General features: G+C 45.6%; 1 protein-coding gene across 2 annotated transcripts; it reads right to left on the reverse strand.

Annotated features, from left to right (window-relative positions):
* Positions 1-24,594: 24,594 nt before the first annotated feature.
* VLDLR (very low density lipoprotein receptor) lies at positions 24,595-53,469 on the reverse strand. 2 transcript variants are annotated; one of them, XM_075317635.1, is made up of 19 exons: positions 53,111-53,469; positions 42,604-42,723; positions 41,213-41,335; positions 41,011-41,133; positions 39,759-40,130; positions 38,517-38,639; positions 33,602-33,724; positions 32,501-32,620; positions 32,138-32,263; positions 31,869-32,040; positions 31,501-31,725; positions 29,339-29,457; positions 29,114-29,253; positions 28,895-29,036; positions 28,668-28,814; positions 27,710-27,772; positions 27,029-27,106; positions 26,750-26,919; positions 24,595-25,332 (listed from the first exon to the last, which is right to left on the reverse strand). In XM_075317635.1, the coding sequence occupies exons 1-19, from the start codon at positions 53,169-53,171 to the stop codon at positions 25,297-25,299; spliced, it is 2,583 nt and encodes an 860-aa protein (XP_075173750.1). In that variant the 5' UTR covers positions 53,172-53,469; the 3' UTR covers positions 24,595-25,296. The 2 variants fall into 2 exon arrangements, with proteins under 2 accessions (XP_075173750.1, XP_075173742.1); XM_075317627.1 differs by lacking the exon at positions 27,710-27,772 and having other exon boundaries at positions 53,111-53,408.
* Positions 53,470-72,089: the final 18,620 nt, after the last annotated feature.

Below are 72,089 nucleotides of genomic sequence, written 5' to 3' on the forward strand. Positions count from 1 at the left end.
TTCACTTGCAGTTTATGAGAGAGACTGCTTTCTGGGCATGCTCAGTAGTGCAAACTGGATCCTTTCTATCAGCATACCACCGTTCACATGCGGTTGCGTGCGATTCAGCCAGGATCCGGTGACATGCAGTATTTGTACGCAGCTCAACCAAGGTAAAAACCTGAAAATCAATGGATCCGGTATATGACACATGCAAGCGCATGCAAACGCATCTTACCGCAATTCCATTGAAAATGCATTGAAATGAGGACGCATTTGTCAAGGATCCGGTCACATGCGTTTGCCGCTTTTTTGACATCCGTCAAAAAAACGCTGATGTGAAAACAGCCTTACTTGTACGTTGTCATTCTAAAGTTCCTCTACTAGGCAACAGTTGACAAATACTCCCTGTCACCTACACACTCCTAAGCATGTGATGTGGGGTGCACCTGTAAGGGTTAATTTACCTCCTTTTACTCAATCCAGCACTCAGCCTCTGTTATTGGCTATAAAATGAGAATACAGTGGGTATGGAAAGTATTCAGACCCCTTTAAATTGTTCACTCTTTGTTTCATCATAATTTGGTAAATTAAAAAAAAGTTCATTTTTTGTATCATTAATGTACACTCTGCACCCCATCTTCACAGAAAAAAAACAGAAATGTAGAAATTTTTGCAAATTTATTAAACAAGAAAAACTGAAATATCACATGGTCATAAGTATTCAAACCCTTTGTTCAGTATTGAGTAGAAGCACCCTTTTGAGCTACTACAGCCATGAGTCTTCTTGGGAATGATGCTATAAGTTTTTCACACCTGGATTTGGGGATCCTCTGCCATTCTTCCTTGCAGATCCTCTCCAGTTCCGTCAGGTTGGATGGTGAATGTTGGTGGTCAGCCATTTACAGGTCTCTCCAGAGATGCTCAATTGGGTTTAGTTCAGGGCTCTGGCTGGGCCAGTCAAAAATGGTCACAGAGTTATTCTGAAACAACTCCTTTGTTATTTTAGCTGTGTGCTTAGAGTCATTGTCTTGTTGGAAGGTGAACCTTCAGCCAAGTCTGATGTCCAGAACACTCTGGAAGAGGTTTTCTTCCAGGATATCTCTGTACTAATTGCAACCAGTCATCCTGTCCCTGCAGCTGAAAAACATCCCCATAGCATGCTGCTGCCACCACCATGTGTCACTGTTGGGATTGTATTGGGCCAGTGATGAACAGTGCCTGGTTTTCTCCACACATACCGCTTAGAATTATCACCAAAAAGTTCTATCTTCGTCTCAGCAGACCAGAGAATCTTATTTCTCATAGTCTGGGAGTCCTTCATATGTTTTTTTTGCAAACTCTATGCGGGCTTTCATATGTCTTGCACTGAGGAGAGGCTTCCAATAGGCCACTCTACCACTCTTCCACTTTGTGGAACTTTCTCCCATCTCTCTACTGCATCTCTGGAGCTCAACCACAGTGATCTTGGGGTTCTTCTTTACCTCTCTCACCAGGGCTCTTTTCCCATGATTGCTCAGTTTGGCTGGATGACCAGGTCTAGGAAGATTTCTAGTGGTCCCACACGTCTTCCATTTAAGGATTCTGGAGCCACTGTGCTCTTAGGAACCTTGCGTACTGCAGAAATTCTTTTGTAACCTTGGCCAGATCTGTGCTTTGCCACAATTCTTTCTCTGAGCTCCTTGGGCAGTTCCTTTGAGCTCATGATTCTCATTTGGTCTGACATGCACTGTGAGCTGTGAGGTCTTATATAGACAGGTGTGTGCCTTTCCAAATCCAAATCAGTGTAATTAAACACAGCTGGACTCCAGTGAAGTAGTAGAACCATCTCAAGGAGGATCACAAGGAAATGGACAGCATGTGACTTAATTATGAGTGTCTAAGCAAAGTGTCTGAATACTTATGACTATATGATATTTCAGTTTTTCTTGTTTAATAAAATTTCTACATTTCTGGGTTTTTTTCTGTCAAGATGGGGTGCAGAGTGTACATTAATGAGAAAAAAAGACCTTTTATGAATTTACCAAATGGCTGCAATGAAACAAAGAGTGAAAAATTTAACAGGGTCTGAACACTTTCCGTACCCACTGTAAATCACACCCCAACACTGCCAACACATGCCAGTGTTGGTTTGATAAAATTACTGTTTAATCAGCAGTAGATTATCATTACAGATTATCATTACAGGACTACTTAGTGTGCTGCCAGGTAGTCCATCATATTTATGAGCTCTGTGTAACTGCTAGATCTGCAGCAGAGAAAACATTGATTATAAAAATGATAGCAAACAGCTCAGTAAGTGACACCGCTGAAATCAGGGTCTTTGTCTTGACATTAGAGATGGGGTAGCAAAAACCTGGTGACAGATTCCCTTTAAGAGCTATTCAATATGCACAATTTGCTTTGGGGTAGTACCTTAGTAGTACCTTACTTCTTGGGCCCCTTTACGGTCCACCAATGATATGTCAGCCCCTGCTTTTAAATCTAAAGAAGTCTTCTGTTTCCTTGGGGGGAGGAGAAAAGAAAATATGCAACACACTCCAGCATAGGCAGGCCCCTACATGTGCACAGCATTCCTTTGTGCCACCCAGCTTTTTATATGTTTGACTCTGGGCCTGTTTTTCTAGGACGACCTAGGTGTTAAAATTGCTGCGTGCGTTCGTCACCACCCACATGCCCAAGAATGAAATAAAAAAAAGTCCTCATGTAGCTTCATCAACAGGTAAAAATACATTAAAAAGTTACATGCCCCACAAAATGGAGGCATAAACCAAATTTATTTTAAAATTTCAGAATTATTTTGCACTAAAATTTGGTAATTTTACTGACCCAAAGAATCATTTTGCCAATGATTTATATCACATAATTTATGCCGTATACATGAAGCCCTAAAAGCAATGACAGAACTGAGTTTTTTTTATTCCTATTTCACTGCACTTGAATTTTTTTTCTGTTTCAGTACAGTGTATGACAAAATGAATGTTTTTTTTTCGATATGATTTATAATTTTGAATGACAAACCCATATTTGAGTATATTGATGGAAAAATTAGAATTAGTCTTTTCTGGTAATTCAGTTTCAGGAAACCCTCCATGGCACCAACACGGGAGGTTAACTCCATGCCCTAACAGAAACAGGAACACAAGGAGGTTAAATAGCTCTTCATACCTCTACTCTCAGTATCTTTCCAAATAACCACACCAGCGTGGATTTTTCCATTTTTTTATTATTAACACCAAGAATACAAGATAGAAAGTGAAAGGCTATGTTGGGTTTTCTAGAAACTAAATTACTGGTAAACTAATTGTATTTTCTCTAGTCAACCTCTATGACAGCACCACAGGAAAAATGTTAGACAAAGACCATTTAGGAATGGACAATAGTTTGGAGGACTTTCCTCCCAAAAGGACAGATCTTTCAAATTAACACTAGAAGTCCCAGAAATTTCGAGCTCCCCCCTGAAGTCCCGAAAGAGGGTCAAATGACATACAATAAACTGAATAGAACTAACTAGAAACTAAATGGCTAAACTCAATGGAAAACCACAACCTCCTGTGGTGCGACAGTAATGGCCTTAATTACAGAACAAAAGACGGTGATTATAGGATGTTAGCTAAAATCCTTCAGGTCATTCGACCCGTCTCTGGGTTCCAAAGGTAGAAATGTTAAATAACCCCTCTCCGGGACTTCTAGTGTTATTGGTGTAATTTGTAATATTTAGAAACGGTAAGGACTGAAGACCATGTGACAGCTCTCCAGATCTGCTGAATAGATGTACTCAGCTTCTCGGCAAGAAGACAGACATGGCTTAAGTTCAGTATGCTTCACAGATGACCTTTTTGATCCATTTGGCTTCAGAGCTATTTGAAACATTCCTTCCTTTGATAGAAGCTCAATATTGGATCAGGAGATTTTGATCTGTAAGGTAACTTCCTTATTGTTGAATGGAGTCTTGCAGGAGGAAGTTAACATGATTTATTTTGACCTTTGGAAATTTGAAACCACATTGGTCAGGAATATAGGATCTAGACATAGAGTTATTCTGTCCTTCTAAATATGTGAATAAAAATCTCTAAAAGATTGTTGCCTGAATTTCTCCCACTCTTCTGGCAGTGGTTATTACAATTAGAAATACAGCTTTCAAGGACACACGATCAATGTTTTTTGAGGAGAGAGGTGCAAAGGAATGTTGGGATAGTCCTTTTAGTACTACATTTAAGTTGCATGAATGAAAAAAAGATATTTTTTAGGACATTTATGACTGACCGCTTTTAAAAAAACCTTTTAACCAAGTGATTACTGGCTACATCCTGGGCAAAATCCGAACTCAAGGTTGAAATCTGACCTTTTAATGTACTAGTTTTTAGTTCTTTTGCAAGATCATTTTGAAGGATATCTTGAAACATCAGGATGAAACAATTCAGGTGGTGTAGGCCTGGCTTTGAATTTGGGATAAGAATGGCTGCATGTTAGACACCTAACTTTTAGGATTACGCCTTCAGAAGCCATGCTGTGAGTGACAATTTCACTGGATCTGGATGTAAAATGAAACCTTGATAGAGGAGATTTTGGTAGACTGAAAGAATGAAAAGTTCCACCATCTTCAACATATTCAAGAGGCTGAACCATTCTTTCTACTTTTATTTTCTGTAAGATCTTTGGATGAAGTGAGATAGGAAGAAATGCATATGCCAAGTTTATTGTCCTTTTGTCCCCAAGTCTTGGTATGTCTCTGTGTGGCAAAGTGATCCACTACTTGTAGAACCCACATCCTGGATAATAACTGGAACATCTTGATGTCTACGCTCAATTTCTGCTCTAATTATTTTCATTTCAGGAAATCCACCTGGACATTGTATAAGTCCTTTAGATGATCAGCTAATAAAGTACAAAAGATATGTCTTGATCCATGAAATTATTTTGGCAGAAAGTAGCTGAACATTTTTTTTGTTTTGCGCCCACTTAATGACATTTATGGGCAGCTGTCGTCATGTTGTCTGAATATATCTTGCCATTTTTAATTAGGTCAAACGCATCTCTTATGGATTCCCAAACCGCTGTCAGTTTTCAGTAGATATAACAACACTTACGGTACTTATTCTATGAGACCAAGTTACCTGGAGTGATTCAGTGAACAAACCATAGTTACCCATCCTCTTTTGTAGTTACTGTTGTTATTGGAAACTAATTTCAAGTTACTCCATTTTTTTATTCTGCACATTTAGCCATCAAAGCAGAGATATTCTTAAGTTGCTGTTAAGGGAAAATCTTTTTTCCAGAAGAAACAGAGAATTGTCACATTGGGAAATGATGATTGACTGCATGGGTCTCCTATGAACTTAAGCCCAGGCCACAGCTCATAGAATCAACGTGGCAGTCCTTAAGTAAACTTATCTTTGTTCCAGAAAGAGTCCAAATAGCTCATTTTTAATAATACCAGCTAGTGATGAGCGAGTACTAAAAAGCTCGGGTGCTCGAAGCTCGGGCCGAGCCTCCCAAGATACTCGTGTACTCGGCCCGAGCAACGAGCCCAATGTTATCCTATGGGAGACCCGAGTATTTTTGTGAAATGACCCCCCGGCAGCATGGAGAAACCCTAAAAATGTCACAAAAGTCTCAGAAGAGTGCTCAAATGACATGGCAACAGCATGGGGAAGACCCCTTGAAGCATTTATCACTCAAAAGTCACAGCTGTGAACAATTTTGTCCGCGTTTCACGCCATTTTTACGGACTCACCAGAAAACCTTCCAAAATGACCCCAAAATGATTTTTCATGGCAGAAATGTTAAGGGCACATACCCAATAGTGAGATAGAGCTGGTGTATGTTACTTTTTGAGATTAATACATGAAAGATTTTACGTGAAAACATTGTGTGGCACTCCGATGTCCCTGAGAAGAGACGTACATGAAGGCCTCTTGAGTCTAATGTGCCCATTTTGAGGCAGTGAGTCTTTGTAGTATTTTCCTTTGCCAGGGCAGTCCAAAATTGTGAGGTTCACCAATGCCCCTGCATACAGACGTGCATGAGGGCCTGTAAACCTGAAGTGCCCATTGTAAGGAAGTGGGTCTATTGTAGTATAGCCCTTAGGCAGGGCAGCCAAAAATTGGGAGGCTCCACGTTGTCCCTGGATAGAGACGTGCATGAGGGCCTCAAAACATTAAGTGTCCATTGTCAGGAAGTGGGTGTATTATATAGTATAGCCCTTAGGCAGGGCAGCCAAAAATTGGGAGGCTCCACATTGTCCCTGGATAGAGACGTGCATGATGGCCTGTAAACCTGAAGTGCCCATTGTAAGGAAGTGGGTCTATTTCAGTATAGCCCTTTGCCAGGGCAGCCAAAAATTGGGAGGCTCCACATTGTCCCTGGGTAGAGACGTGCATGATGGCCTGTAAACCTGAAGTGCCCATTGTAAGGAAGTGGGTGTATTATAGTATAGCCCTTAGGCAGGGCAGCCAAAAATTGGGAGGCTCCATGTTGTCCCTGGGTAGAGACGTGCATGAGGGCCTCAAAACATTAAGTGTCCATTTTAAGGAAGTGGGTGTATTATAGTATAGCCCTTAGGCAGGGCAGCCAAAAATTGGGAGGCTCCACGTTGTCCCTGGGTAGAGACGTGCATGAGGGCCTCAAAACATTAAGTGTCCATTTTAAGAAAGTGGGTGTATTATAGTATAGCCCTTAGGCAGGGCAGCCAAAAATTGGGAGGCTCCATGTTGTCCCTGGGTAGAGACGTGCATGAGGGCCTCAAAACATTGTTCCCATTGCAAAGGAGCGGGTCTCCTGTCGTTGTAATGTCCATTCTGCAAAGAATGGGCGAAAAAAATTACCACTGGGGGTATACCTGAAACAAAGGCCTAAGTATTGCAATTTGTAACGGTCATCATCATGGTGGCGCATGAGGAGAAGGAGGAGCAGTCCAGCGATTATCCAAAGTCCAGAAGTGTGTACCCATGGGTGAGTGGAGGTACATGGCAAACTTTAAATTCCGCTCTCATTTGCTGGTGGTGTGGTGAAGTCTGGCCCAATCCAACCCTTGTTCATCTTGATCAGAGTCAGCCTGTCAGCATTTTCAGTTGACAGGCGGGTGCGTTTATCTGTAATGATTCCACCTGCGGCACTAAAAACACACTCTGACAAAACGCTAGCAGCAGGGCAGGCCAGGACTTCCAAGGCGTAGAGAGCCAATTCATGCCACGTGTCCAGCTTGGATACCCAATAATTGTAAGGCACAGAGGAATGTCGGAGTACAGTTGTTCGATCTGCAAGGTACTCCTTCAGCATCTGGGCAAACTTAGGATTTCTTGTGGCACTACCCCGCACCTCAGGGGCTGTGGTACGTGAGGGGCTGAGAAAACTGTCCCACATCTTAAAGACTGTTCCCCTACCTATGGCGGATTGGACTTGTGCCTCTCTCGGCTGTACGCCTCGGTTGTCCACTGATTCCTGACCTATGCCGCTAGCGTTTTGTGAGGGGAATGCTTTGCCTACTTCCGTGAGTATGGCCTTCCGGAACTGCTGCATTTTGGTTGACCTCTCCTCCACGGGAATAAGAGACAAAAAGTTCTCCTTGTAGCGTGGGTCTAACAGTGTTACCAACCAGTAATGATTGTCGGCCAAGATGTTCTTAACGCGAGGGTCACGAGACAGGCAGCTTACCATAAAGTCAGCCATGTGCGCCAGACTCTTAACAGCCAGGACTTCAGTAGCCTGACCAACAAGATGACTGAACATGCTGTCCTCCTCCTCCTCCTCCTCCTCATCTACCCTGTCCTCTGGCCAGCCACGCTGAACCGAGGATATGACTGGTGTGCATGTCATATCCTCAATTTGGCCGGAGAGTTGCTCCATGTCTTCATCCTCCTCCTCGTCATAGTCCTCCACTGCACGTTGTGATGAGACGAGGCTGGGCTGTGTGTTATCACCCACACCCACTACTGTTTCTTGCTGCAACTCATCGCGCTCCGCCTGCAATGCATCATGTTTGTTTTTCAGCAGAGACTGTTTTAGAAGGCAGAGTAGCGGTATGGTGACGCTAATAATGGCGTCATCACCACTCACCATCTTGGTGGAGTCCTCAAAGTTTTGGAGGATGGTACATAGGTCTGACATCCATCTCCACTCCTCAGGTGTTATGTGTGGAGTTTGACCCATTTCCCGACGGCTTAGGTGATGCAGGTACTCAACAACTGCCCTCTTCTGCTCACATATCCTGACCAACATGTGCAGAGTTGAATTCCAACGCGTGGGGACATCACACACCAGTCTGTGAGCCGGAAGATGCAAACGGCGCTGAAAGCCGGCAAGGCCGGCTGAAGCAGTAGGTGACTTTCGAAAATGTGCAGACAGGCGGCGAACTTTTACCAGCAGATCAGACAGCTCTGGGTATGACTTTATAAACCGCTGAACCACGAGGTTGAGCACATGGGCCACGCATGGAACATGTGTCAGCTGGCCTCGCCTCAAAGCCGCCACCAGGTTCCGGCCATTGTCACACACGACCTTTCCTGGCTTTAGGTTCAGAGGTGTGAGCCAGTGATCTGCCTGCTGTTTCAGAGCTGTCCACAGCTCTTCTGCATTGTGGGGTTTGTCACCTATGCAGATTAGCTTCAGCACAGCCTGTTGCCGCTTCGCCGAGGCAGTGCTGCAGTGCTTCCAGCTTGTGACTGGTGTGGAGGGCACAGTGGATGAGGATGCGCAGGAGGAGGAGGAGGCTGAAGAGCATGACATTCCGGAGCTGTAGAGTGTGGGTGAAACACTGACTGAGGTAGGGCCTGCAAACCTTGGTGTGGGAAGGACGTGTTCCGTCCCTCGCTCAGACTGGGTCCCAGCTTCCACAATATTAACCCAGTGTGCCGTCAACGAGATGTAGCGGCCTTGCCCACAAGCACTTGTCCACGTGTCTGTGGTTAGGTGGACCTTGGGTGAAACAGCGTTGTTCAGGGCACGTGTGATGTTTTGTGACACGTGGTTATGCAACGCGGGGACGGCACACCGGGAGAAATAGTGGCGGCTGGGGACCGAGTAACGTGGGACAGCTGCCGCCATCAGGTCACGGAATGCTTCTGTCTCCACCAGCCTAAAAGGCAACATTTCCAGCGCAAGCAGTCGCAAAATGTTAGCATTTAGAACTGTGGCATGTGGGGTGTTGGCAGTGTATTTGCGCCTGCGTTCAAAGGTTTGCTGAATGGATAACTGAACGCTGCGCTGGGACAAGGACGTGCTTGATGATGGTGTTCTTTCTGCGTAGGCAACTGCAGGTGCAGGAGTGGAGGAGGCTTGTTCGCAGGCAGCATGGACAGAGGATTGGCTCGCATGCAAAACCAGCGAAGACGTAGCAGTGACATCAGCAAGCACTGCTCCTCGACTCTGTTGTACTTCCCACAAAGTCGGGTGCTTGGCTGACATGTGCCTGATCATGCTGGTGGTGGTCAGGCTGCTAGTTTTGGTACCCCTGCTGATGCTGGCACGGCAGGTGTTGCAAATGGCCTTTTTTGAATCATCTGGATCCAACTTAAAAAACTGCCAGACTCGGGAAGACCTAACATTTGTACAGGCACCTTGTGTCGTCGTGTTGTTCCGGGGAACGGTTGCCTGACTTCTGCCTGGGGCCACCACCCTGCTTCTTACTGCCTGTTGTGATGCTACGCCTCCCTCCCCCTGTGCACTGCTGTCCTCGCTCTGCATATCCTCCTGCCAGGTTGGGTCAGTTACTGGATCATCCACCACGTCGTCTTCCTCTTCCGCACCCTGCTCCTCCTCCTGACTTGCTGACAATTGTGTCTCATCATCGTTCACCACTTGTTGAGACACGTTGCCAACTTCGTGAGAACGTGGCTGCTCAAATATTTGGCCATCTGTACAGACGATCTCCTCATGACCCACTTCAATATGAGCTGGCGAGAGGCCAGAATGTGTGAATGGAAACGTGAATAGCTCTTCCGAGTGTCCAAGTGTGGGATCATTAATGTCCGAGGAGGACGTGTACTCAGCCTGGTGGTAGGAAGGAGGATCAGGTTCAGAAATGTGCGGTGCAGTATCACGGCTACTGACACTTGACCGTGTGGAAGACAGAGTGTTTGTGGTGGTGCCAATCTGACTGGAAGCATTATCTGCTATCCAACTAACAACCTGTTGACACTGGTCTTGGTTCAAGAGCGGTGTACTGCTGCGGTCCCCAAGAATTTGGGACAGGACGTGCGAGCGACTAGATGTGGCCCTTTGTTGTGGCGAAATTAGAGCTTGCCCACGACCTCGGCCTCTGCCTGCACCACCATCACGTCCACTTCCTTGTTCCTTGCCAATGCCCTTGCGCATTTTGCAATGCTGTGCACTGCTGACGTGTATATTCACTACTTGTGCGTTATATAAAAGTTTCTGGAAATTGCACACAAGTGCACCTGTACGCTGCCACCAACAGGCACACACGTGCGGTTTTAAAAACCAAGCACGGACGCAATAAGAACCTAACAGGTTTTTTTGGGGAGCGACAATTACAGACAAGTCAGACACTATCTGGACTGTTTTACACTGTGTACACCAGCCCCAGATATGATGAAGGCTGGTATACGGTCACCACTACCCTGCCTGCCTGCCTGCCTGTATACTGGTACAATAGTCCTGACAAGGACTCTTTTGGTCACTAGCCTGTATTCAGACCTGGCTATACCCTGCCTGTATATAGCAACAATAGTCCTGAGAAGGACTCTGCTACTGTACTCCGACCTGGCTATACCCTGCCTGCCTGTATACAACTAGAATAGTCCTGAGAAGGACTTTTGGTCACACTGTTTGCAGCCCTGCAACTGAAAAAGCTATAAAGGGCCGCAAAGCTTTCCCTGAATCAGCGACACTCTCCCTGCACTCACTGTCTGGATAGCTGTGAGCAGAGCACAGCGCGCCGGCCGATATAAAGGCTCGGTCACGCTGTGCAGGCCAGCCAATCACTGCAATTCCACAACTAACAGGGCTGTGGCATTGCAGTGGTCTGCCAGCCAATCCCTGCATGAGGGCTGGCTCTCAAAAGAGCGCCAACATGCAGAAATGAAGACCACGAGTACAGCACGAGTATCGCGAGATTACTCGGTCCCCGCCGAGCAGCCCGAGTACAGCGATACTCGTGCGAGTACCGAGTAGTGACAAGCATGCTCGCTCATCACTAATACCAGCTCATAGCAGTACCCCATCTCCACCTTACTGGTGTCTGAGTCGAATTGGAGGTCTGTGCCCATTGCTGATCCAGCCCCAGGCCTACCTATCTGGTCCATCAAGAGTCACTCTCATCTCATCAGTCCAAAAAAAACTTTAAAAAGTTTGACATTTCTTGGCTAGACTTGACGGTTCAACTTATGTGTCTTGTTCATTGGTGGTTGGGATTCCGTCTTCCTTACCTTGGCCATGTCTCTGAGCACTAAACAACTTCTACTTCTGGGCACTTCAGAGACACTGCAGTTCTGGAATAAGACTGCACTGGAGGATAATGGGCTCCTGGTCGCATCTTGTTTGATTTTTTTGAAATCTTTAGCAGTTAATGTGTGTTTTTGTTTTCCAATACACTTTTGGAGATTCTGTGGACTATTTGCAAGAAAACGTTTGATGATCCTGTGATCAAGAACCTATTCACAAAAAACTTCTAAAAACCATTTTTTTTCCATTATTTAAAATCAGTCAATGTCAAAGAAACCATGCATACATATAAGACATGGACATACTAAAACAAACAATAGTGGTGTTAATGTAAGTGAGCACACTGATACCTTAACGGTGGAAGATAGCGATAAATTGAGCTCAGACTGGGTGTCATGTAGTCAAAAACGGGGAGGGTGGTGCCTAGATTAAATGCACTCTAACACACCCTTCCTGACAGCAGAGTGTACCTTTATTTTTTGGCTACCCCCCGCTCCACAGTGGCTGAACCTAAATGGCCCTAACCTCGACTAATATAGGCATCCACTACCAACTGCAAACCATATGTGGTTATATACAGATAATGCGGACACAAAATATACAAGGTCAAAGAACCGTCTGTGATATTGGAAACAGCCCCCATTCACATAGTATTAGTAAACCTTAAATGCCCCATTCTTGCTTGGATGGATATGTTTAATCAATGTGAGAGGACTCAAACCTACTGGTGGGACAAATATAAATTGGCTTTTTTACTTAATACTACAGTTATTAGGTTAAAGCTGAGAGTTTTACTTAGCTTTAGAATACTTTCGGCTATCCTGACGCATTTCACCCCTCCTAACACAATAAGAGAGGGTTCATCAGGGGATTTTTTTATGACAGACTGATTGTAAGACACTGAAGGAAATTATGTCTTCCTATATTCTCCAAATCGAAAACCGCTAATTCTAGTCCGCAGTCACCTTTGTAATTGGGCGAGTATGTGACATCAACAACGAAAGACACCTTATTTACAGGCCATCCTAGGTGCCATCCAGATAGGAGGTAGTCTAGGGGCAGATAGGTCTCCCAGCACCCTACCCATGAAACAATGTCCCTATTTTCTTGGAAAGCTGTGAGCAGTGCCAAGCTCCATTTTAGGATCAACCTGCAGAGACACGGATACAATGTCCTGACCGTTAGTGTGCTCAAAGTTCAGGGAGCAGTAAACAGGGGATCGAGTCCAGTGTCCTGTGACGGATCCAACGCCATGCAGAGAGTAAATTGCTGTGCCTTATTTGTCATTCTGTGATCACAATCCAATATCTTATCAATTTCAAGAGCCCTACATCCCACCGTAAGACATAATTTTTTGAGTCTTTTTTGGCTTTTTTTGAGTCTGGTAAATCTTTTTGTTAAATATATTTTACTTGAGGAAAGCAAGCTACCTAATAATTATATACACCTTATGCTACAGCCCTTCCCTCAATACACAAATACAAATCACCTGATATGCTTCATCCAATAAGCATTCAAGTGTATACAGCTTGGAGTTGGAAAATCTGTATAAAAATTATGATATGGTTAACATACTTACTTGCCTAGTAATTGTGCACACAGTATATCTGTACACAAGGACCTACATGATTTGGGAAGGGAGTGAAGGGATATCCTTTCTTCCTGTTAGGGTATGTGCCCACGATCAGGACTCATTGAGTTCTGGACGATCTGAGCTGCGGGGCTGCGGGGCTGCGAGTCTCCTCCGCAGGGGACCGCAGCTGCTTGGTCTCCACAGCGTGCTGCAATCCAACCGGGCTGTAGTGCTGATCATGGATCCAGGGGAGGTCGGTGCCGGTTTTACCATACACAAACACATACACACATGGGTGCCCCTTCCCCATGGGGGACTGGGCTAGGGTCAAGTACCAAAGGGGTTGCCAACACTGTGGCATTTACAGGATGCCATCACAACAGGGGCCCCAATCCACTAGCTAAGGTCCTGGGTAGAGGGAGGAGCAGCTAGCAGGGGGGAGTTAGGAATCACACACACAATAATAAGGAGTTCTCCAGAAGGAGTGACAGTGAGCAGATGTCTTTCCCGGTAGCTCCTGTGGGACATAGGGGTTTAACGGTCACTGTAGAGATACCATGTCAGTTCTCCCAGGGCCAGCGCAGTTCAGGGTGCAGCACCCTAGGGTGGTGTAATTCCAAGTTACACCATCATATTGTGCCAGACGGAGGAGTTCCATGCTCCTCCGACCACACAGGTTTCCAGAGCCATGGGGCACCTAGGATTCTGGGGCCTAGATCACGGTCAGACTCAAGGGGATCCACGCTACTGGCATAGGGAACAGTACTCTACCTAGTACGGAACGGGACTCTAAGTGCTTCAAGTGACAGGGACCCGCACTACAAAGCACAGCAAGGAAGGGCCCACAGACTATCGCACCGGTTCTGTCCTTCTGTGGATCCGGGATCCACCAGAGCCCATCACAGCAGTGACCGGTACTACTGGGCTGGCAACTGAAGCTGTTAGAAAACTATACCTTGAACCCGCAGAGACTGTGTCTGCTTGTCCTTACAGGAGTCGCCGCCCAGCGCTTTGGCGCTGACCGCCATTATCTCCCTTCGTCATCCACCCAGGGCCCGTTCCGCCTCTGGGGAGCGACACCATTTCAACTGCCATAACACCTGCCCCGGCGAGGAATTCTGCAGCGGCGGCTACTCCCTGGCTGCATACCACAGGTGGCGTCACGACAAGCTTTCCCAAACAGCCCGCTTTCCCCACTATTTACTGTACGCCTCAGGGTAACAGAAACAGGCAAATCCACCTGTGAGATCGCCTGACCCGACCCACAATGGCCCGGCAACAAGTAGGTTAACCACCTGCCCCATCGGGCGCTACACTTGTACCCACGATCAGGGTTCAGAAATCCCATCCACTATGCTTGTACTGTACAACACTGTGTTTTGGACGCAGCTGAAGCATGCTGCATCCAAAACGCTTCAAACACTGATTGTGGGCATGCACCCTTAGAGGCCTGAGCAAGGATATCATCTAGGAAGGAAGTGAATACATGGGCTCCTTTATTGGGAATATCACATAGTCTTGATTTAGACACAATCTCCCTGTCAATTATTTAGCCACAGGGCTCTATCGATTGAATAACTGCAGTGCATCTGGTAGCCAATCTGTGTCAGTAGGGGCCCCAGCTAAGAAAAAGGAAGTTTTTTGTATAGCTGGAAGAGAGGTCAGAATCTTATTTTTGGAAGTTGGGTAGCTAACTACCATAGATATCTAGCAGTACACATACTGGGTATATAAAAACTTAAGCCCCACAAGCCAATGCCCTTCTTAGAAAGCTCTGACCCTTCTTATGGAGAGAATTTCTGGAGGGAGCCAATGTCTTAAAAGGGGAGAGATCTTTAGAAATAGAGTCATCAATTTTTGGTGTCTTGTCCTAATTTGCAGAATCAGACTCACAAGAGCATTTACATTTAAGGGTTTGTCCCCCCAAAATGTTATTTGTTGGGTTTTTCCATTGCCTCTTAATTAGGGCAGCTACAGTTATATTAATGAGTAAAGCTCACATCTTAACATCCAAGCAACCATACATAATGACCTGGACAGATCTTGATTTTTTTTTTTAGAATCTTCAATAGTCATTGTTTCTTTAACAGCTTTCGACAAACGATCAATATCCTCAGCTAGAAAAAGGGTTTCCCTGACTTCCCATCATCTGAAGAGAAAAAAGAGACATTTGATTATAATACACCATTTTCAGCCAGTTGTGACTCCTTTTGCAGTAGCTTTCCTAAGTCTATCCTCCAAAATTAATATGAGAATATAAAAGGAGAATTAGCAAGATAATTATACATTTTCTTGGTCTCTAGCCAAGGGAGGGATTTGCTTCTCCTGAGCTCTCCATATTCTCATTCATGGAAACCTCTATAGGTGACAAGAATGTAGCTAACGTCCAGCTTACACCAAAAGGAGCTTTGGTTTCCTGTGTCATAAGTATCAACTATAACCTTTACTGTGTACACTGATTGAATCCTAGAAATAATGAACCTTACAAGGTAAAAAGTTGGATATGCTTTATATGTTGCTTGCTGTCAAGCCATTAGATTGTTCTGCCCTCCTATGTCCTTTAAAGACTCAGGGTGGACGAGTTCCTTATTATGGAAGTTAATGTCCTATTACAGGTCACTTTGGATTGATTGGTTCTACTATGTCCTTTAGGATAATGTTCAAAACAAGAAAGCCAGCGTTGAGAAACATGTGATAGTGTCTCCGCAGGCTTTCTTGTTTTGAATATTTCCCAGGGGGCATTGCTCTAGAATCACTACGTTGAGAAACACGTGATGGTGTCTCCGCGGTGTTGGATGTTGATTTCCCTAATGTCAACCATCCTTGCTTATGTAGTCTTCTACTAGGCATTGCTACCACTAGCCAGTTTCCAAGTCCACACTGATGAGGGGCAAATACCCCGAAACAGCTGTCTGTGGATGGATACCATGTTTGGCATAGGTGGTCTCCTTGACTGGAGACTGCCCTTCCCGTGTTGTTCCTTCCCGGTGAAAGACCTGGCTAGTTTCCTGCCAGCGTTGAGAAACATGTGATAGTGTCTACGCAGGCTTTCTTGTTTTGAATATTTCCCAGGGGGCATTCCTCTAGAATCACTGCGTTGAGAAACACATGATGGTGTCTCCGCGGTGTTGGATGTTGATCTCCCTAAGGTCAACCATCCTTGCTTCTTTAGGATAATGTTGTCATGCTTTGTGAAGTGGTGTTTTTTCCTCATTTAGCTCTTATACAAATGTATGGGATGCCTATTAAGATACATGACTTAGAATTTAAGGGGTCTCAGCTCCCACGTAAAGAGGATCAAGGTATTTTCACAAGGTAAGAAGTATCAACCATAAATAGTGGGTCTTGTAGAGATATTTCCCTATAGACTCAGCTAAATGGCTAAAGAAACCATGGGTGCAGTGGTCTGTGCACTCTTTCCATACTAGCTATTCTAGAAGAGTATCATTACAGATACATATATTGGTTAGATGGTAACCTAAAGTTGCGCAAAGAGATCGGGGGGCTGCTTTGATTTACATAAGCAGTAGTAAAATGTAAGGAATACATACTAATGTGTATATATAACCTTCCCCCAGCTAATATTGAGATAAGTAAATGAACGGAGAGCTTATCCTTGGGCTGTGTGCGCACACGGAGTATTTGGTTGTAGAAATTTCTGCAAAAGTATGTGTTTTTTGCAGAACATTTTTTATGCAATTTTTTGCATACCTTTTTTCCAATGCATTTTTCATGCATTCTAAAGTGGAAAAACAACTCTAAAAAAATTGTCTTGTAGATTTATTTCTGCACCAAATCTACAAAGGAAAAAAAGCAACATGTGTGCAAAGCTTCAGCATTCTCATTGACTTTGCTGGCATAAGGATTTGCTTGCAGCTTTATGACAAACCTGCAGTAAAAAAAAAAAAATGCATCAAGAACGTGACAAAAAACGCACTGTGTGCACAAAGTCTTAAACTATTCAGATGCTCCCATTATATGTATAGGAGACTAACTTTGTCATGAATGATAATCTGGACAGATTCAGATTGAGGGCAATAACTCCCATTACTGGACCCTCTTTCACCACACTCTCGAATTTATAGAGAGCAAAGGTTGAATAGATTTATGGAGAGCATCTCATCCTGATACTTTAGAGTTTACCTGCCACGCCTCATCTATTCATACTTTATCCTTGCTACATTATATATTTGGCTCCAGTAGATTGGCCACTCTAGTGGAGAAGGTAGAGCATCGGCGCAGAGGAATTTCAGACCACTAACCGGTAATACTCACTCTATTAGAGCATAGGCCCTCCTGGAAACATAATCCTTTTTGGCTGATGCTCATAGGTCCCAATGATAAAATTCCTTACCAATTGAAATGCTTCGTAGCTGTACAAGAATCTCCCTGTGACATTCATTTATTTTGGGGTACACTTAAGGCATATCTTAGTGGTTGCATGTCCTCTACTATTTCGTACATAAAGAAACCTCCAGAGAAGACATGGATATAGAGTAACTTAGGGGAGGCACAATGTACTGTACGTATATATTTAACTCCAAAGAAGCAAAGTGAGATGGTTGCAGTTTCAGTGCCTTTATGCACAGTACATTGATACTAAGCCTAAGCACAAGTGACCCCTGGTAGTGGTGTTAGTGAATGATTTGCTTGCTTCTCTCTCGAAAGAGTAACCCATCGGGGCTGTCCCTTCTCCCCCGCTTTATTTGCTCTGGCTATTGATGCTTTGGCCATCAGAATACGCTCCACTCCATTAAAAGGCATATCTATTGCTAATCAGACAGATAGCATTAGATTGCATGCAGATGACATGCTAATTTTTTACGGATCAGGTGGGGGACAACTTACCTCATGTTATTTCCACCATAGAGAAATTTTGGTAGATTTTCTGTCCTTTCTATAAACAGGAATAAATCAGCGTTAATGGCCCTTACACATGGACCCACTAATTACGTAGACTTCTTGTCACCTTCACAGGTGGTTACACACTTTAAATATTTGTGGATAAAAATTCATCAATATAGTAAAAGTGCTCTCCTCTAATATTCTTCCACTGTTGGACTATACTAAACTGTAGTTCAATCTGTGGGGGAAATTGCCTTTGTCAGTGCTGGGCCACATAAACCTAATTTAAAGACACGAGGAAAGAGGTTTTTTTTAGTGCAAAAGGGGGGTACAAATTTATTTAAGACCCGCAACACACATCCGTTTAATTTGTACGTGTGCGGTACGTATTTGCACGTACCGCAGACACGTACACACGGAGACCCATGTTAGTCAATGGTAGATGGCACACACACGTAAAATCACACGGAACGTGTGTCCGTGTGGTAAGTACGTGTGTGCGCGTTTCTACCCGGATGACATGTACGTTTTTGGCTGGCAGCACGCGGGCACGGACCCGCTTTAGTCTATGGATCCGTGCCTGCACGGAACGCACACGAAGTATGTCCGTGTTCAGCACGTTTCGTGCGTGTGCGTTTTTACACTAGCGATCTTATTTTTATTTTTTTTTTTAAATTAAATTCAGTATACTTACCTTTTTTTCTGCTGTTCTCAGTCATACTTACATTGGCGCTCGGTTTTTTTTCTTCCCCCGGCTCATACTGCTCCCCGATCACCAGTGCAGCGAGGAACAGCTGTGCAGAGAATACGCGGCAACAATTACTTTGAATATGCCGGACGCTCATTAATCAATCTTGTATTCCCTGCTTTCCCCACCCACAGACGCCTGTGATTGGTTGCAGTCAGACACGCCCCCCACGCTGAGTGACAGGTGTCTCACTGCACCCAATCACAGCAGCCGGTGGGCGTGTCTATACTGTGCAGTAAAATAAATAATTAAAAAAAACGGCGTGCGGTCCCCCCCAATTTTAATACCAGCCAGATAAAGCCATACAGCTGAAGGCTGGTATTCTCAGGATGGTGAGCCCCACGTTATGGGGAGCCCCCCAGCCTAACAATATCAGTCAGCAGCCGCCCAGAATTGCCGCATACATTAGATGCGACAGTTCTGGGACTGTACTCGACTCTTCCCGATTTGCCCTGGTGCGTTGGCAAATCGGGGTAATAAGGAGTTTTTGGCAACCCATAGCTGCCAATAAGTCCTAGATTAATCATGTCAGGCGTCTCCCCGAGATACCTCCCATGATTAATCTGTAAATTACAGTAAATAAACACAAACACCCGAACAATCCTTTATTAGAAAAAAAAAAACACTAACAAATTGCCTTGTTCACCAATTTTATAAGCCCGAAAAAGCCCTCCATATCCGGCGTCATCCAGGATGGTCCAGCGTCGCTTCCAGCTCTGCTGCATGAAGGTGACCGGAGCTGCAGAAGACACCGCCACTCCTGTCAGCTCCACGCAGCTAATAAAAGGGAATAGCGCGATCAGCACAGATAGCCTAGCAGGCACACGTCAGCTGTATTAGGCTATGCGCGCACTAGGCTGTTTTACCTGCGGTTTTGCTGTGGAAATTTGAGAAATGTTTAAAATCTTTCTGCAGACATTTCCCAGCAAAACCTATGGGGGGGTGGGGGGGGGGGGGGGAGAAAAAAAAAATAGCTGTGCGCACACACTTTGTGAAGATTTTCTTGGGAAAATGTGCATGTCACTTCTTTTCCACAGGTACCTGCGGAATACCCCCAGTATTTCACTGTAATCCCTGGTGTAAGTGATCAGCATAGAGTGCAGGATAAATTTGAGCCATGCTATACTATAATCTCTGGGAGGTAGAATGAACAAACAGCTGTTGAACTGGCTTATTTTTTACACCACAGGGTATAAGTGATATGGCAGCTTTGTCAGGTCATCATAAATTACACTGATAGTAGCCAAACAAAATCATGGTAAAGTTTTTTTGCATCACAGTTTGAAAGCAGTTTTATTTTTGCTGACAGTCATGTGAGTGCTTATTTTATGGGATGAGTTAGACTTTTAATACCCCTTTTAGGCCACACTCAAAGCAGAATTGACAAAACAGCAATGCAGGAAGCTTTTGACATTTGTGTCATAAAAGCGATAAAACCGCTTTATTCTTCAGGTCAGTACGATTACACTGATACCACAAATAGTTCAATGTTCTGCTGCTTTCACACGATACGTTATTTTCTAGAGAAAAAAAAAAATCGCTGCATTCTAGGAGCTATAGCATTATCGACAGCTGTATGTGGCTTGTTTTTTGCTGGACAAGATGTCTAAAAATAGCTGAACAGTAATTTTTGATCACTTATTCAATTTTGTCAGCTGTATGGAGTATGCCATGTTTATATCTTTCCTCTTCAATGAAGGAGTTATTCCCCTGATCACTTCTATAATGAATTGCAATGCCAATCATTGCAATACATACTTTGTTTTGTACTGACAAGCTGCAGGGATTGCGCTCCTGGAATGATCCACGGCTTCCTGTAGCTTGGCAACATAAGGTGGTCCTGATTATCTCAGGTTACCATGAAAACAATTGGGCCCTTTTCACAGGCAACAATTGGACGACAATTTAATTCTCTAGCCTTATTAGCCCATAGGTCAAATGACACTTTAAAAGCAAGGTCATACCTGTATGCCTCAGATTCCTTGTTGTAAAAGGCCCTGTGCGCACTGGGAAGTGGAATTTTCTTGAGAAAATTCCGCATGCCCTCAAAGATTAACGCACCCGCGGTAAAAAACGCGGGAAACCGCACCTGAAAACCGCATGCGGTTTGCCGCGGTTTTACTGCGGTATTATTTGCGGTATTGCCGCGGTTTTGCCGTGTGCGGGTTGGGATGTGCTTTATTGAATTCAATGCAATAAAGCACATTTAAAAAAAAAAAACGTCATTTAATTCTGAGATAGTAGATAGGACAGATCGCTGCATTTCCCACGGTCTGCAGTGAGTTCACATTACCGGCCGTGGGAAATGACCGGTAATTACCTCTGCTGTCTGCTGCTTTCATTCAGCGCTGTGTGTTAGTTGCGGCTGGATGTCGGACCTGGATTACGCCGGAGCTTTGTTTGGGGGGGGGTTAATAAAATGGTGAACGAGGCTTGCTTGTTTGTTTTATTTAAAATAAAGGATTTTTTGGTGTCTGTTTTTTTCACTTTACTTATGGGTTGATCATGTCAGCTGTCTCATAGATGCTGCCATGATCAAGCCTGGAGTTAATGGCGGTGGTCCCCCATCACCATTAACCCCTTGTATTACCTTGCCACCACTGCTACACGGTGGCAAGAAGAGCCGAGGACACGCCGGCATTGCCACATAATGCATGCGACAGTGCCGGGGCAGCTGCGGCTGATATTCTCGGCTGTGGGAGGGGGAGTGAGGCGGGGGGCATTAACCCTGCCCCTCTCCCTCCCCAGCCTGAGAATACCAGGCAGCCGCTGTGTGCTTACCTCGGCTGGAAGGTAAATATGCAGTGGAGCCCACGTTCTTTTTTTTCCTATATTTCTGTTTTCTTTCTATGTGTGTTCTATATGTCTGTGATGTGTTTGTGTTTGTGTTTATTCTCTGCACGGCTTCCTCTTCCTGTAATGACATCACTTCCCTGCAAAACCGCAGACATGCGATGCACATTACCGGAGGTAAACCGCAAAATACCGCAGGAAACCGCAGTGAACCGCACAGAATTTGCTGCCTGCGTTATTCCCTGCGGGATTTCATGATTAACATTGAGTCAATGGAGTGAAATCCCGCAGCGATGTGCGGAAAAGAAGTGACATGCACTTGTTTTTGCTGCGGGATTCCCGCAGCAAAACATGCAGCTGTCAAATTCCGCCCAGAGCACACACGATTTGTTTTCTCCATAGGATTTGCTGGTGATTCACTGCAGAGATGTTATGAACATTTTCTGCAGCGAAACATGCAGCAAATCCGCGGCAAAATCCGGTAAGTGCGCACATAGCCAAAGCCCTCTTTTCACCATGTAAATTAGTTCTTCCAGGCTATGGGGCAGATGCTGTGAAGATAGTCATCTCCAGATATTTTAAATAAAAAAAAAAAAAAAAAAGGGGCATTACCAGTGTGATGGCCACTCTGCAGAGCTGTATGATTCTACATGACACTTATCTAGGTTCCCTTTAGCTTCCATCTCACAGGCAGACAGTTGCAATATAGCAGAGCTGTAGAATGTCTTACAAAGTTAATTTTTACTGTTGTGGCTCACTTAATTCCTTATTAAAAATAATTTCTGGAGGCAGCATCTGACCCATAGCCTGGACGAGCTCATTTACAAATCGGAATAAAGATTTATCAACAGGTATCTCATGAGACATACCGGCATCACTCTTTTCAGCATTCTAAAGCTGGGTTCACACTAAACGACAGCGACGTCGCTGTTACGTCACCATTTTCGGTGACGTAACAGCGACCTTGTAAGTCGCTGTTATGATCGCTGCTTAGCTGTCAAACACAGCAGAAGCAGCGATCATAACGTCGCTGTGTTACATGTTCAGAGAGCAGGGAGCCGCGCTTAGCGCTGGCTCCTTGCTCTCCTAGGTACAGTACACATCGGGTTAATTAACCCGATGTGTGCTGCAGCTACATGTCACAGTGCAGAGAGCAGGGAGCCGCGCGCACTGCTTAGCACTGGCTCCTTGCTCTCTTTGCTACAGTATACATCGGGTTAATTACCCGATGCATACTGCAGCCACATGTCACAGTGCAGGAGCCGGCGCTGGCAGCAAGAGCGGAGGCTGGTAACCAGCGTAAACATCGGGTAACCAGGGAAAGGACTTCCCTTGGTTACCCGATGTTTACGCTGGTTACAGCTTATTGCAGCTGCCAGTGCCGGCTCCTGCTCGCTTCATTTCGTCGCTCTCTCGCTGTCACACACAGCGATGTGTGTGTCACAGCGGGAGAGTGACGACGAAAAAATGAAGCTGGACATTCAGCAACGACCGGCGACCTCACAGCAGGGGCCAGGTCGTTGCTGGATGTCACACACAGCGACGTCGCTGCAACGTCACAGAAAATGGTGACGTAGCAGCGACGTCGTTGTCGCTGTGTGTGACACCAGCTTTACCTGTGTGCCCATAATAGGTTACATAGTGACGGTCACCATATTTGGCCCAAACTATAGAAATTTATGACAGTATCATTGCAAGATAAAGAAAATGTTTAACTTTTCAGATGTACAATGACTGAAGTCTCTATTGCCAGTGACTTTACTGAGCAGCCTACACTACAGTGTCACTTGCCCAATTTCACATACAGGTTGCCATTTTCTGTCATAGATAATGCAGAAAAGTTAAGCTCCCCCCAGTCAAAATTTAAAAAAAAATTTGTATTGCTGTATTTTAGGAGCTATGGCTTTGACAGCTGTATGGTGGCTTGTTTTTTTGCTGGACAAGATAATGTCCTCTCCTATATACATTTTTTTTTAATATGTTACTTTGTGTTGGTTTTAAAAGTCTACATTAACACTTTCCTCCACTGGATCAGGTCAAAGCAGGGACAGCATACACGCCTGGTACTTAAACACTTAAGGCTGCTTTACACTCTGCAACATAGCTAGCGCTCATACAAAAATGACCTATGTGCGATCTTTGTAAATCTTATCTGCGATCTGGCGTGTCACATCACTAATGAGATAGCTAGCGATGTCACAGCGTGTAAAGCACCCTTAAGTGCAGGGCTTCTACAAAGTTCTATACAGTGTGTCCACCCATATCCTGAACACCGCCATTAGGGTTCTTCTCCACTTGAGTTTTTTTTTTTTTTAAAAATAGTGTCCTGCGTGTGGTCTACGTGCTGTATTTTTTTTCCCCTCACATAGCATCTGTATGACATGCGAGTGCTATGTGAGTGCTGCAGCTTCGGACTGGCTACCGGAGGAATCTCCAGTAATACCAGGCCTGGCCGCGGTTACCTGCACTGAACTCTGGAGCTGTCACCTGAGATCAAGAGTTCAGCCCGGTCTGTTTGCAGCTGTGACTAACTGAACAGCAATCGCCAGGGAATCACTCGGTACTTGCTGTTCAGTCCAGGCTGCACGCCGGAGCTCAGGTGACAGCTCTGGAGTTCAGTGCATGTAACCGCGGCCAGGACTGGCATTACTGGAGATTACTCCGGTAGCCACTGACGCGGCATGTGGCAAGGATCCATGTGACATACGTATACCACCAGTATTATGATTTCTCGCTCCCATAGGAGAGCATGGATGTGCGAGAGCCGAGTGCAAATCGCAGCATGCTGCAATTTTACTAAGTGCACGTGTCGTGAAAAAAAAAAAAACAAACAAACAAACAAAAGGACACTGGCTCATATTAACGTTTGTGCGATTGCAATCCGTTTTTAAAGGCAATTGCACATCAGAATCGCAAGTGGAGAAGAGCCCTTAACTTGAGAACGGTGGCAGATATAGAAAGAAGTCTGAGCTTTTTTCCCCCACTCAAAATTAATACATTTTAATGTCTTAGTGACACTGGAGAATATTCAGTCATGTGGCTCACTGATCAATTTGTTATACTTCCCCTGCCAAGAAGAAATCCATTCCACTTGCCTTCATTTTGCAATATAAGACAAAGGCTGCAATGAATGAGACATCCATAATAAAGACCCTTGATTACCAAACTGAAATTTCACCATATGCAGCGCCCATTTTCTATGCGCTTGCCAACAGCATTCTTTATACACCATTCACAGACGTGATACACAATATATAGTAAATCATTTTTTCTTTATTCTCAAAAGAATCTCCAGTGGTTCGGATAGGAAATTCACCCTCTGTATACCTCTAGAAAAAGGTCACAGTCAATACACATTTACAGCTGCATTCACGCATACAAAATTGTTTAAGGTTAAGAAGTTATTTGGCAATTTTATATGAATAACCCGTTTTGTTTAGACTATTGCCATTGCCCCATCCAGTCAAAAAAAACAAAATAATCCAGTGTACAGAAACATATTTACAATCAAAAAGACTTCAAAGTGCTTCAGAATAGTGATTGTGTCTTCAGAGATATGTACAACTGCCTATACAAGTATGTACAGGTGCACTCACTATATATATAGCACGAGATTTCATTGCTGGGATATGGCTTATGGAAAGTGCTTTATACAGTACTTGGCCTATGTGGGAGTGAATTGCTAATACTGAAAAATAAATAAAAATAGGGTATGAGGGGCTATGGATGAAATGGTAACCTTTTCAAAAGCTGAACAAGCTTATTAAGAAATATATACAGAAGGTTTCCATTGCAGGTTCCATTCATAACAGCTGTGTCACATACAAAATAGTCACTTCCATAAGGGGCAGGATGCGTTCAGCGTCTGGACTGGCTACCATCTGTAACCAAAAGATCCTGTCGAAGCAGTGTAGACTGAAGGAGGGTGGTGAATGCCAACCATGTATAGCCGGGCTCATGACATGTCGTCCTCTGTATTTACAACGGATATCTGCAGAAAATACAAAAATATGAGTGTTAACATTTGCCTTCTGGCAATGGTTTCATATAGAATTAGATTACAGTATGTGCTATTGATTTTTGAAAAAAAAATTTGCAACTAAATTTGAGCAGATTTAAGAATTAAAAATAAGGTGCTGCCATTGTGAGTGTACAGTGTAAAGCCGAGTCACGTGTCATTGATATCTAGGTTTAAAGTGAACCTGTCAGGTGTACTATACACAACCATGAGCAATTCTGGGTGCATATTGCTAATATCTATGCTAGTATATACAGGTAAGGGTTCTTTAGAAAAAAAAAATTTAATGAATCTTTAGTATATGCTAATGAGCCTAGGGACTAGTCATGAAGGCATTACTTGACTAGTCCATTTTAGCATGTTCGCACACCCCTTGTGTGCATACTAACATGCTATTCAAGGCAGTGTCAGTGCTGATGCATGTACCTGTGTTAGTGGTGACCACTGCATTGAATGCCCTACACTTCTGGTTATGTGCAGTATGCAGGACATTCAGCTCAGCATTCACAGCTACATGCATCACCGCTGCAGACTATGCATTGAACAGCATGTTAGTATGCCCACAGGGGCATGCCAAGATTGTGGACTAGTCCCTGGCCTCATTAGCCTATTAAAGAAGCTTTAGAAATACACTTTCCAAAAGATATGCACTAGTATATACAGGGACAGACAGGGTTTAGCAATATGCACCCAGAACTGCTTGTAGTTCTGGGTGCATATTTCACCTGACATATTTCCTTTAAAATCTTTAAAGTTAGGGTTGTGGCTAGTGGCCAACTTTGAGTGCACTACTTGCAGCCCACTAGTTAATTCCAATCCAAGGCACCCATAGAGGTTTGGCCCAGGATTACAACAATTGAACACTTATGCAAGTTTCTTCTGCTAGGGAATCCACTGCAGTATACAGTCAGAGGATTTTTCTTTATGTTAAATATAAGTACACTTACGGTTGTACTTTTCCTGCTTGTAAGTATTGTGGTACATATTTTGATCTAAGAATGAGGAAGCAAATATCTAGAAATATTAGATTTTATTAAGCCACTGAATGCAAGTTAAGGGAACATGCACTTAAAGTTCAGGTGGTTTTCTGAAAAGCATTACAAACACCCTGGGACCACTCAATTCTAAAGCCAAACACTTGCTTAACATTGTTCATTTTGGGGGTGTTCTGCTAGATTCTACAAACTAAAATGAAGCTCTCCACTTTGATATGCAAAGGTTTGACTTCACTGGCAAATCTTCTGAGATGTCACAGAACTTCTTGTAGATGACCAAACAGACTTAACCAGGTTGGCTATCATTTAGGGACTCTAGAAACCTCATTTTGATGTTTTGCTTGTCAAAAGTCCATTTAAAACTGCAAGTTGCATTCTGAAGGTGCAAAACTTACTGCTGGATACGTGTGCCCTACATTGCCTCCGTGCCTTCCAATATCAATAGTGAGGTCCTCTTCTGTTGTCTTTAAGTAGACGGGGTTATCAAAATTCATGCTCTTCATGTTCTTCCTCTGCCAGTTTCTCCACATAAGGTAGGCACCAGTTGCCACCATGACTAGTAACACTAGAGTACAAGATATGCAAGAGTTACCATATACAAAAACCCTACATCAAGCCTTTGCTCCAACTCCAGTGTCAGTGTTTAGCCAAGTAGTTCACACTTTAATACTTACATATTGGCAGAATTGCCCAGGCTGCAGATGCATCTTTAGTGGCACTTCTCTCATATACAGAGGTGTTACCATTTGGTTCTAGAAGAAAAAAAAAATTATATATATATAAATAATTTATAGGACAGTATAAGACAATACAAGATTGATTAACAGTTTGTACTCTAATCTTAATGCATACTTTAAGACTGGTAAGGACCAACAAAGCCTGAACAAAACACCTTGAAATCTGAATGATTACAACATTGAATTTGGCTTTGAGACAGGTGATTTGACAGCCACAACATGCAAACATTGATAACATGTGAAGAGACAAATTTTCCTTAATGGCTTAACTTGTCAAATGCCTAATTTGGCAAAAGTTATGTCAACATGGGTTTTTTTTTTTATCTAGAATTGAGAATATAAAATTTAATTTTAATCTCACACTGAAATTTTCAAAAATTTCTACATTTTGTTTTCTGGCAAGATGGGGTGTACATTAATGAGAAAAAAAAAATGAACTTTGTTTTTATAGCCATGTGTTAAAAAAAAATAATTTAAATTTAAAAGGGGTCTGAATACTTTCTGTACCCACTATAGGTTATTCTACAACCTTATTAAAATGCTGATTGTAAATTGAAGCCTTAACACTATACAGGATTTTTTGTACCCAGACTACTTGATTAATACTAAAGCACTTACCCCCTGGAAGTGCTTTTTCAGGATGTAACCCTGTAGGGCTGGTAATAGAATCTTCTTTCCTACCTTAAGACAGACAAAATGTATTTAATGAAAGATATGCTAGCACAGTCACGGTAACATTGAAATCCCTGCTTATGTTATTGGCTACATGTTCTACTAGTGACATTCCATGAGACTGCTGCAGAACATTAAGACATATGGACACAACGAACAGACAATGAAAATTTAGATACTAGTGCCAAACTTTAGAAAAAAAAAAAAAAAGAGAAAAAAAAAAGTCAAACTGCAAAAGAGAACCAGTTACCAGTTTTTTTGCCTTATATGCTGTGGCTGGCACCAGTGGGCTCTTATATACAGCATGTTAGAATGCTGTATATAAGAGCCCAGGCCACTGTGTAGGACAAAAGAAAAAAAAATCCAACTTACTCCGCATTGTACTTTATGGACATGTTCACATGCAGCAGATTGTATTAAGCCTTATTGTAGAAGGTTTAGCACCTAATGACATCAATTATACCCTTTTATTAAACACCAGACCACAAGCTGTGCTCTATTCAATCCATTTATGTGGACAGTTTAAATGAAAACCATTTGGACACCCAATGCTCTTGTATGAGCAAGTTTCTTAAAAATTGAGGAATCCAAAAAAAAAAAAAAAAAAAAAATTCAATATTCCACAACCATCCAGGTTTAGGTTGCAATGGTGATAAATGACATCGTGGCAACCATTGAGCTCCGATGCAGACAGCACAAACTAAGCTCAGGGATTGGGTGCAGCAGTGATGAGAGCTGACATTGTTACATCACTTCTACAGCCAGAACTAATGTTCAGTAGGCTGGAGTATAGCCAGAGAGCTGGTGGGACCAGGGTGGGGTTATGATGAAAATGCAGCATCCCTAGGAAAGGTTTCATAAGGCATACAGAATTCGTCAGCACAAGTTCACCATGTGCACATACCTCTTCTACACCTTCGGTCATCATACAGCTGTAAGCCTTCAGGGCATACACAGGTATATTTTGGAGAGCGATCATTTATCTGTGGCGCTGGCAAGCACAGAAAATCACATCCACCATTGTTAAGTCTCTCATTACACCAGTTTTTTCCTGTTGACAAATGATTTTACATTAGAATACTAGAAATTAATGCATTGGTGTGTATTTTTACCACTATATAACCATACTACCTGAGGGCTGGATGAGGTCATGATAGACAATGATATCCTGGGCATCATTTAAGTTGTTAACCAACGTTTCCAATTCTTGACCAGTAAACTTGTTGGCACCATAGATTGCTTCATTCTCACCATCGATCCAATAGACCCGATCCTAGAAACAGAACAAGATTTACACAGGCTGCTAGTAAACTAGAAAAGAAGGTGTTGCAGAATTACTGTTAGTGTCACCTCAAATATTGTAAGTGCGAGTGGATGAGCTAAAAATTCAGAAGACTTCAGGATTATCCGGCGATCCTGGCCATTAAGGTCCACGCTACAGAGTTGATGCAGTTTCAAATCAAGCCAGTACAGACGACTCTTAACCAAATCTAAAAGAAAAGACTCCACTTAGCACCATAGGTTTTAGTATTTATCATTAATGGAGAAAGTGTCCTGAAGAGGCGCAACATTTACCCAATACAATTCCACTTGGCCGCTGGATGTCAGTTGTCACCAGTTGCTGTCTGTCTATTCCGTTCATTCCAGCCTTCTCAATCTTTGCAGGTTCTCCCCAATCTGACCAATAAATAAACCTGGAAGAGTAAAAGCAGATAAAAGAAAGTGATTGTATAATCTCATTATGGAAGTCTAAGGGTACCTTCACACTTAGCGATGCAGCAGCGATCCGACCAGCGATCTGACCTGGTCAGGATCGCTGCTGCATCGCTACATGGTCGCTGGTGAGCTGTCAAACAGGCAGATCTCACCAGCGACCAGTGAACAGCCCCCAGCCAGCAGCGACGTGCAAGCGACGCTGCGCTTGCACGGAGCCGCCGTCTGGAAGCTGCGGAGACTGGTAACTAAGGTAAACATCGGGTATGGTTACCCGATGTTTACATTAGTTACCAGTGTGAGCAGGGAGCAGGGAGCCGCGCACACTGAGCGCTGGCTCCTTGCTCTCCTAGCTACAGTACACATCGGGTTAATTAACCCGATGTGTAATGCAGCTACATGTGCAGAGAGCAGGGAGCCGCGCACACTGCTTAGCGCTGGCTCCTTGCTCTCCTAGCTGCTGTACACATCGGGTTAATTAACCCGATGTGTACAGCAGCTACATGTGTAGAGAGCCGGAGCCGGCAGCACAGGCAGCGTGAGAGCTGCAGAGGCTGGTAACTAAGGTAAATATCGGGTAACCACCTTGGTTACCCGATGTTTATCTTGGATACAGCTTACCTCAGCTGCCAGATGCCGGCTCCTGCTCTCTGCTCGCTTCATTTGTCGCTCTCTCGCTGTCACACACAGCGATCTGTGTGTCACAGCAGGAGAGCGGCTTTGAAGAAAACGAACCAGGGCTGTGTGTAACGAGCAGCGATCTCGCAGCAGGGGCCAGATCGCTGCTCAGTGTCACACACAGCGAGATCGCTAATGAGGTCACTGCTGCGTCACAAAAAGCGTGACTCAGCAGCGATCTCGGCAGTGAGCTCGCTGTGTGTGAAGCACCCCTAAAGCTTCAATGAATCTACAGCAGCTTCCAGGTGGCACAGTCCTATAACTGGGTGTGGTGTTATGGGATCTATAGTTAAAGTCTACCTATATCCACTTTCACCACTGCCAGTTAAAAATCCTTGGTTCTTTTCCAGAGATTAGGCCATTAACATTTCAGTCTTAACACAGCAAATATGGTTCAGCAAAATCTGTAAACTGTTATATTGAGTGGCCTGAGTACACGTTAGATACTCTAGTTTTGAAAGGGTTATGGTGAAAATCTGAAGTCACTATGGAACTGTATACCAAGTCCTTATAGTGTGTGCACTACATACTGTCAGGATTTTTTGATGTTGCAAGTTGTCACAAATGCAAAAGAGAAATTTACATACATCTTACTAGACCTGCTTGGTCTCTTAAAGGCTTTAGATGTTTGCAGTCATATTGTGATGGACTTCCACCACAAAACTTGACATCCCCTTTAAATGAATGTAGGAGTACAGATCTACATAGAATCTGATCAGTAATGCTGACAACTTCTTTCAAAAGGCTATGTGCACATGATCAGGACAATGGGTCCTGGATGCAGCAGTATGTTCTGATGCGGAGATGTGAGCGTTCTCTGCAGGAGACTGCAGCTGCCTGTTCCATGATCTGGATTTAGGCCACTGAGGACTTTGTTCTCTGCAGCATAAAAATGGACATGCTGTGGCTCAGAAAGCTGTGCTACATGCAAGTTTATGCTACTGAGAAAAGCAGTGGGCATGGGATTTCTATAAATCTCATCCACTGTGCTACAGTAAAATGCAGCATTTTGGACACCGCAAAAGCACTGTCCAAACAGCTGCAAATACTGATAGTGCACTCACCAATGGGAAAGTCACCGACTACAGATTTTACCTTAGAAAAGAGAATTTTGATAATGTGATCAATTCTGGCAGAAAAAGCAGATCTCTGAAGAGATTACAAAATTGCATAGTTTCATGCGTGCCATTAATTGATTAATGCCATCGATTGATCAATCATTAATGATTAATTAATGATTGCCATCTATTGATGACCTCCATTTTGAAAGGTAAAATCCATAGTCCCCAGGATAATATTAGGTTGACTCCAATAGTCATCCACTTTAGTGACAAACTTTTACTCACCCAGAAATTGGATCAACAGCAATAGAAGATGGATCCTTTAAGCCACTGTTGAACAAGACTTTCCGCTTTATCCCATCCAAGTTTGAAACGGATATGGTCTTTAATCCAGTATCTGTCCAATAAATGTTCTTGTAGACCCAGTCAACAGCAATGGAAGCCGGACTATAAAGTCCATCTATGACCTTTATATGTCTTCCTATACTGTCACGGCTATCCACAGATGCACTATAAGATACCAAGAGGAAGCACAGCTGAAAAGCAGTTTAGTGCCTAAACTACTGTATTTGGACCCATGCCCAGATACTTTAAAACCCTGCTTCTTAATTGCATAATAGAATTGAAATTAAATACCAGTCAAGAAATCATACCGAAATATTGACTTTTGAATGGTGTCGGCCCAGAATAGACTCTGCCCTGAGATGTCAGCATCAAGTGCCACTGTGTTCCGCAGCTGCTCTACTAGCTGGATATATTCTTTCCTCTCAAGTCCAATCTTCCGGATATCCCTGCGATTGGTGAATATCAGGCACGGCTCCCTTCCTACAGGAGACATGTGCAAGATTAAAGAGATTCTGCATGGATGACAAGTTGATGCCATTAGATATGAGGCATGAGTGCATAACAGTATTACACTTACCTACTGCCTTGCAAACACCGGTGGTCAGATCCATTTGATAGCCTTTACTGCACTCACACTTGTAGCCTCCTTTCAAGTTAACACATATCTGACTGCAGATTCCAGGATTTTGACACTCATCAATATCTTAAAATAAAAATTTACAGTTTACAGAAACACACTGGTTATAAATCACTAAATTAGCAGATCAGAGTGACATTTGTCACCATCTCAATCTATAGGAATTGGACCTGTATGCAGAGGGATGGGGCAGGTATGCAGGATATAAATAAAGCCGACATGCCACACGCAGCTTAACTGTTTGTCCTAAGGGGCTATAATGGCCATTGTCAAAATGATAGGGCCTTATGACTACAAACTTACCACCACATGTTTTTCGGTCGATTAGTTCAAAGCCAGCTGGGCAGTCACATTCATAGCCAACCACTAAGTCATGGCACAAGTGAGAGCAGCCCCCATTATTCAGCAGACATTCGTTTACATCTAGGAGACATTAGATTAGAGAAATTAGACCCTGAACTTTTATGAAATGCATTGGGGGAAATTTACATTTGTGCAGGTGAAGTCACATTTTGGTAAATTACAGTAGTGCTGCAGCCAAACAAGGTGGGGCAGCTTTCTATAACTAGCAATGGACCCACAATTTCAAGTGCAATTTGTGTTTACAGGCAAAAATTAGTAGTTTTAGTTTGACTAAAGTAAAATTGCGACAAGACCAAGTTAGTGAGTAAACATTACTGATCTGAAGTGATTGGGGCCCGAGTAAAGGTTAAACAGTCATTAAATCTTTTGTTGAAAGTCATCTGCAACCTTTTCATAAAGATGACTTGACTGGAGAGAAGTCATTGGGGTTTAAGCCACATCAGTTGATTGCTGCATTTTTTTTTTGGGAAAGGGGGTATAAAACTGCCATTTAGGCTGGACTCACACGAGCGTATGGCATCCGATGCGATATGCTAATGCCCCCCGGCTCAGGCTCTGCTGCGAGCGTAAGCAGAGTGTCATGGGACTGTAACCCGATCTTGCGATCGGGTCACAGCTGTGAAGCCGAGTGCAGGCGCTGCGGAGGAGAGGGAGGGGTTAATCCTCCCATCTCCTCCACTGTCAGCCTGTGCGTAGATCGCACTGCACTGGGATAACATCCGAGTGCAGTCCGATGTATCTCTCGCATCCATTCACTTGAATGGGTGTGAGAGATACAGCGGTAGCAGCAAAACGCAGCATGCTGCCGCTTTTCTCGCATCCAGAATCTGGATACGAGAAAAGCTGACCAACAGCTCAACCTCATTGCCTAACATTGGTCAGAGTGCAATGCGAGAATCTCGAATTGCACTCGTCCGATTTTCACGCTCGTGTGAGCGTACCCTTATATGCAGAGTTGTGCGACGATATTGATATGGACATGTTCTTACAGCTTAAAAAGATTCTTTAAAGCATTTACACAAAAAAATAAAGTCTGCTTACGGCACTCCTTTGCTGGTTCATCACTCCAGTCCTTGCAGTCTTTTTTCTGGTTGCACACCTTCTGTATGTCGATGCATTCCCCAGATTTGCACTTGAATTTTCCCGATCCTGAACACTGATTGACTAAAGATGCCACACGAGAAATTAAATAATGATGGCACTCTTTACAGACAACGAAGGGAATTTTGTTTACTTACCGTAAATTCCTTTTCTTCTAGCTCCAATTGGGAGACCCAGACAATTGGGTGTATAGCTATTGCCTCTGGAGGCCACACAAAGTACTACACTTAAAAGTGTAAGGCCCCTCCCCTTCTGGCTATACACCCCCAGTGGGATCACTGGCTCACCAGTTTTAGTGCCAAAGCAAGAAGGAGGAAAGCCAATAACTGGTTTAAAGACCAATTCAATCCGAGGAAACATCGGAGAACTGAACCATACCACATGAACAACATGTGTACCCGAAAAAACAGAAAAACCCCGAGAAAACAGGGCGGGTGCTGGGTCTCCCAATTGGAGCTAGAAGAAAAGGAATTTACGGTAAGTAAACAAAATTCCCTTCTTCTTTGTCGCTCCATTGGGAGACCCAGACAATTGGGATGTCCAAAAGCAATCCCTGGGTGGGTAAAAGAATACCTCATGATAGGGCCGTCAAACGGCCCTCTCCTACAGGTGGCCAACCGCCGCCTGAATGACTTATCTACCTAGGCTGGCGTCTGCCGAAGCGTAGGTATGCATCTGATAATGCTTGGTAAAAGTAAGTAGACTCGACCAGGTGGGTGCCTGACACACCTGCTGAGCCGTAGCCTGGTGCCGTAATGCCCAGGATGCACCCACGGCTCTGGTAGAATGGGCCTTCGGCCTTGAGAGAACCAGAAGCCCAGTAGAACTGTAGGTTTCAAGAATTGGTTCCTCGAGCCCCCGAGCAAGGGTGGATCTGGAAGCTTGCGACTGTTTACGCCGACCAGCGACAAGGACAAAGAGTGCATCCGGGTGGCGCAGGAGCGCCATGCGGGAAGTAGAACCTGAGTGCTCTCACCAGAACCAACAGATGCAAATCTTTCTGAAATTGATGGACTGGACGAGGACACAAAGACGGTGAGGTGATATCCTGATTGATATGAAAATGGGATACCACCTTAGGGAGAAATTCCGGAACCGGACGCAGAACTACCCTGTCCTGGTGAAGGACCAGGAAGGGAGTTTGTATGAGAGCGTTGCTAGCTCGGAAACTCTCCTAAGAGACGAGACCGTTACTAGAAGGCCACTTCCCGTGAAAAACGGGAAGGGAGACATCCTTCAAAGGCTCGAAAGGCGGCATCTGGAGAGCAATTAGAACCTTGTTCAGATCTCAGGGCTCTAACGGCCGCTTGTACGGAGTGCTGAGAAGACAAACTCCCCGTAGGAACGTGCGTACCTGAGGAAGTCGTCGTTTCTGAAAAAATACAGATAGCGCTGAGACTTGTCCCTAAAGGGAACTGAGCGACAACCCATTTTCCTACCTAGATTGCAGGAAGGAAGGAAACATAGACGATGCAACCGGCCAGGGAGAAACACCCTGCGCCGAGCACCGAGATAAGAACATCTTCCACGTCCTGTGGTCAATCTTGGCGGACGTTGGTATGCTAGCCTGTCTCATGGTGGCAACCACGTCCTGAGGTAATCCTGACGACACTAGGTTCCAGGACTCAATGCCACACCATCCGGTTGAGGGCCGTAGAATTCAAATGGAAGAATGGCCCTTGAGACAGCCAGTCTGATTGGTCTGGTAGTGCCCCCGGTTAGCCTACCGTGAGGCACCACAGAACCGAGTACCACAACATCCTCGGCCAATTTGTAGCGACGAGGATGGCGCGGCCGCAGTCGGTCTTGATCTAGCGCAGTACTCTGGGCAACAATGCCAGAGGTGGCACCTAAGGTAGCTGGAACTGCGACCAATGCTGAACTAAAGCGTTTGCCGCCAGAGCTCGATGATTGTGAAACCGTGCCATGAAGCTGGCACATTGTTGTTGTGCCGTGACGCCATTAGATCGACGTCCGGCCTCTGTCAGCGGCGCCAGATCTCCTGAAACCCGTCCGGGTGAGGAGACCACACTCTTTCGGCCACACCTCAGCGACTTAGGAAGTCAGCTTCCTAGTTTCCACACTTGGGATGTGAATTGTGGATATGGTGGATGCCGTGTCTTCCACCCACATCAGAACCTGCCGGACTTCCTGGAAGGCTTGCCGGTTGCGCGTTCTTCCTTGGTGGTTGATGTATGCCACCGCTGTGGAGCTGTCCGACTGAAGTCGGATATGCTTGCTTTCCAGCCGCTGTTGGAAGGATTGTAGGGCAAGATACACTGCTCTGTGTTCAAGAACATTGATCTGAAGAGTGGACTCTTGCTGAGTCCACGTACCCTGAGCGCTGTAGTGGAGAAAAACTGCTCCCCACCCTGATAGACTCGCGTCTGTCGTAACTATCGCCCAGGACGGGGATAGGAAGGACCTTCTTTTTGACCAAGAGGTGAGAAGAAGCCACCACCGTAGAGATTCCTTGGCCGCCTGAGAAAGAACGACGACTCTGTTGAGGGACGTCGACTCCTCGTCCCATTGGCGGAGAATGTCCCATTGTAGTGGACGCAGTAAAACTGCGCGAAAGGAACTGCCTCCATTGCTACCATCTTACGTAGGAAGTGCATGAGGCGTCTCAATGTGTGCGACTGGTTCTTAAAGAAGAGCTTGCAGCCCGTAGTGAATGCTGTTTGTCTAGCGGCAGCTTCACTATCGCTGAGAGAGTAAGAAACTCTATGCCTAGATATGTTATCGATAGGGTCGGGGTCGGATCTGACTTTAAAAAGTTGATGATCCACCCAAAACTCTATCTAGCTACAAGCCTGGAGATTGGAGGATGCCGCTCGGGACATTGGGTCCAGTCCTTGACCAAGTCAGGGGACAGGGATAACGTGTATCCTAAGCCGTTTGGAGAAGCGCATATCTGGATAAGCGTGGTGTTCCTGGACTGCCTCTCTGAAGGCAGAGTGGTCCAGAAAAATACGTGAAGCTGACTCCTCCACTGGAGGAGCTGTGAGAAATAACCCACATTCTATAGATGGACGCTATAAGATTATTTACTATGGCGTCACAATCAGGTGTATCCAGATTGAGAGCGGTCTCAGGATCAGAATCCTGAGCCGCTACTTCCGCCTCATTACACAGCGAGTCCTTCTGTTAGGACCCTGATGAAACCGAGGCCGCTCATAGCGAGCCCACTTAGGCTGTCTGGGACTGACGTCCGTGCAGAGCCGTGACTCTGGGATGCGTGTGACATTCCCGGAGCTGTTAGTTATTCACACTGAGGGGGGCCATGGATCAATGATTCAACAGTGCCCATATTGTGAGAGACATGTCCGGACTGCTAGGCTTCTAGTATCATAGCCATAGTCTCAACATTGGGTCCAGAGTGCATACAATGGGAGTCTATGTAACCTGCCGGCCGTATAGCCGTACATGCTGTACCAGCTGTATAGAAAAACATGTGGTTCTGCACCTTTGTTTTACACAGAGAATATGCTGATAACTCCTCCGCATAATCCAGGAGGGTATATACAACGTGCGACCAAACAGTGCAATGTATATAGTACAAGCATATCTATAAGTGCACTTCTGCACTAGTGGGGTTAGCACCACAGGTGCTGCTTAACGCCTGTTACAGCGATTGTGTGACTACCAGAATGCCAGGGTCTTCCACACTTGTCTCTGTATCGTACAGAAACTGACACTAATGGCTGCCGGTGTCCTTGTAGAGAAGGAAGCCGTGGGCGTGCCTGAGAAAGTGCGGGAATCCGGATTCACAGTGCACACAGTGAGAGGGGTGGAGTATGCAAAACATACTCCAGCTCTCAGCTCTGCTCTATGCAGCGTCACGCCCCTACCCTGACTGTCAGGGCTGTGGGCGGTAACGAAGGGAGACTAGGCCCAGAAGCCGGGGACTCGAGTTAACAGCGCGGCCGCCGTAAAAGCGCGGGCCGCTTAAGTCCCCGGCGCACCACAAGTGCCAGCCGCGCCGCTGCCAGCGGCCGGCGCGACCGATTCCTGGAAGTGGCCAGCGTCCCGCCCCTCTCCTGACTGGCAGGTCTGGGGGCGGGAACGAACGGAAGCAGGCCGCAAAAGCCGGGGACTCTAGTTATCAGCGCGGCCGCCGTAAAAGCGCAGGCCGCGCTGAAGTCCCCGGCGCACTACAAGTGCCAGCCGCGCCGCAGTCCCAGCGGCCGGCGCGACCAATTCCCATAAGTGAGCCTGCTTCAGCAAAGCTGAATGAGGCCATGGCACAGGCGCCGCAGCGCTGATGTCCCCCGGCGCACTACAACACCCAGCATGCTGCGGTGTGAGCGCCAAATGCACGGGGACACAGAGTACCTTGAGGAAGCAGGGCCATGTCCCTGATGTACTCCGCTCCATCCAGCATCTTCTCCAGGGGCTGTAGATGGAGCACGGTCTCAGTGCCTGGAGACCGGTAAATCCCACTTCACCCAGAGCCCTGTAAAAAGGGATGGGGAAGGAATCAGCATGTGGGCTCCTGCCGCCGTACCCGCAATGGGTACCTCAACCTTACAAACACCTCCGACATACAGTGGGGTGAGAAGGGAGCATGCTGGGGACACTATATGTGTCCTCTTTTCTTCCATCCGACATAGTCAGCAGCTGCTGCTGACTAAAAAGTGGAGCTATGCGTGGATGTGTTGCCTCCTTCGCACAAAGCACAAAACTGGTGAGCCAGTGATCCCACTGGGGGTGTATAGCCAGAAGGGGAGGGGCCTTACACTTTTAAGTGTAGTACTTTGTGTGGCCTCCAGAGGCAATAGCTATACACCCAATTGTCTGGGTCTCCCAATGGAGCGACAAAGAAACTGGAAATAAAGCCATGTTATGTACCCACCATTTTTACAGCGAACTTCATCAGTGCCGTCAAGGCAGTCTCTAACACCATCGCATTGCCGAGTACCATGTATGCAGTTCCCATCTTCACATTTGAATTGATCTGGCTGGCAGGTACGAGACGCTAAAAGTGTGGGTGGGGAGAAATAAAATTTGTTACTCAGTGATCATGTTGTATGCATTTCATGACTAGTCCAAAGCACATTCCATACACAGATCTAAATTAGACTGCTTGTTAAAATATAGCCTTTGGGTTACAGTATCTCAGCTCCACTATACTCAAGCTGTGTTAATGCCAAAAATGGAGATCAGAAGGACAGTTTTACAAGGATTATCTATGGTCCTTCATAGGTTTGTTCATGTAATGCTGCCATTGTTGCACAGGGAAATTCAATAACCAGACTTTTGTAGGTCACCATTACCTATAGATATGCAGGCAAACTGGATTAGTTAAGAGTCTTTACCAACTAGGAAGCCACAAGCAGAACTAGAGGATCATTGACAAGTAGAACTTGTTTGAGCATTACAAGTCTCAGACCTGGGTTCCATATTTCTATGCCATTTTCAGTTCATATTCAACATTACAACCATCATTAATTGTTTGTCCGTAAAAGTAGTTAAGAGGTTGACTGGGCACAGGTCATGACTGAGGGGGTGTTAACCATTGGAGAGGATACACTCATCTGCAGTGTAATGCAGCAATCAGACCTGCTGGCTCCTGGCACATGATGTTTCAAAGCCCATCATAGACTACGCATGGCAGGGATGTGCACTGCCCATGGTGACCACCCTGAATTCTGCTGCCTACTATAGAAGAGTTCTGCACATTGCAAACTTGAGGAAGGCAAGAAGAATAGTTTGTTAACCATTTTAGAAGTTTTTTTTTTTTTAGAAACCAGTATATTACTGGAATGGGCCCAATGTTTGTAGGATCTAGAATCCTACAAGGGCCCAGGTGTAAAATATTGCACAGGGACCTAATGAACTGTTAATGACCAGTGGCATAACTGCAGATAAGTTGGGGGTATGACCCTGTTGTACCTGGATGTAAACACTAGATAAGACCTGCTGCAGTACAGCTTCTATTCTTGGATAGAGGTTGAAGGTAGATACAGATTGATCAAGCTCAACCTCTATTGTGCCACCGTAATAGCAATGCTTTGAATGGAGTTCAGTACTTCATTTAAAGTGTTTACATTCAGAAGAAGAAAAAAAAAAAAAAAAAAAAAAAAAAAAAACTTACGACAGTTCATCTCATCACTTTTGTCTTTGCAGTCTGCATCCCCATCACAGCGCCATTTCTTGTGAATACACTCCCCAGAACCACATGGAATCTCACTAGTAGAGCACCTCTGAGGAGAGAGCGGTTGGCGCCCACATTGCTCCAGAGACTCGTCAGAATGGTCAGCGCAGTCCGCGTCGTCGTCACACACCCAGCTGAGGGGTATGCAGGTGTAGTTCTTGCACTGGAATTCATGAGACCCACATGTGGGAGGGGTGCAGTTCACTTCATCACTACCATCACTGCAGTCTTTGTGACCATTGCAGTAAAAGCTACTGGAAATACAGCGACCATTGGAGCAAGTGAACTCAGCTGGACTACAGGTCACATTCCCTAGAGAAAACAAAAAAAAGAACTCAAGTTATGCAGAAGTGTGTGATTCAGAGACCTCGGATGTCCTGCGAGGCTGGAGTGCTTAGATGAGTTCTAGTCAAACCCTCCTACGTGCCCCATTTATTAACGAGCCAGTATAACGTGTTGTAGCCTATATGGAAATACCGACTAAAATTGAAATGCAAGATGTCAGTTACATTAAGTATTTGAGGTTTCCTATTTAACAAATTAGATTACCAATTTGTGATGTGTCATGTTTTAAATCAACTGATTATTGATTTAATGAAGGCTGAATCTTAAACTAAAAGTCAGTATTATTTATTACCTGTGGATTTTCTTGATCTCATTAGAATATAGGTACAAATCAGAAAATTCAGTACATGTGCCACAGGAGAAATTGACATATTGCAGATTTCAAGAATGCACTGTAGTTCAGATTATTTTGGTGGGGGCTTCTGCAGTGTAAACCACCCCCCCCACAAGTATTATATAGTGAGCAAGCATTTGTTTGGATAAGCTGCTTAAAAGCTTACAGAAGTTTAATACCACAAAACATAGGTGTTTAGTGGATCGATCTCTTCAACACAAGCCATGCAGCAGTTTATCCCCAGCTGGATGCAATCCCTGGGGCACAGCTACACATTTCATATTGTCGCCAAGTCAGCTGAGGAGCCTAAGAATATTTCAGAACCATGTCAGCAGAATCATTTTCCACTTCACTGCCATGCTGTGACCCACTGACCCTAAAGCAAGCTAAATAAATGCCCAGCAAGGAGAGAGAAGTTATGCAACTTATTACATTTTGAGGGTAATAGTGTCTAAGAAATGTTGCCTGATTGCACCCGAGTTCTCATATCCACTATAGGAATTGAGCACTTACGACAGTTCTCTTCATCCTCTGCAGTGTCACAATCCGGTTCTCCGTCACAGAGCCAGGAGATGGGGATGCATTGCATTGAGCGGGCCCCACAACTGATCTCCGTCTCTCTGCATGTTCTCATATCTACAAGTAATAAATTAAATCTTGGAAGTAACCTTCTGGTGTGAACATGCATGTTGCATTTAGAAAAGCAAACACTTACGACAGAGCTCCGATGATTCATCAGAGCCATCCTCGCAGTCAGGGTCGCTATCACACTGCCACCGCTCGGGAACACACTGGCCATTGGCACATACGAAGTCTGCCTCTGCACATGTTTTCTTTACTGTGAACATAAGTGTACAATGTCAATTTTTATAGCATTCATATCACTAATCTTCCCATTAAACTGTTCTGAAAGAAAATTGGGGTGGGTGGAGTTGGTTACACCAAATGCCCAGGCTTGCTCCAACAGAGATTGCTCCAAGGAAGAAACTGCATTAGCACTGTTGCGTTGCAGTACTGGGGTTCTGGACACCTTTGTAATGTCACATGACCTGTGGCAATTTAAAGCCCAGTGGCAGAGCTAACTTTTTATTTAACAGCAGCAAAATTAACTGCCCTTTCAGAGGTTGCAATTAACCAAGAGGGACTGAAGGGGAACAGGAATGAATGGATTTCAAATAGGCCTCAGAAGGGACCAGTGAGTATTCTTACAACACGATTAAGGCTGGTTTCACACTACGTCTTTTTAACATCCGTTGAAAACGTTATTTTAGCGGAAGTACGGATCCAGTGCAAACGCGTTTTCATTTCAATGCATTTGCAATGGACTCGCGTTAAGATCCGTTCACCTGCGTTATAGTGCGGATCCGGTGACTTGCAGTTTTTTTAACATGTTTCAAAAACGCTACTTGTAGCGTTTTTGAGCTGCGTCAAAATACTGCAAGTCACCGGATCCTGACTAAACAGCACGCAAACGCAGGTGAACGCTGGCGTGCTGATAGACAGGATCCTGCTTTTGTACTGAGCATGCCCAGAAAGTACTGAGCATGCCCAGAACCAGTCTCGCGTGATCTGTCTATCTCTCTACTCCCTCCCCCTCTCTCTATCTCTCTCTGTCTTTCCCCCTTCCTCTCTCCCCCACCTGAGAGCTGCGGACACTCGTAACCAAGGTAAATATCGGGTAACCACTTAGTTACCGATGTTTACGTTGGTTACGCGTGCAGGCAGCCCTGCTCCTAGCAGCTGCAGACACTCGTAACCAAGATAAATATCGGGTATCCAAGGCCGATGTTTACCTTGGTTACCAGCGTCTGCAGCTGTCAGAAGCCTCCTCCCAGTCTAGTTCCCCTCACTCCCGATCACATGACTCCAATGCCCGCCCCTAAACATCCAGTGCAGGATCCTGCAAAATAACAGATGCGTTTGCATATGTTATTTGCTGTAAAAGCAGGATCCGTACTTCCGCTAAAATAACGTTTTCAACGGATGTTAAAAAGACGTAGTGTGAAACCAGCCTAAGTACTGAAAATAGTTGGACATGACCTCAGTTCAAAATGCAATAAACCAGCATGAAGACAACCCATCCAGCCAAGTTGTTGGAAGACTTACCACATGAACTTTCATCACTCCCATCAGAACAGTCCTCATCTCCATCACACTGCCACACTGAAGTAATACAGCGGCCATTACCACACTGAAACTGAGACTCTTCACAGAGTGTCTTGGCTCCTAAAGAAAAAGCAAACATCTTATAACAGAATGTGAGAATTTATACCAACACCACATAAAATGTTTTTTTGTTCTCAGGGAAACAAGAAATGTTCCCACAATGTGGGGAATAAGAATGAAGGCAGCCATAGATGGGCAAGATCTTAAAGAAACACTTCCATATTGCAATATGTTAAAGAAGATCATAGCATTGTATTCCTACAATTGCTCAGCTTGCTTTTCCACCCAATTAATTCTCCTCTTTTCCGTTAGGTCTATGGCATCACAGGATTATAAGCAGACTAGTTGAATTCTGCTATGTTCTAATATTCACTCATGCATTCACTCTACCAGCAAAAGCTGCTCTGAATTGGTGTATGCCCCATTAAAGGCAACATGTCACCAGATTTTGTGACTAAGCTGCAGCCAGTAGCAGTGGTCTTATAATGCCATCTGTCCTTCTGCAGCCTGGGTGCATGATGCGTCCTAAGTCATGCACACTAGCCAGCATTGAGGTCCCGCGCAGGCGTATCACAATACTTTGATCTGTCCTGCTCAGGACAGATCAAAGTGTGGCTGCCCAGGACCTAAATGCTGGCCTGTGTGCATGATGTAGGACATCATGCATCCAGGCTTTAGAAGGACAGATGGCAGAAAGATGAGGCGCCGGACCTGGAGAGAGAAGAGAAGAAAAAAAAAAAAAAAAAAAAAAAAAAAAGGACACCCATCTGACTAGTCTGCACCACAGACAGTTTAAGTGACTTACATTCTACACAGTGGCTTGGGCTCTTATATACAGCATTCTGAAAGCCCACTGATTGTGGCTGCAGCTTATAGTCACCAAATCTGGTGACAGGTTCCCTTTAAGAAGTTCCAGCACCACTTTTGGAACTAGGCTGACTGTAAGGCCTAAGACACATGGCATGAAAATCAGAGCGTGATAAGACATAGCATTCCACTCAGACCAATATTACCCTGTGTCAGCACCCATAAACTATTATTTTCTTAGCTCTAAGTGGACCGAGAAAACAGTAGCAGCATGCTGCAGGTGCAATGCAATCCTCTCTCGCACCCAAGTCTATGGGGCAAGATAAACATCGCACTGCACTTGCATTACACCACTGTAATGTGAGTGCAGACCAAGAACAGAAATAGCCGGCTATGGAGGATAGTGAGAAATCTCTCCCCTCAGTGCTGGCCCAGCCCTCTGGCAGCTGTGGTCCGATCGCACCTCAGTCGCAATGACTGTGCTGCCAGCGTGAGCCGAGTGTCATGCGAGGATTGCAGTAGTCCCCGTGTGGTCCTGGTCTACTGAGCAACCTGTGCTAACTGCAGGCAAATAAGCCAATTAACAGTGAAGAAGCTTCTGCCATTATGAAGCCATGAGTAGATTTTCTAGCATTCTTCCCACTGCTATCCAATATGAAGTCTCATGCAGTAATCTCTACAGGCAGGCCTAAGGAGGTCAGTGCAAATAGTCATGAGAAATGACACCTGCGTAGGGAACCGTTATTGCACATGTACCTTGCGGTGAAACTACAGTAAGTGTGCACACCGAGCATTTGGTTATAGAAATTCTGCATCTCTGCAGAAGATGCTTGTTTTGTGGATTTCTATTGAAGTCAGTGTGAAACAGATGCTGAAAGCATTGACATGCTGCAGATTCTGCACCAAATCTGCAAGGAGAAAATACTGTGCATTACGCTTTAGGATGCTCAAGACTTTGCATTTCAAGTACAGATTTTGTCACTAAACTGCAAGCAATGTGTGCACACAGCCTTACTGTGTATTTCTAACATCGCACAAAGTATGCAAAGAACAGGAGCACATTTCTAATCCTCTTTAGAACAAGTATGGATACTACTCAGCACTTCATTTTTTGACTGAAAAATTTAAAATTTCCAGAGTACTTCACACTGATCATTGATATTATAATCTAGAGAAATGTTTAGACTATGTGTCAAAATTGTATCCATACAATAAGCTGGTTTTACTTTAAACAGATATTTCCTCAAGATATTACAGAATATTTGGGCATGTAACAATTGAGTCATTGACTCATCTTAGAAATTCCCTATGTATTCTTTGAAAAGTGAGGGAGACCCTTTAGGATGCCTGTGGTACATAAGGTTATGAAAAAGACAGGCTGACCAGCAAGTCAAGGAAATACATTTGATAGGATAGGGGGGAAATGTACATGATTTTAGAACACTGAAGAAAGCGCCCCATGCCAGCTTATGTAGCTAGTGGTTCTTAGAAAGTGGTGCAAATCACCAGATGGTTCCTAAAGCTTCAGTCAAGACACTTTGCAAAATGCTAGTCTCGGAACAGCACTGAATGGGCAAGCATGTTACCACCACTTGAGAATGGCTACTTGTAGACATTTGTCAAACTAATACACTTGTATCATTAGGTCTTGAGTGTATTACACTCCAGTGACTGACTAAGCTGGTACCACAACAGTAACATCATTATGATTGTTGGATAGGCTTGAAGGTGTAAATATACACTGAACAATTTGCACCAATATACTGTACTCCTATGAGGTTACAGTGGAATGCAGAAGTTTGGGCACCACTGCTCAATTATTTTTATTTGTAGAGCTGTAGGGGGAAAAAGCGCAATAGGGTCTTACCCGGTATGAGGGTAGAGAGACAGAAAGAGGTACACTCACCTGGTAGGGTTGTGAAAGTCACAACTCCTTATGATCGCATGTGAGTGCCTTTTTGTGGTTTAGCAGCGGCCCCGGAATGCAGTTCACAATAAAAATAATTGTAGGTCAGGTAAAGAGAAAACCGGTTTAAATGCCGCGCTAAAAACCACTGATGTTGTAGATGAAAAAGATTTCCTTTATTTCATAACTCTACGCGTTTCAGAGACATCTCCGTCTCCTTCCTCAGGAAAATAAATCATATGATTTATTTTCCTGAGGAAGGAGACGGAGATGTCTCTGAAACGCGTAGAGTTATGAAATAAAGGAAATCTTTTTCATCTACAACATCAGTGGTTTTTAGCGCGGCATTTAAACCGGTTTTCTCTTTACCTGACCTACAATTATTTTTATTGTGAACTGTTAAACAAGCTGAAAGTTAGATCCTTGGACATTTGTGCCCAGATAACTGAGCAAGGTTTAAGACATTAGGCTGGTAGGCTTGTTCATCATTCAGAAAGACCAGGTGATGCAAATATATATATATATATATATATATATATATATATATAACACTCAAATCTTGTGCCAAAAACAGCGGCCATGGGTGTTCTAAGCAGCTGCCTAGCACTCTGAAAAACAACAGTGGAGGACCAAAAAGCAGAATGCCCAAATATCTCAGCCTCTTTCACATTTCCAAATGAAGAAAGGGCAGTTAAGTTGGTTACCAGGAACAGTGGAGGTCAAGATAAGGTCTATGATATTTACCTTGGTTACGAGCATCTGCAGAGGCTGGCTCCCTGCACATTCAGATCGTTGCTCTCACTGTCAAACACAGCGATGTGTGCTTCACAGTGGGAGAGAAACGTCAAAAAAATAAAATGGTCCAGGACATTCAGCAACGATCGGCGACCTCACAGCAGGGGCCAGGTTGTTGCTGGATGTCACACAGCGACATCGCTAGTAAGATCGCTGTTGTGTCACAAAAACCGTGACTCAGCAGCGATGTTGCTTAGTGAGATGTGCCCTTTAGGGGTGCTTCACACATAGCGAGAGCGCTATCAAGATCGCTGCTGAGTCACGGTTTTTGTGACGCAGCAGTGACCTCATTAGCAATCTTGCCCTGTGTGACACTGAGCAGCGATCTGGCCCCTGCTGCGAGATCGCTGCTCGTTACACAGTGCTGGTTCATTTTTTTGACGTTGCTCTCCACTGTGAAGCACACATTGCTGTGTGTGACAGCGAGAGAGCAACGATCTGAATGTTCAGGGAGCCGCCATCTGGCAGCCTGCGGTAAGCTGTAACTAAGGTAAGCTCTTTCTTGGTTACCTGATATTTACATTAGTTACTGAGCGTACACCGCTCAGGCTACCAGTGCTGGCTCCCCGCTCACGTAGCCGGAGTACAGATCCAGTAAATAAGCACAGCGGTTTGCTTATTAACCCGATGTGTACTGTGGCTAGGAGTGCAGGGAGCCAGCACTAAGCGGTGTGCACTGGTAACAGTTAAATATCGGGTAACCAAGCCCTTGGTTACCCGATATTTACCTTAGTTACCATGTGCAGCGTCGCTTCCACGCGTCACTGGTGGCTGGTCACTGAGATCTGCCTGATTGACAGCTCACCAGCAACCATGTAGCAACGCACCAGCAATCCTGACCAGGTCAGATCGCTGGTGGGATCGCTAGAGTGTCGCTAAAGTGTGACGGTACCCTTAGCCTCAGCCACATCATTGTGGAGTTGAAGGTCACATTGGTAAACAGTACCAGGGAGCTAGGAAGACATACTATTGAAACAAGTGTAGAAAAAGGGTTGGGCCTTCTTTGTAGGGCAAGCGACCAGTGTGCACCTACATATAAATAAATATCAGGGGATTAAGAATATAGCCCTATCCATTAAATAGGACCAGATTTCAGACTTTGCTGGCATAATGCCAGGCCTGCAGATTTGGGCAACAAACTGCACCACAAGAACAATGTGCAAAAGGCCTAAAGCTTCAGTTCTGGTCACTTTTCAACCAAAGCAGGAGGATGCTGTTGGCACAAAAACAAATGAAGTTCTGCCATTTTCCCAGGCTTCATTTTAAATGAACACTGTCAAGTGTTCATATGGGAACGGTGAATGAAATTGTTGAATAGCAACATAACATTGAACATAGTCCGTGTGAACACTGTCAGATACATGTGAAGTTATCATTTTAGCCCCAATTTGATTGACCGTAGCATTTGTAATGAGTAGTTGTGTCATATGCCAACCAATGCTCCAACTGCTAATGACTATGATTAACCACTTACTGCCCACTAAGGCCATAAATTCAGTGTTTGTCGAAATGTTGAATGGGAAGCTTTAAAGCTATGTTTGCACTAGAAAATGGACCTTTAAGAAAAATCTGCAGCTGCTGGCAGAATACTGCACCCGCAGCAAAAACTGCACCCATGTTTTTGCCACAGGTTGGTCCCTATGGTTTACCATTATCTATGGCAAAAACCACAGGTACCTGCAGAAAAGTAGTGACATGCTTATTTTTTGCTGCAGAAATTCTGCAGCAAAAAAAAATAAATAAAAATTGCACACCATTTTTTTTTACCATAGGTTTTGCTGGGGAATGACTGCAGAAAGGTTATGAACATTTTCTGCAGCAATTCATGCAGCAAATCCATGGCAAAAACTGCAGTGTGCGCACAGGGCCTAAGACATTGTATCTGTAACAAAGCCATTCAGATGACAGAACAGATTGTTGCAGAAACTTCTGCAAAGTGTGAATTCTCCTTTAGAAGCTTAACACAAACAGAAGTATAATATGGAGACCTTCCCCCAAGAAGAAAAATCAGCAAACCGGTCTAATCTTATCAAGCACCAGTGTTAAAAGCCAGAAAAGCCATGTGTTAATCCTACTACAAGTACTCTTTGAGGGTGCAGTTGTGTTATACAAGGGATGTATAGCAGCCCATGCTTTACATAACTGTCCCAAGTTCATAGCCAAGTTCTCATCAATTGTAGGACACATGTACAGCTTGTCAGCAGAATAGGTGACGGTCAAGCAGCTACTTGATAAAGTTTTGCCTACAAGCAACTCCAAAACTGAAGGAGTTGGTACTCTGGCCAACTCCAAGGAGTATGTAACAGTTAAACAAAAATGAAGTGCACTGGTTTTCAGATAAATTAAGATATCTTCACCCATAGCCAGATCAATACCGATTCTGTGACGCAACAACAATTGCTGTTTGACACATCAGCAACCAGGCCCCTGCTGTGAGATCGCGGGTCATGTCAGAATGGACCGGACCATTTTTTTGATCGTCAAGGTCCTGCTGGGAAGGATACATCAGTGTTTGACGCCTTACCAACGACCTCGTTGACAACTCAGAGCTCAGACACGTACGACTGAGATAGTTACACAGGTCGCTGTATCGTTGGAAAGATCTGACTGACATCTCACCAGCGACCCTCAGGTCGTATCGTTGTCGGGATCACTGGAAAGGAGTTAATGTGAGAACTTTAATCCTTTATGACTAGGCAAGTTGAGAAGTAGTTGATCATCATCACAGGTGTCAAAGATATTTCCAATCACTACCTGGCATAAAATGTAGGAGCCCATCACTCGATTAGCCTTTGAGGAAGCTAAGAAATCTACACGCCTCGATGAATACATCTAGGGGTCTAGTGAGCATATGGATGCCACAGGTGTCAGTTTTACACCATAAAAGTGAAGACTTCATCATTTTAATGTTTGAAACCCAGGTTTCCAATTTTCGCAATGGGAATAGGTGAAAGAGGCCACATTCAGGAGAAAGTGTAACATTATGGGGCAATATCTCACATGTGACTGAGGAGTACTGTTTGGCCACATCAAAGTGAAGGAGCACCATTTCATTTTTGCAGCATACATTTTCCTAGAATATTTTGCAGACTCCCCAAGTGCCAGAAACAAAGAAATCCCCTCAAGTGACCATGTTTTAGTAATTACATCCCTCTGTTAATTCATCTAAGGATGTAGTGACAATTTAGTCTCTGGAAAACACAGATTGTGTCAAACAGTGAATGTTGCCGAATTGAAAATTGCAGAGTCCCTGTAGTGCCCCTACATTATTCCTAGCTTGTGCTTCTAGAGACACCCTATAGATTAAGTAGGCTCTCACCACAATGAGAAACATGTTTATATTAACTAACTGGTTTAGGCACATTTTGAATTAGAGATTTTGCAGGGTCATTTTGACATTTTGAATTAGAGATTTTGCAGGGTCCTCTTTCGGTGTGGGGGGGGGGGGGTTAGCCATAAAACTTCCCAGAGCCTTGGTGCTATCCATATGAAACTCCTATATTTTTGATGACATACCCAACTGGACATACCAAGTTTATGTCAAGTCTAAAACTTCAACCATGATGCAGATTTCCATCAAAGGTTATGAAGAGGTTAAAGTATAATTTTATCTGAAACCACCATTTTATAGCAAATTATACCAGGCTGCAGTCATGCTGTCTGGTTTGGGCAACATGAATCACCTGACAGGTTCCCTTTAATTAAAAGGAACACTTAACATGAGAGCATATGCCAGAAGTTACTCCTGCACAGGCTGGTATACATTGCAGGTGTAATTTAGCCATTGGTGGCCTAAGTTATTGATGACTGTTGGATAGGCCTTGTTGAGCGCTAGTTGCAGCACGTTGTTAGCTCTGCATTCATTTCAAGGCACTGTCAGACAGAAGAGGGCCCCAATGTAGTCCAATAGTGCTTCATAATGCACAAATCCAACTGCTTTGGCATAGGCCCCTGGTCAGCTGCACTAATGTTATGTCTACCCTTCAAGGTGTTCCACTAGAATCCTGGCAAACACCTTGCTGAACCAGGGCCACAGTGTTTTAGTTCTGTCACTGACAGCTGTAACATCTAGACACATTTCCTTGGGGTGGATGACCTCTAGCACTAAAGTGAGCACTTACAATTAATTAGTTTTCCCTGGTTATGAATGACTTCGCCTTCTGCAGGCCTATGTCTACTATAATAGGTCGCACTCAGGACTTTGAAGTTCTGCATTCCCACGTGTAGGCCATTAAGACACAATGAACAGTGATATCATCGAGTGTCCTTGTTGCAGAGGTGAAATGCTGTGCTTTGTGTTCACCTTCAGTTCTGCACTAAGGCAATGTTTATAGCAGTTGTCTAACAAAGTATGTTTTCAGTGTTTATAATGGGATTTAGTGGCATGTACTACACAGTGGCAAAGGGGGCAGCTTTGGAAATAAGACCAGCCACCGTCACACAGCCCTTTATTTAGCAGACACCGGATGCTCTCGGTGGCACTTCAGGCCTTGTGCTTGCTCAGTTCAAGGTAGTAGGTCACCACCTGACTATAGAAAGGCTTCTCATACAGCAACATTCCCAGCCGACAGCTCAATTCTATAAAGAAGCTTTACACCTCCCTTAGTTAGAAATTGGGGTAAGGGATTCCAGGAAGTGGGACCCCCACTAATCATGTACCGCTATGATACACTACAAAGGGCACTCGACCACAGTTTGATCAGAAGAGCTTCCCCTGAATTTTTTTTTGTGGCGGGGGAGAATTTAATGTCCTCAGAGCAAGACATTATTGGACAGCCAAAGTGTGAAGAGACCCTTAGTCAGCATGTTGGACTGTTTGATCAAATAAGGCCAGACTGCAGGTGCCAAAAGGACCAGGTTGAGCTTAAGACTCCTACTGGCCCATAAAAGAGAACTTTGAGATCCAATCACATGAAACCGATGCATCATTTGGCTGTATGGGATGGCTTGTCAGTCAGAATTGGTACATATGGACACTAGTTTATAGCTAAGGCTTACCCTTCCCCATGAGCTTGGGGCACAACACTGAAGTTCAGCTATACTGTAACCTATACACAGTTTAAGATTGTTTGGTTTCTTTGCCTTGTTGAACCAGCCTAACGACAAGAAAAGGTTCTAACCCTGTCACTGATGGCACCACATGCCAATGCATATGAGGGTCCTCAACACCAGTTGTATGAAACACAGAAGTGCTTACATGAAACATGGTGCCAGGGACCTAGAAGTACAACACTTATTTCAGCAACTCACCATTTTGTACACTTTACATTGGGATGTGTTAGGTATACATAGAATGAATTCATGCAACAAGACAAATTAAAGGGGTCCTCCACAACGTATTTACATTGGATGGAAGTGTAAGAATTTCCAAGCCTTTGTGATCACCCCGGTCACTGAAGTGATGTGCAAGAGCAACATTAGTCACTACACAGAATAAATGGAAGACCCTTCTAATTTGTAGCTTCAGTGTATTTGAGATGTATTGTTAACTAGACAACCCCTTTAAGCTTGTGGGCCTACACCAATAGTGGCTTAGTGCTTGGTAAAGCTAGGCCCAGAAGCAGTAAAGAGTAACCGGAAAGTGGAGGATAGTTTCTATATAGACAGTTATTAGCACAAAATGGGATGCCAAGCGTATTAGTGAGCATGTAAGATGCCACCTGACCCAAGACTAGTGGATTAAGTCTGAGTCATCAGAAAGAGCAGCTCAGTGAGGAATCCTGTTAGCCCAATGCTCTTACGGAAGAGGCAGAATGTGTCAGGCTAAAAACACAAAGGAAGGAGGCAGCTGAGGACCACTGGGAAGCAGAGGGTTAACTCATTGTTACAACTTTGCAGGTAGTCAAGAATCAGGATTAGGGGGAATCTTCCAACACCCACCAATGTCTTGGGATCAAGCCCTTTAATGAACCCTGGAGCACCTCTGTTATTGGTCAACAGAGAGGACAAGGTTCATCCACCGGATTAGTGTGAAGCACGGCTGGCACCGCAGAGTGGAAGCAGGCCAGCTGTGGCCACATTTCCCAGATGGGTAGTGCCAAGCACAAGTGATGGCCCTTACTAATTAACCACTCCCAGCCGCCACAGGCCAGCAGAAGACCACAGGAGCAGCAGGGCTTATCAATCAAGATGGATGAGGAGGTTACTGGACAAGTCCATAGAAAGCCTCCAGAGGGTGAATTAAAGGGGCATATCACATGGCACAGTAGGCATTACACAGGGATACTAGCTAGGACAGGGCACAGTAGGCATTACACAGGGATACTAGCTAGGACAGGGCACAGTAGGCATTACACAGGGATACTAGCTAGGACAGGGCACAGTAGGCATTACACAGGGATACTAGCTAGGACAGGGCACAGTAGGCATTACACAGGGATACTAGCTAGGACAGGGCACAGTAGGCATTACACAGGGATACTAGCTAGGACAGGGCACAGTAGGCATTACACAGGGATACTAGCTAGGACAGGGCACAGTAGGCATTACACAGGGATACTAGCTAGGACAGGGCACAGTAGGCATTACACAGGGATACTAGCTAGGACAGGGCACAGTATGCATTACACAGGGATACTAGCTAGGACAGGGCACAGTATGCATTACACAGGGATACTAGCTAGGACAGGGCACAGTATGCATTACACAGGGATACTAGCTAGGACAGGGCACAGTAGGCATTACACAGGGATACTAGCTAGGACAGGTCAATAGCATGATAGGACAGGAAACATTATGTATGGCATATAACAGGGCACAGTATGGCGTGATACCAGAGAACACATGGCACAATGAATGGCACCATTAACCCTGTAGCGGCATTAAGCCCCCGGTTCCCGGCAGCTGGAGCAGTGCCCCTTCCTCGCTGCAGCAGCCATGAATTAGTGGCAGTGAGCAGCATGCCCACCTGAGAGCAGAGCAGTGCCCGGCCGGACTCACCATGTACCCAGCATGAAGCCAGCAGTAGCAGCAGCACAACCCCCGGACAAGACGAGCTCATGTCGCGGCCCCCCAGAGAGCCAGCTGGAGGGGAGGACACCCAGGGAAACACCACCCTCTCTTTGTAATCCCGGAGAGCAGGTCGCTGCCCCCGCTTTCCTCCGCTCCGGTTACCGGCAGAACGCAGGCTACAGAAGCGATCCCCGGGCTTGAGTGCAGGCTCCGGGCAGGGGGCGGCGGCAGAGCAGACGTGCGCTTCCCAGTGGCTCCACAGACGCTCCCTTATAACAGCGGCGGCAGCTGGATGTGCAGCAGGCGGCGTGAAAATGAGGATGTGGAGCGGCAGGCGGCGCCCCCGAGCACACTCACACTGGATCTGCCCCGCACAGCGCCGTGATCCGGCCCGGCCGCGGATTGCATGATCCGGGAAACCGTGCAGCCCGCACTGGAGCCTGCCGGGGCTGAGACGAGTGTGTGCATCACCTGACGGGGGAGGGCGAGCACATGGCGGCGGCTGTCAGCCTGGGAGTGACATGTGTCATGGGGGAGGGGAGCTACTGTCTGCCTCCTGTGTCCTTCATGTCACATGTGTGCTCCTGTCAGTGGGAGCCGTATCCCTGCCCGGTGCATGGAAGCTCCCGCCTCAACATGGCCACTTGTACCGTATCCTCAGCTGGGAGAGCATACACTGAACCTAACCAGACATACCCCAGAGCCGAACTCACAATTCTGCTGGTTACTATTGGAAACAGTCAGCAATATTATCTGGTAGGCACGCTTTTGGCCAGTTGGGGTCTGTTCACACGTTTCTGCTGCGTATTTCATTCCGCGTATTCAGTGCATAAAATACACCGGGTTTTACAGTACCAGCAAAATCAATGGGATTTCGGAAAGATCGCGCACACCCAGCTTATTTTTGTGCATATTTTATGTCAATAGTTTCAGCGTTTACGCACTTTTCACATATTCATGTGCATCTTTTTGACCATTTTGGCAGTATTTTTATCAGCCATTTCTTCTTTGTTCAATGGATAAAAAAAAAAAACGGAAAAACTGTGGTAAAAACACCACCTGTAACTGATGGAAAAACGATCAAAAAGACCATCAGAGGCCAAAAACATAGAAAAAGTGCCCAGAAAAGCAATCAAAAACTGCTATAAAAGATGCTACTGAACGAAAAACACCTAATGGGTTTTTGTCCTGCGGATGGATCATAGGGATGATCGAATACCTCAAATATTCAGCTTCGCGAATATGTTCCAAATAGGTCGCAGCTATGCGAATATTCGATGCGCAATGTAAGTCTATGGGAAGCCCGAATAGTTCCGAATAGTTGTTATTCGGGTTTCCCATAGACTTACATTGCGCATCCAATATTCGCAAATAGACGAATAGCGGCGATCTATTCGGAAAATATTCCCGAAGCCGAATATTTGAAGTATTCGATCATCCCTAGTCCTTATCATAAGAGCCCACCAATCGCCCAAAAAGCCACCCCAAAACACACAGCTGGGCGCTTCTGCCCCACACATTGAGCCCGCCTGCTCCGTGCCAGCTCGGCTGCTGATGTCAGGGCGATTGGTGGCAGGCTCAGGATCCGGACCCCTACCAATCTGAAAAATATTTTAGGTAGTGCCTACTATTTAAAAAAAAAAATACAAAAAATACAAAAAATATATATATAAAAATGATAGGTATTCTCTTTAGGGTGACCATGCACAAAGCCACCAGAATTGGGTGAACATCAGTGGCGTAACTTGAAGCTCATTGACCCCAATGCAAAACTTCCAATGGGATCCCCAGTTATTAGAAGTCTTTAAAGGGAACCTGTCAGGTCTCCTATGCCCTCCGACCCAGGAGTAGTCATGCCTGTATGCCCACATTCCCTGTATAATGCTATTCACCACTATGAATGCTTATAAACCTCACTGTCCCTATGCTAATTAGGCTTGTGACTAGACGTAGGGTCATTGTCTCCCGAGACTAGTTGGCCCTGTTTCTGTGTTATCACACCCCTGTGATATGAGCCGCCATCTCTGCCAGCTCCTGGAAATCTTGCGCATGCGCGTGGCTCATTTCGGCTGCGTCAGTGTACCTTTGAAGCCGGGTGTAAGTTCAGAAGACTGCGCATGACTGGAAGTTCAGAAGACGTGTACGCGAGGACATAGGGGACCTGACAGGTTCCTTTTAATAGCACTGGTCTTTTTATATGGCCAAAGGGACTTTTTGGGCCCCTTCGGCTCCAGGGTTCAGGTGCGATTGATTGCTACCCTGCACCTAAAGTAGTTACACCCCTGGTGGCTATGTTTATGGGGCATGCACAGTGAGGCTGACTATGAACAGGCCCCATTCATTGTTCTTCCTGGTGCTTGCTCATGCATCAGTAAGGGGACTTCAGGTGGATAGCTATCAACCTAAGGCCTCTTTCACATGTACGTGTCTCCGGTACGTGTTTGGCAGTTTTCTCACGTACCGGAGGCACGTACCCATGTTGACATATGTATTCCTGTGGTTTTGGACACACGTAAGTATTTTCTGAACGGAACTTGTGTCCGTTCCGTACTTACAAGTGCCCGTGCTTCACACGCCGACATGTCCGTTTTCTCTCCGGCACACGGAACGCATACGTGTCACACGTAATGCAAATGGACCACACGGATGTATTCCATGTGACACGCATCGGAGAAAAGACGTGTCTGTGAGAAAAAACCCCAAACCTTTACTCACCTTCTCCAGCCCTCTTGTCTCTGCCGCTGCTGTCACTTGCTGCCGACCACCACTCATTATGCTCATTGAATATTCACTTCACTGCGGCCAGAAGCAGCAGCAGCGGGGAGTCGGCAGGACCGGAGACCAAAGATCAGCACCACGGACAGCGACGCCAGGGACAGATGAGCAGAAAGAGTCCGTTCTCACACACGTAGCCCATAAGCACGGGTCATGGAGGGCAAAACGTACCTCTGACACATCCGTGAAAAACGTGCGTGGTTTTTCACGAACGTATGAAAGAGGCCTAACCGAGCATGTCTGTGTATGGGAGAGATGGGAGAAATTGCCATCTGCCACCACTATTGAAAATCAGCTTGCTGAGCATAACGTAAATCCATAGATATTAAGCTAGATAATAATATTGACAGATTTCCAGATCCTGTTTGATGATGTCATTAGCACCTTTTCATTATTCAACATAGCAAATCGTGAGTGAGCAGCCGTCTGTGCATACATGGCTGGCACCAGACATATCTAAGAAAGCACAGACGGTAGTACAAAACTGATACCGGATATATGCTGCCGAATCTAAAGGGAACCAGGCCGCTGACACATGCTGCCGATTCACAATCAGCATGTGACAGGCACTGACTGGAAGATCTCAGCCATATACGTGAGACACTGAAATACTAAGGTTTAAAAACCACCGGGGGACTATTCGGACAGGCAGGTCTCTTCTGGAGTGACCGATCTCTCCCCACAAGCGCACGCTGTTTGACTATAAGATTGGCTGCAGCGGTCAGATGACTAAAATTTGACATTGGCTATGCATTGGATGATATCCCTCCCATTCCAGCATCCAGATGCTTTTTATGTTTACTGAAGTTAATTATAAATAACAATTAACCACTCACTGCTTTGACATGGGAGGCTTGTGTGTATGCCAGTGGTGTTACTACTGTAAAAGATATAGGATTCTGGCCCTGGACTTCTGGCTGATTGCCCCAGATCTCCCATTTTCGATCAGATCATCACAAAATTGTATTTGTAAAAGCAGCATTAGTTGGACCATCATGTGCTCTTATATGTTGACCTTCAAACATCTGTAGGACTCAAATACAATAATAATAATAATAATAATAAAGTTTATTGTTATAGCGCCAACATATTCCGCAACACTTTACAATCAGGTGGGGGCTTGTACAGACAAAAACAAAACAAGGTAGCACATAGTTCAGCAGCTACAGTAGGAATAAGGCCGGGGTCACACGGGGACTACTACGATCCTCGCATGACACTCAGCTCACGCTGGCAGCACAGCAGAGCCGAGAGTCCTGCGAATTTAACTGCGACTGAGGTCCGATCATGCGATCGGACCTCAACTGCGAGGGGCGGGCCGGCACTGAGGAGGGGCGGGCTGGCTCTGAGGAGGGGAGGGAGGGATTTATCTCCCTCTCTCCTCCGTTGCCGGCTATTGTTATTCTCGCCCTGCACTCACGGTACACCGGTGTACTGCAAGTGCAGAGCGATTTTTCTCTCGCCCCATGGACTTGAATGGGTACGAAAGAAACCTGGATCACATTGCACCCGCAGAATGCTGCGATTGTTTTCTCGGTCCGATTAGGGCTGAGAAAATAATCGTTCATGTGCATTGACACATAGGTTAATATTGGTCCGAGTGGAATGTGATGTTTTATCGCATTCCACTCACTCCACTTTTCACGCCGTGTGTCTTATGCGGGCGTCACACGAGACAATCCATCATGCGATATGTCGTCCGGGTCACGGCTTTCGTGACGCACATCCGGCATCGTTTGCGACGTCGTTTCGTGTGACACATACGAGTGTCTCAGAGTGATCGCAAATCGGTTACAAATCATGTATCGTTTACACGTCGTTTATTTGAAAAAAAAATCGTTATTCTTCTTTGCGCCGGTTGTTCATCGTACCCAGGGTAGCACACATCGCTCCGTGTGACACCCCGGGAACGATGAACTGCAGCTTACCTGCGGCTGCCGGCAATGCTGAAGGAAGAAGGTGGGCGGGATGTTCACGTCACGCTCATCTCCGCCCCTTCGCTTCTATTGGCCGGCGGCTATGTGACGTCGCTGTGACGCCGAACGTCCCTCCCCCTTCAGGAAGTGGATGTTCGCCGCCCACAGCAACGTCGCTCAGCAGGTAAGTACGTGTGACGGGGTTTAACGACTTTGTGCGCCACAGGCAACTAATTGCCCGCGACGCACAAACAACGGGGGTGGGTACGATCGCTCGCGTGATCGCACGATAGATCGTATCGTGTGACGCCCGCATTAGGCTTAAGGGCCCTGCTCATAAGCTTACAATCTATGGGAAATAGGGGGACACAAAAGGTAAAGCACACTTGTAATATCTGGTCCGGCCATCGTTATGGTTAATTACGGATTTCATATAAAGATGAATGAGCCGGCCATTAGACAGTAACCTTTTAGGTGCACTTACATGCTATTGGTTGTATGGAGGATGTGAGGACAGAAATAGGAGAGAGATAGTTATAAATTACATTTAGAAGGCGGGAACAAGGGAGGGTTCGGTTAGTAAGTTGTGATGATAGGCTTGTCTGAAGAGATGTGTTTTTAATGCATGCTTAAAAATGTGGGGGCTGGATATTAGTCGCATCCTTTAGGGTAGTGCATTCCAAAAAACTGGCACAGCATGAGAAAAGTCCTGCAGATGAAAATGTGAGGGTGGGATTATGGAGGATGTCAGTCTTGGATCATTTGCGGTATGAGGGATGAGATATTGGGTGGTATCAAACTGTGGAGAGCTTTGTGGGTGAGAGATATGTTTGTATTGTATTCTGTAGCTAACGGGCAGCCAGTGCAATGACTGGCACAGGGTAGAAGCATCGGTGTAGCAACTGGACAGGAATACGAGCCTGGCTGCTGCGTTCGGGATGGATTGGAGAAAGTTTGGTTAGAGGGAGACCGATCAGTAAAGAGTTGCAATAATCCAGACAAGAATGAATAAAAGCGACAATAAGGGGTTTTGCACAAAGGTGAGAAATGGTCGGGTTCTGGAGATGTTTTTAAAATGCAGGTGACATGTGCGAGTGAGTGATTGTATATGGAGAATGAAGGAAAGTTCTATGTCAAATATAACCCCAAGACAGTGAGTGTCCCACTTGGAAGTAATGAATGAGCCATCGAAGGTAATTGTGTAGGTTACTACTCCCAAAAGTAGCTAAATAAAGTGTTAATAATAAAGTTTAAGAGCAGCTTTGCACATATCATGGAGACCTGTCAGAATATGTTACCATTGAGGGTCCTTGAGCCTAAATTACCCCTAAAGACATCTTTTGATATGTCACTGTAACACCCTGGAAAATCAGGTAGATGTACATATAGGCCCCCGCATAATACCTATCCCACAAAGGGTTAAATCAGCCGACCTGAAACCCTAGTCACCCCCCCCTCAGGGAAGGACAGACACACCAGTGGGCGGTACCAGGCGGTTAGGGAACGCCCACCTAGGGGTCTGGAAAACAGTCAGATCAAGTTCAAGTTGGAGTTGAGTGGAGGTGCCAAGCTGACTGGTGCCAGGGTCGGAGCCCTGACACCTTGGCTAGGTGGCAGACGGTAACCAGAGTCTGCAGGAGATGGGAAGACGGCTGCTGGAGATCTGAGGTGGACCGAGACAGGTTTGGAGCCTGCCGGTACCAACATCGGAGAACCGACCCGGAAACCGTGTGCACAGAGGGGGTACTTGGACCCTGAAGCCAGGACCGGCACCGACGGCCTAGCTAATTAACCAATTGAGGGCAGAATTTTAGGTCTTGTTCCAACCTGAGTCCTGAAAAGTAGACAATCACCCACAGAGAGGGATATGGCAACCAACAGGGCTCGTAGATCCCAAGGGTCAGCGTCAGACAGGCACGGCTCCCAACCAAAGGACCGGGAGCGGACTCCTGTGTTTCAAACCAGGAAGTCCTACCTACAATACACTGAGTGCAGAGGAGAGAGACTTTGACTACCAACCCGGGTGTGGGATCAGATACACCCGTCTGCGGCAGCCGGTCACCATCACCTTGGTTTACCACAGGACTTGTGTGCTTTATTCGACCGTGAGTAACATCCCCAGCCTGGCCGGGTGCGCCGGCCCCTGCAATCACCATCCTCAGCATAGAGACACTGGGCCCCGGGACATCCATCACTACCCACGGAGGGGTTAACATCCAGCTGCCAGCCCAACATCCCCGGGAGCCCCGCAACGGCAGCGGTGGTGCTGCACCTCACCACACACCGTGGGTGGCGTCACAGACATTTTACAACCAATCCCGTATAAATACGTCCCCTTTTCTTCGGAGAGTCCACTCCGGAGAGCCGTACCGTAGATCCGGATCCGTGCAGCACTGGCTGCTGGCACGTGGGCAGCACATCACAATGAAGATTTAGATGTGTAAAAGCGCAGAAACCCTGCAATGTATACAACTATGACACTGTCATAAAGGATAAAAAGACTCATCTGCCAGTTCATGATCAGGTAGAAGGTGACATCGCTATGTCAACATTTTGACTACTAGATACATTGTCATTATGAGAGCACTTTAAATATAATCTCGTCTGACAAAAGAAAGAACAGATGTGATCATCTCACAATGACTTCTATTGTGCACATTGTAAATAAATGCTGTCGGTAGTCAGCATCGCCCCTCTGTGGGGTGATACATTTTGTGCAGAGTAATACTATGGCCAGGCCTATTTTGGTGGCATGTAACATGATGTGCACACTTTTGCATAATTAGAGTAGGCTGTGTGAATGGCTTTTCATGGCGTAGGACTGTTTGTATATACAGCGCTGTCTGTTGACAGACTGCTTGTGTGGAGAGCATTGTGTGAGGGTTGGGCTTTCTACACAGGGCTGCATAGTAATGAAAGGCTGTATCCCTATTGGGCATTGAAAAGGTGACAGGGCCTGTTTGTATGCTCCTGGTTACAGCGGCAATGGGGCTGCCGCTGTACACAGTGGTGCCTGACGAAGATCACGTCCGACAGATCGCAATAGCTGCAAATGACACGCATGCTCCTGCTGTGCCATAAAGAGCTGCTTGCTTCTGTAGCGGGATTAGCTGCCGCTTTGTCTACTTCATAATTACTGTTTAGAAAAAAGTCACATATGCTGCTCTCAGATTAGGTGGCAAAAACCTGGTGACAAATTCACTTTAATGTGTGTGGAGGCTTCAGTGTCCTATCCAAGTGCATGGGTGCCGTTACAGTGACCAAAGGAGATCTCAATCAGAGCTGTTATAACCCACTCTGCCTACTGTACCCTCTGCCTATATGTAGAATAAGTATCAGTCTTCACTATACTGTACGTCTTGCATTATGGTTCAAGGAAACCTGACAACTCCCCTTGTCCCACAAACCAGCGACATGTCTTTGTCCCCCTCTTTTCACTGCCTCCAACAAGCCCCTTTCTTTTATGTTTGGTTTAATTTCCAGAAAATGGTTTAATTTGCAATATGCAAATCAATGGATGAGTAGTAGTAGTAGGGGCATTTTCTGACCCAAGATAAATCATCCCAGAAATCACGTTATTACTGTAGGAGTATAACATGATTTGCAAAAGTGGCATAACTACTGGATTTTTGCAATTCTGCCTCCCTGACATTGTGCATTAAAGCTGGGTATGCACCCTGGCTTTATAGCAGGGGTGGGGAACCTTTTTACTGCCAGGGGCCATTTGAAAATCTCTACCAACCTTCGGGAGCCGCACCAAATTATCAATGTGAAAATTACCCGGCTACATTTGGTCAAACAATTAATTAACTCACCCCTACTGTGGTGGCCAGAGCTGCTTCTTTTTGGTGAGACGGTTAATTTTCGGTGACATTGATCATGTTGCTTTTCACAACTGCTTTTCCAGGATTGTCTCGGTCTGGAGCGAAGTCACCAGGATTGTCTCGGTCTGGAGCGAAGTCAACTCTTTGTGATAATAAGATTGGTAAATCATATACATCACATAACAGACTGGGACTGCTGTACATAGATCACAGGAGGGGCTGGGGGCATATACATCACATAGGAGACGCTGGGACTGCTGTATATACATGACATAGGAGACGCTGGGATTGCTGTATATACATCACATAGGAGATGCTGGGACTGCTGTATATACATTTGTAACGTTCGGTGCAGAGGATCCACGGGACCGTGCATCGGACTCCCCAAGGAGACTACTAGGAGAGGAGCGAACCCACCCCTATACAGGGACTGTCTGGTGGCCACCCCAGAGGGCCTAGATGCACAGCAGCCGGGACACGAGAGGAAAACGGTTAGCATCCTTAAGATGTCCGTGCAGGATATGTAGGCTGGTCCAACGGTAGATGTGAGCTGTAGGAAATCAGGATGGATGAGTGGAACCGGGTAGATGCCCACTGATGGTAATAGATGGAGTCCGAGATTAGCGAGGGTGCAGACTGAAGATACCGGATGGAGTCCAGAACCGACGACGGGTACAGGCTGGCGGAAGATGATGGGATCCACAGCAGACTGTCACCGGGGAATCTCCTGGAAACCGGAAGGGCTGGGCACACTCACACTGTCAGTCGGAATCTGTGGGCAGAGACAGGGTTAACCTGGGTACGAAAGACAGAGGGACCTGAACACTTAGTACAAGAGACAAAGCTACTAGTACACGTTGAACAGGCACCGCCCACATGGAAAGGAAGTCTTATATACCCTGTACCTGTAATCAGCCATATCCTGTTTCAGAGACGCTGGCTCTTTAAGATAAGGTGAGACAGCGTGACCACGCCCTAGTGTGCATGCGCGAGGTCCAGGAACCGGAGATCAGTGCAGGATGTAGAGGAGACGCAGGAGAGCCGGAGGCAGAGTCTTGGGCTGCAGCGAGGCGGCGGAGCCGACGAACAGGGAGCATGTGGCAGCCTGAGGAGGGAGAGCAAGAGATGCGACCGCGGTCAGAGCCCCCGGGGATAATTTCGGTGAGTAAGGAGTGGCGCTGTGACAAGCTGTGCCGTGGCCCCAGGAGCGTGACAGTACCCCCCCCCTCACGCCCCCTCCCCGCAACCCGGACAAGAATTTACTAATAAGAAGAGGAGCATCAATGTTCTCCCGGGGTTCCCAGGACCATTTCTCGGGACCAAAACCCTTCCAATCAACTAGGAAGAACGGCCTACCCCTCACCCTCTTCATGGCTAAGATGTCACGTACCTCGAACACATCATCTGAGGCAAGAGGAGGAGACATACCGGTATCAGAGAAGTAGGGACTGAGGATGACCGGCTTGAGCAAGGATACGTGAAAAGAGATAAGGATGCGCATCATGGCTGCAAGCTGCAGCTTGTAAGAGACCTTGTTGATCCGTTTGATGACCTTGAAAGGACCGATGTATCGAGGACCCAACTTGTAAGATGAAATCTTCAGCCGGACGTACTTGGAAGAAAGCCACACTTTCTCCCCAGGAGAAAAGTGGGGAGGATCGAGGCATCTCTTGTCAGCATGTTTCTTCATCCGAGCGGAAGCAGGTTCAAGAGATGTCTTGATGGCACTCCATATGTTGGAGAAATCTCTGGACAGGGCATCTGCAGCGGGAACACCAGAGGTAGTGGGTACCGGTAGTGGCACAGAAGGCTGAAGACCGTAGACAATATGGAAGGCAGAGCTGGAGGAGGACTCACTGATGTGATGATTGTTTGAGAACTCAGCCCAAGGAAGTAGCTTGGACCAGTCGTCATGACGGGCATTGACGAAGTGCCGAAGAATGGAAGTCAGGACTTGGTTGACCCGTTCGACCTGGCCATTTGACTGAGGATGGTAGGCCGAGGAGAAGTCCAGCGATACTCCTAGAAGTTTACAGAGCACCCTCCAGAACCGCGAGGTGAATTGAGTCCCCCTGCCGGACACTATATGCAGAGGAAAGCCGCGAAGCCGGAAGATATGCTGAATGAAGGCATCGGCAAGTTCCGGGGCAGAGGGTAGTCCAACCAAGGGAACGAAATGGGCCATCTTGGAGAAACAGTCCACCATGACCCAAATGATGGAACAGCCAGAAGACGAGGGCAAGTCCGTGATGAAATCTATGGAGATGTGCTGTCACGGAACGGAGGGAATGGGCAGAGGCAAGAGACGACCAGAGAGCAGGTGCTTGGGAATCTTGTTGCGGGCACAGGACGGTCAAGCGGTAACAAAAGAGATGACATGCTTACGAAGAGACGGCCGCCAATAGTGACGAAAGATAGGGCACCAAGTCTACCTCTGACCCGCATGTCCTGCCACCTTCGAGGAATTACCCCATTGAAGGACCTTTTGTCTGTCGGCCTCGGCAACAAAGGTCTTCCCAGGGGATATCTGCAATACGGATAAAAGAAATCTGGATTTAATGCTGCGCTAGAAACCATATGTATCCAGGAGTATGTGATGAAATCCTTTTTCTTTATTTCTGCAGGTCAACACGTTTCAAAGACATATCCATCTTCTTCATGAGGGCAAAAGATACTGTTTTTTTGCCCTGATGAAAAAGACGGATATGTCTTTGAAACGCGTTGACCTGCAGAAATAAAGAAAAAGGATTTCATCACGTACTCCTGGATTCATGTGGTTTCTAGCGCAGCATTAAACCCGGATTTCTTTTATTCATATTGTTTTATCTCTCGCTTCGGGGCTACTGCTGACCACATTCTGATATATGTGCATCAAGGACTTGTGCCTGACACAACTTCAAGAGGTGAGTGTGCTTTTGGCCCCATATTTGCGAAATCTTATACCTGGTAAGACCCTATGTGCGCTTTCTCTTCCACAGACAAGAAGAAAAACCGTAGAAAAAGGAAGCGCAATAGGGTCTTACCCCAATATATATAGGGTGAAGCAAAGAGCAATCCTACTCACCAAAAGGGGTTGTGAAAGTCACAACTCCTATAACAGCATGTAACTCCAAGTCCCGGCAGCGGTCTCCATAGGGCAGATAACAGAGAGTAGTAGAGATCGGTTTCAAAGCCGCGCCAAGGACCACAGGTTCATATGAGCTTTAGATTAATGTTTCTTTATTTCATGCACAGGTGCATGAAATAAAGAAACATTAATCTAAAGCTCATATGAACCTGTGGTCCTTGGCGCGGCTTTGAAACCCATCTTTACTACTCTCTGTTATCTTCCACAGACAAATAATTCCAGGGAATATCTGCGAAAGAGTGACTGGAGCCACCGGGATGACCTTACTGGAACAAATGATGGACTGGTCCTTCTCTTCCTCTTGCTCTGCCGGTACGAAGGACCGAGACAAGGCATCAGCCTGCATATTCTTGTCTGAAGGCCGGAAATGTAGTTGGAAGTCGAACCGGTCAAAAAACAGGGACCAGCGGGCTTGTCACGGGTTGAGTCTCCGAGCAGAGTGCAGGTATGACAAGTTTTTGTGATCAGTGTAGATTATGACCAGGTATACCGCCCCCTCCAGCAAGTATTGCCACTCCTCCAAGGCTAATTTAATGGTCAAGAGCTCTCGATCTTCAATGGTGTAATTGCGTTCTGGTACAGAGAAGGCTTTGGAGAAGAATCCGCAGGTAACCATTCTTCCAGAGGACGACTTCTGCATGAGTACGGTTCCGGCACCCGAGGGGGAGGAATCCACCTCTAGCGTGAATTGTCTATTCAGCTCTGGTCTATGGAGAACAGGAGCGGAGGCAAACGCCTGTTTCAGGGAGCAGAAGGCATTTTCGGCTTCAGGAGACCATTCTTTCAGATTCGCCCCCTTCCTTGTCATGGCGGAGAGGGGGGCCGTTTGAGCAGAAAAGTGGGGAATAAATTGACAATAATAATTTGCGAATCCCAGGAAGCGTTGAATGTCTTTCAGTCCAGAGGGAGGAGGCCATTTGAGAATGGAAGACACTTTCTCAGGATTCATCTGTTGACCCGTGTCAGAAATGACATAGCCAAAAAAGGGAAAGGACGTCTGTTCAAACAAGCATTTCTCATACTTGGTGTACAGGCGGTTCTCTCTAAGCCTTTGTAGGATGAGTCGTATGTTTCTTCTGTGGGTCGGTAAGTCCGAAGAGAAGACCAAGATGTCGTCCAGGTAAAAGACCACACAGACGTAGAGTAGATCCCTGAAGACGTCATTCACCAATTCCTGGAAGAGAGCCGGGGCATTACAGAGACCGAACGGCATCACACAGTATTCATAGCACCTGTCCCGGGTGTTGAAAGCCGTCTTCCATTCATCTCCCGGGCGAATACGGACCAAGTTGTAAGCTCCACGAAGATCCATCTTGTGAATATGTGGGCCCCTCAAAGCCGATCGAACAGTTCTGGAATGAGAGGAAGAGGGTATTTGTTCTCAATAGTGATCTGGTTTAAGCCCCCGTAGTCAATGCATGGCCGGAGGCTCTTAACGAAGAAAAACCCGGCTCCTGCAGGGGATGAAGACCTCCGGATAAACCCCCTTGCCAGGTTCTCTATTATGTAGTCCGACATGGCCTGTGTCTCGGCTGGTGACAAGGGATAGATATGTCCTTGGGGAGGAGTAGCCCCTGGCAGCAGGTCAATAGCACAGTCATACGGCCTGTGTGGTGGCAATACCTCGGCCTCCTTTTTGTCAAAGACATCTACAAAAGACCAATATGCAGACGACAGTCCGGGTAGAGACTCCGGTGCCGGAGGCTGATGAACAGAACGGACTGGCTGCAAACAGGTCTCGTGACAGGACTGGCTCCATCGACTAACCTCTCCGGAACGCCAACTGATGACAGGTTCATGTGCTCATAACCACGGTAGCCCCAGCAGGATTGAATGAGCCAGTTTCGGAAGGACATATAAGCTAATCTTTTCTATATGTAGCGCGCCTATATGGAGTTCCACTGGTTTGGTGACGAATAACACTGGTTCAGTGAGTGGTCTCCCGTCCACAGAAGCGGTCACAAGGGGATTTGAGAGCGGCGTAACAGGAATCCGGAATTTGTCCACCGTGGCCTGTTGTATAAAATTGCCCGCTGACCCGGAATCGAGATATGTCTCCGCCGTGAACCAGGACTCCTCCGTTGTCACTTGGGCAGTCAGCATTACCGGGGATGAGAGGGCTCAGGCGCCTAGAGTAGCCTCCCCTACAAACCTAGGCTTTGGAGTTTCCCGGCCTCTCTGGGCAGGAACGAATCAGGTGTGTGTCACCTCCACAGTAGAGGCAGAGACCTTTGGTGATCCGCTCCGCCTGGCGTTGTTCAGCTTGTCCCAGACGATCTACTTGCATAGGTTCAGTTGGACTGCACAGACTGAGAAGCTGCGGGTCTCTAGAGTAGGGGCGTGATACGTCGGTCTCTTCTCACGGATTGCTTACTTGGACCGTTCCTGAAATCGGAGGTCGATCCAGGTGGCCAGCGAGATCAAGCCGTCAAAGGTAGGAGGAACATGTCGACCAGCCAACTCGTCCTTAATGCGGCCGGAGAGACCCTCCCAGAAGGCTGCAGTCAATGTCTCGTTGTTCCATCCCAATTCAGAGGCAAGCGTGCGGAAACGGATGGCAAACTGGCCAACCGTTAGAGAACTTTGGCGTAACCGAAGTAGCGAAGAGGCTGTCGTGGAGGAACGTCCAAGCTTGCCAAAGGTATTGCGGAAGGCCTCTAGAAATCCCTGGATGTTGGTAGTCACCGGATCTTCTCTCTCCCACAAGGGATTCATCCAGGCCAATGCTTCACCCTCCAGGTGGGACATCAGGAAAGCCACCTTTGCCTGATCCGAGACCAGGAGGTGTGGGAGCAGTTTGAAGTGCAGTGAGCATTGATTCAGGAAGCCTCTACAGCTTTTGGGGTCCCCGGCATTCGCATTCTGATCCGACAAGGATGCGGCCGTTGCCAGAAGAGTGTTCAGCCGAGTATCCATTGACATCATGAAGGCCAGCATGCGTAATTGGGTTTCCCATTGTCGAACCAGTTCTTGGTGTAATCCGGCCAGCTGGGAAGCTTGTGACCCGGCGGGATCCATGGCCTTTTCAAAATGTAACGTTCGGTGCAGAAGAGGATCCATGGGACCGTACACCGGACTCCCCCAGGGAGACTACCAGGAGCGAACCACTATGTAGGTACTGTCTGGTGGCCACCCCAGAGGGCCTATATGCACAGCAGCCGGGACACGAGAGGAATACGGTTAGCATCCATAAGATGTCCGTGCAGGATATGTAGGCTGGTCCAACGGTAGCTGTGGGCTGAAGGAAATCAGGATGGATGAGTGGAACCGGGTACAGGTCCCGACTGATGGTAACAGATGGAGTCCGGGATTAGCGAGGCTGCAGACTTAAGATGCCAGATGAAGTCCAGAACCGGCGACGGTAAAGGCTGGTGGAAGATGATGGGATCCACAGCAGACTGTCACTGGGGAATCTCCTGGAAACCACACTCAAGCTAGCAGTCAGAATCTGTGGGCAGAGACAGGGTTAACCTGGGTACGAACCACAGAGGGACCTGAACACCTAGCACAAGAGACAAAGCTACTAGTACACGTTGAACAGGCACTGCCCACATGGAAAGGAAGTCTTATATACCCTGTACCTGTAATCAGCCATATCCTGTTTCAGAGATGCGGGCCCTTTAAGACAAGGTGAGAGCACATGCCCGCGCCCTAGTGCGCATTCGCGAGGCCCGGGAGACGGAGATCAATGCAGGATGCAGAGGAGACGCATGAGAGCCGGAAGCAAAGTCTTGGGCTTCAGCGAGGCTCAAGAAGGAGGCTGAGGAGGGAGAGCGAGAGCGGCGGCCACGGTCAGAGCGCACGGGGATCGGGTCGGTGAGTAAGGAGAGGTGCCGTGACAAGCGGTGCCATGACGAGCGGCGCCGTGGCCCCGGGAGCGTGACAACATTACAGGAGATGCCCCAGCCCCTCCTTTTATTTGTATGACCAAGCCCCTCCTGTGATGTATATTCCCCAGCCTCTCCTCTGATGTGTATGCCCCCAGCATCTCCAATGTGATGTATTTTCCCCATCCCCTCCTGTGATGTATATGTGTGCCGCCCCAGCAGCGGATCGAACCGCTCGGATCCGGGGGTGGTGTTCGGTCGTGGCTCGAGGGTGTCCGGACCCGGGGGCTTAGAGGCCACACTCAAATGTAAAAGGGGGGTATTTACAGGGGATTTGGTATAGTTCGTGACGCCACCCATGGTGTACAGTAATTGGGAGTACCGCCGCTGCCGTTGGGAGTACCCGGGGTGATGGAGTGGGGCAGCTAGGTGATGTTGCCCTCCATGGGTAGGGACAGGCCCCAGGACTCTGTTTGGAGGTGCTAGGATGCAGTGCAGGGGTCAGTTGGGTACTCACTCAGCAATGAAGCAGATGCTGACAACAGGGTAAACCAAGTCTCTGAATGCTGTTGCCTCTCTCTCTCTCTCTCTCGAGGGGAACTCATCTGGGTCCCGTCCCCTACAGTGCTGCTGGTGGTCCGTAACCTGCCTCCTGGCACTAAGTTTTAGATTGTTCGTTGTGGTCCAGTAGCTTGGAGCTATCTGGGCCCCGCTCCCCACTGTGGCTAAGTGGAGGAGCCTGCTCTCAGGGCTCATGCTTGGGATTTCAGTGGGGTGCTTGCTAGGAAAGCCCTATTCCCCTCGTTGCGCTAGTGCCCCGATTTTGGAGCTGATGGGAACAGTCCATAAAGGCCCCGTTCTCCTCAGGTTAATTGCCGGGTTGCCTGAAGCTTCTCCCCGACCTAGGGTCCGTGTACCCCGTCGTGCCTTCGGTACCAGACCGGTGATAGGACTAGGCTGCCGGCCGTCCTCCTCGACGGGTCCCAGGCACCTAGCCTCAATCCCCTGCGACCGGGTGTCTGACTCCTCTAGGTCCAGGCCACCGTCTGCGACCTAGTTTTCCTCTCCCCTGAGAGCTCCAACTTCCAGCTTCCTCAGAGCTCCTCACTGCTCGAGGGCTACCACTCAACTCTCTTGTGCTGTGATGGGAGAGAAAGAGGCGCAATAGGGTCTTACCCGGTTTACAGGGTGAACAGGGAAAAAAGGCAGTGCACTCACCTGGCAGGGTTGTGCCAGTCACAACCCCTTTGCAGACATGGATGAGCGCTTAGGTGGTTCAGCAGCGGCCCCGTTACTGGAGAAAAACGGGTTTTTTGCCGCGCTAAGAGACCACGAGCATGAATATAATAATTTGTTCTTTTATTTAGGTCATTCCAACGCGTTTCGGAGACTCATCTGCCTCCGTCCTCAGGGAAAAGAATCTTACAGACAATGAGGATTTACCCTTATGATGTAGCGTACAGAAAAAAAGTGTGTGCAACCAATCGAGACGTCATCACTCCATGTGTTCCTGGGTGATGACTCATTGCCACGTGGAATAGGACTATGTCATGGTATATACATCACAGATTTCAACGTATTTCACATTACAAGCAATAAATAGATAAATAAAATAAATAAATATCTTGTTTAACTGGGTATTTGTCTGTATTTCTTTTTGAATGAAGAGGAGAAAAAAAAAAATAAATATATATATATATATATATATAAAAAAAAAATGGATGAAGGAGTAGCTCCCGTATCCAAGACAGACTCGAACCATCAGATTTGTGTCTGTATTTTCATATGTTGTTTAAACTACCAATGCTCCACTCAGACAGCTTGGTGTTGATAAACAACCACAGGAAGCAACTAAAAATTTAAAAAAAAAAAAAAGAAAAAAATGTGTGTTTATGAACAGCATATATCGATGTGAAGTGATTCAGGTTTGTGATGTGCTAATTAATATATGTAGAGGGAAAGGAATATATAGTAGTGAATTGCGTTATATTCTGGCAAAACATATATTTAATAAAAAGTGATTCAAATTAGTAATGTGATATTTGATATATATAGAGAGAAAGGAATATATGGTAGTGTGTTGTAGATATATAAAGGAAAAAAATATTAATTCAGAAATACAAAGAAAAAACGAGCGGTGAAAATATAACGGTAAAATGCAGTGCGCATGCGTGAGGAAACAGATTCTCTATATGGAGAGGTGAAGTGAGTTCAGACCGTGGAAAAATGTGAACCGCGCATGATCGCGATGTGTATAAGGAGCAAGTTCCTCACCAGAGAGGGTAATGAAAGGTCAGACCGTGGGAAAAACTGAGTGCGTAAGTGCAAGTTCATAAGGAAGAACATAAGTCACGATATTAGCTATACGGAACGAAAAAGAGATGCAGGAATATTGGCAGACAAATAGAGTCAGGGAATATACCCTGATTGAATTACAAAAATATGTGAATATATTACAAATAAAAATATGGAAATATATATTAAATATTATGTGAAAAAGTGCAATTCGTGCATGAAAGTGTCTGGGAACAGAGAAGATATATGAAAATAAATCTGAGAATATAAAAATATGTAAAAATATATAAAAAAAATGTAAAAATATGAAAAATACTGAGGTTCTTAATAGGGATAGGGAAAATTAGGATAAGATAAGAATGAGCCTGTGGCCACGTTGGAATGTTAAAAACATACTGTATATACTTATAAAATACAATGAAGAACATACACAATAAAAACATGATTCATCAATTATAATATATACTCTCTAAGGAAGGTATAATTATTACCATGAGTAAAATCTAGAATTATTTAAAAACATTTTTTTAAAACATTTTTCTAAAAGGAATGTATATATATATATGAATTTAAAAGGAATTATAGCACTAAAACCAAGAGGAGAAGCAAGAATAAAAAAGAGAAGTAGGTATCAATTGGGAACCTGAGTATGGAATACAGAAATTATTGTGTATGTTCTTCATTGTATTTTATAAGTATATATGTTTTTAACATTCCAACGTGGCCACAGGCTCATTCTTATCTTATCCTAATTTTCCCTATCCCTATTAAGAACCTCAGTATTTTTGTATTTTTCATATTTTTACATATTTTTTATATATTTTTAGATTTATTTTCATATATCTTCTCTGTTCCCAGACACTTTCATGCACGAATTGCACTTTTTCACATAATATTTAATATATATTTCCATATTTTTATTTTTAATATATTCACATATTTTTGTAATTCAATCAGGGCATATTCCCTGACTCTATTTGTCTGCCAATATTCCTGCATCTCTTTTTCGTTCCGTATAGCTAATATCGTGACTTATGTTCTTCCTTATGAACTTGCACTTACGCACTCAGTTTTTCCCACGGTCTGACCTTTCATTACCCTCTCTGGTGAGGAACTTGCTTCTTATACACATCGCGATCATGCGCGGTTCACATTTTCCCACGGTCTGAACTCACTTCACCTCTCCATATAGAGAATCTGTTT

This window comes from Anomaloglossus baeobatrachus, chromosome 1 (assembly GCF_048569485.1).
Source record: "Anomaloglossus baeobatrachus isolate aAnoBae1 chromosome 1, aAnoBae1.hap1, whole genome shotgun sequence".
In the NCBI taxonomy this organism is placed as follows: Eukaryota; Metazoa; Chordata; class Amphibia; order Anura; family Aromobatidae; genus Anomaloglossus; species Anomaloglossus baeobatrachus.

Excerpts from the sequence above, each read along its gene's own strand:
- VLDLR (XM_075317635.1), bottom strand. The coding sequence starts at position 53,171 with ATGAGCTCGTCTTGTCCGGGGGTTGTGCTGCTGCTACTGCTGGCTTCA. Across the intron at positions 41,134-41,212 it reads TGAATCATCGGAGCTCTGTC|ATATGAGAACATGCAGAGAG; the intron begins GTAAGTGTTTGC and ends TATTACTTGTAG. Across the intron at positions 27,107-27,709 it reads TGAAAAAGCACTTCCAGGGG|AACCAAATGGTAACACCTCT; the intron begins GTAAGTGCTTTA and ends TTTTTCTTCTAG.